At 43.2% G+C, this 71633-nt stretch overlaps 3 protein-coding genes and 1 non-coding gene across 7 annotated transcripts; 1 reads left to right on the top strand and 3 right to left on the bottom strand.

Annotated features, from left to right (window-relative positions):
- Positions 1–14421: 14421 nt before the first annotated feature.
- On the top strand, positions 14422–24762 carry LOC109780020 (vacuolar sorting protein 39). 2 transcript variants are annotated; one of them, XM_020338613.4, is made up of 13 exons: positions 14422–15048; positions 16315–16526; positions 17055–17186; positions 17279–17422; positions 17894–18006; positions 19337–19757; positions 20509–20838; positions 21404–21625; positions 21769–22011; positions 22115–22543; positions 22908–23006; positions 23918–24134; positions 24285–24762. In XM_020338613.4, exons 1-12 carry the CDS (start codon positions 14637–14639, stop codon positions 24116–24118), a joined length of 2958 nt encoding a protein of 985 aa, XP_020194202.1. In that variant the 5' UTR covers positions 14422–14636; the 3' UTR covers positions 24119–24134; positions 24285–24762. The 2 variants fall into 2 exon arrangements, with proteins under 2 accessions (XP_020194202.1, XP_020194203.1); XM_020338614.4 differs by having other exon boundaries at positions 14550–16187; positions 16287–16526.
- Positions 24763–25458: 696 nt separating this feature from the next.
- Positions 25459–25560, bottom strand: LOC120963606 (U6 spliceosomal RNA). The gene has a single exon (XR_005755369.1). It is a non-coding gene; the product is annotated as a U6 spliceosomal RNA (small nuclear RNA).
- Positions 25561–27976: 2416 nt separating this feature from the next.
- On the bottom strand, positions 27977–34286 carry LOC109780019 (protein POLLEN DEFECTIVE IN GUIDANCE 1). 2 transcript variants are annotated; one of them, XR_012181271.1, is made up of 11 exons: positions 33555–34286; positions 32690–32841; positions 32114–32217; positions 31001–31089; positions 30839–30912; positions 30613–30763; positions 29978–30284; positions 29505–29602; positions 29294–29416; positions 28666–28734; positions 27977–28582 (listed from the first exon to the last, which is right to left on the bottom strand). XR_012181271.1 is itself a non-coding variant. In XM_020338612.4 (11 exons), the coding sequence occupies exons 1-11, from the start codon at positions 34105–34107 to the stop codon at positions 28382–28384; spliced, it is 1782 nt and encodes a 593-aa protein (XP_020194201.1). In that variant the 5' UTR covers positions 34108–34286; the 3' UTR covers positions 27977–28381. The 2 variants fall into 2 exon arrangements, 1 of the variants encoding a protein (XP_020194201.1); XM_020338612.4 differs by having other exon boundaries at positions 30117–30284.
- Positions 34287–47051: 12765 nt separating this feature from the next.
- Positions 47052–51167, bottom strand: LOC109780005 (uncharacterized). Of its 2 annotated transcripts, XR_012181270.1 has the most exons (5): positions 50597–51167; positions 49679–50516; positions 48580–49588; positions 47490–48292; positions 47052–47377 (listed from the first exon to the last, which is right to left on the bottom strand). XR_012181270.1 is itself a non-coding variant. In XM_020338600.4 (3 exons), the coding sequence occupies exons 1-3, from the start codon at positions 51073–51075 to the stop codon at positions 49487–49489; spliced, it is 1419 nt and encodes a 472-aa protein (XP_020194189.1). In that variant the 5' UTR covers positions 51076–51167; the 3' UTR covers positions 48331–49486. The 2 variants fall into 2 exon arrangements, 1 of the variants encoding a protein (XP_020194189.1); XM_020338600.4 differs by lacking the exons at positions 47052–47377; positions 47490–48292 and having other exon boundaries at positions 48331–49588.
- Between the last annotated feature and the right edge of the window lie 20466 nt (positions 51168–71633).

Raw genomic sequence — 71633 nt, 5'->3', positions numbered from 1 at the left:
AATTGTTTGCCTTTAATTTGAAGTTGAATTCCGAATCGGTTTTGAACTAACGCGAGATTTGCAACAGTATCAGAGGTGATGTGGCATCATTAGCAGAGTTTTACTGTAGCCTAATTATCCGGGCGTCACAATTCTCCTCCACTACAAGAAATCTCGTCCCGAGATTTAAGAGGGGAAGTGACGGGGAAGGGATTTGGTTACGAAATTCTAACGAGTCATCTCGGTCTTGGTTGCTCTTCTCGAAGAGGTCGATCCATTACGTGGGTGTCTTCATTTCTCTGCTTCGGTCATCATGACGATGTTGGCATCCTTTCTTCGGGAGCTCCATCGTACTTACGAATAGGAAAAGGGGCAGCTTGACAACGATAGAACGCTACCAGGGGTAATCACCGGGGGTTATCCCACGAATGAACATATGAGTATCTCTCGAGTTGAACGAATAAAACATGCCGAGAGCAAAGTAATATGGTACAATAAGAAGTTTCAAACGGGTAGATAGTTGCTCGAAGTCTTAACCAGAGAGGAAAAGGGGTTCAGAGCAGCGAGAGTAAGTATTGCGTTTGATACCAGAATAGAGCACTAGGAAGGTGGCCCGTGAATTAAATACGAAGCCAAGCGTGAGGAATAACCATTAGAGACAGGGTTGTACAAGAGAGTCAGGTTTTGATCCTGTGGAACTGTGGGTTATGGGCCCACCATGTGGGTTAAAAGTAGGAAGGGCGGAGACGTCTTGCGTGATCATGATCGCAAGGCATGTCAGAGGGTAGCCTGTCAGTTATATGTCAGCAACATCGTCGGTACCAAGGGCGAGGGACGAAGAGAACGATTTTCCTACTCGTTGAAACGAGGCGGACCATTAGGCAAAGTTCTCGTTCATCGGTGGTTACCGAAATGTCACCAACAATAGTAACAGGGTCTTACTGACAGAGTTGTACACCGAGGTGTTTACATAAGCAGGAGAATATTACTGCTTAGATCATATAGATCACCAGAAAGGTTAAACCAAACAATGGAAATAAAAATATGATTATCAGATTAAACAGAAGAATGGAAAGGAAAATGTGTTTAAACACATATTTCAAGGGTATATCCTTCCCAAGGACAAGCTGAGCATGATATCCATGACAGGATATAATGTAGAAAACTCTTTAGGTAGGGGAGAGAAATTTCATGACATTACCCATACAATGGTGTTTGGATAATTGAGCAGGAAACATTTAGCATTGGGCTTCAAATGTTCCCGTTGAAAATCGGAGTACCATAGACATGCTTCGAGATAGCATTGACATGGTCAACAGGTGAAGATCAGACTCTGGAAACAAAAAGGATCCATCAGGAACAACTTATAGAATAAGTCTTACGATTTCCTCCTGGAAGAATAGCTAACCTTGCTGAAGAGGAATCTATAACAATAGGGCCTCCGGCCAGGTGTGCTGGGTATCATCACCTTACCGGGTCATAAATAGGCCAATGTTATTACTCTTGGAAATATGTTCCAACCATCATATCTGACCGAGATTCAGATCTGATTGGTGTCAGGATAACTCAGACTCAGGATGCCTGAGAAGAAAGGTGCAACACAAATTGTCAAAACGACATGGAAGATTCTCGGGAGATGAACTATGGAAGCGAGTTCCGAATAAGGGTTCATCATTACATCAAGGAGAGGTGAGGAGGTGACTGATTGTCTCAGCGACAATCCATTGAGATTTCCAAAAGATGGATTTCCCCCACTATGTGAACAAGGAGATAACATTAGCTAGTTCGAATGACTTAATGATGTATGCTCGAGGAAAACATACACAGTTAAACATTGGTTGAAATGTGCACCCGAAATATGGGCTAGGTAGCACAATCAATGTCCGAATGATGATTCATTAAGCCATAGACGTAGAATGGAACTATAGACCAATAACTTCAAAGCAATAGGGTTGCTAGAAGTTTAGAATTTACACATCACAGACCATTGGTCGGTATTCCTTTTAGAAACAACACGGGGACCAAGAAAGAATGGTGATGGGGAGAAGTATCACTGTACCAAGATGTCATACGAGGTGGTGAAATTCTTACGACATACTTGACATAAAAGATGGTAATACTCCAAGGTAGAACATATCATAAGCTAGATAGCAAGGAAATCAAGGTACAACACAAAACACGAACAAGTTTGTGTTGAATGGAAGGCGACAAAATGGTCGATGATAAAACAAATCATCGAGGGCAAGGATGGTATTCCTCATCCAGAATTCGATAGATATCTTGGAAGAGCTCAGAATGTTGATGATGTTCACGACACATTTGTAGCGAGAATTTATGAAGAGGTAATCGATCGGCGATGACATCAAGTCAAAGGAATGATGAAGCGAAAAGTTATTGGAACCAGGGGTACGACACAAACTCGAAATCAAGCTTGCTGTTCAAGGCGAAATGATATGACGAGGAAAATCGACGTAAGCTTAGCTCAGCGTCGAAGGTGGTGCTCTGGGAATAAAGACCAGGTAGCACAGTTAAAATCGGCACGATAATAACATAGCCGAGCAGGCTAGGGATGACGTGATCGAGTACGAACTCGTACTTAAAGAAGATTATTAAGAGTTGTTGAACCGTAGTGCGGACTCGGTTCAGTTATCGGTGTCTTTGCGTGATTAATAACTCAGGGCCCGTGGAAAATTGGAATCAGTGAGAATGTAGCACTTGATGAAGAACTCATAAGAAGTTATGCAGTTCCATGTTAATCTCGAGATACCAGGGGGTAATACTCGACGACAGATCAAGGTAGAGGTTGGACTAGGGTATTGCTCTGCAGAAGACAAGTGCTCAAACTTGCACGAGAAACGGAATCAAGGAGAAACATTGTCAGAACCACGATTGCAAAGTATCAATTCACCGATACCAGATGATATTATACCAGGGAAATAGCTATTATTATAAGAAGCTTCCATGATAGGATCTACATCGTGTCCATGGGCATGAACACAAAGGTTCAAGGTCGACTCCCACTTCTTCAATGCATAACCTTCCATTCGCCTCTCGTATTTTGATAATGACATTAGTTGTCGAAAGTTTTACCTGGTGCAATACCAGATAAGTATGTCCCGCGAAATCTTTCGGGTTCACACAGATTAAGGAAGGCATAGGTTCAACTGATCGGGGCATCGTGGAAACATATACCTATGGGTCTTGTCCATCACATCATTCTCCTAATGATGTGACCCCGTTCATCAAATGACAACACATGTCTATGGTCAGGAAACTTGACCATCTTTGATTAACGAGCTAGTCTAGTAGAGGCATACTAGGGACACTTTGTTTTGTCTATGTATTCACACATGTATCAAGTTTCCGGTTAATACAATTCTAGCATGAATAATAAACATTTATCATGATATAAAGAAATAAAATAATAACTTTATTATTGCCTCTAGGGCATATTTCCTTCAATTCCTACACCAATTAGTGAGGAAGCTAATGATAATGATCATGAAACTTCTGATCAAGTTACTACTGAATGTCATAGGTCAACCAGAGTAAGATCCACACCAGAGTGGTATAGTAATCCTGTTCTAGAGGTCATGTTACTTGACCATGACGAACCTACGAACTAAGAGGAAGCGATGATGAGCCTAGATTCCGCGAAATGGCTTGAGGCCATGAAATCTGAGATGGGATCCATGTATGAGAACAAAGTGTGGACTTTTTTTTACTTGCCCGATGATCGACAAGCAATAGAGAATAAATGGATCTTCAAGAAGAAGACTGACGCTGATGGTAATGTTACTGTCTACAAAGCTCGACTTGTTGCGAAAGGTTTTCGACAAGTTCAAGGAGTTGACTACGATGAGACCTTCTCACCCGTAGCGATGCTTAAGTATTTCCGAATCATGTTAGCAATTGCCACATTTTATGATTATGAAATTTGGCAAATGGATGTCAAAACTGCATTCCTTAATGGATACCTTAAAGAAGAGTTGTATATGATGCAACCAGAAGGTTTTGTCGATCCAAAAGGTGCTAACAAAGTGTGCAAGCTCCATCGATCCATTTATGGACTGGTGCAAGCATCTTAGAGTTGGAATATATGCTTTAATAGTGTGATCAAAGCATATGGTTTTATATAGACTTTTGGAGAAGCCTGTATTTACAAGAAAGTGAGTGGGAGCTCTGTAGCATTTCTGATATTATATGTGGATGACATATTGTTGATCGGAAATGATACTGAATTTCTGAATAGCATAAAAGGATACTTGAATAAGAATTTTTCAATGAAAGACCTCGGTGAAGCTGCTTATATATTGGGCATCAAGATCTATAGAGATAGATCAAGACGCTTAATTGGACTTTCACAAAGCACATACCTTGATAAAGTTTTGAAGAAGTTCAAAATGGATCAGTCAAAGAAAGGGTTCTTGCCTGTGTTACAAGGTGTGAAGTTGAGTCCGACTCAATGCCCGACCACTGCAGAAGATAGAGAGAAAATGAAAGTCATTCCCTATCCCTCAGCCATAGGTTCTATCATGTATGCAATGATGTGTACCAGACCTGATGTGTGCCTTGCTATTAGTTTAGCAAGGAGGTACCAAAGTAATACAGGAGTGGATCACTGGACAGCGGTCAAGAACATCCTGAAATACCTGAAAAGGACTAAGGATATGTTTCTCGTTTATGGAGGTGACAAAGAGCTCATCGTAAATGGTTACGTCGATGCAAGCTTTGACTCTGATCCGGATGACTCTAAGTCACAAACCGGATACGTATTTAGTCACAAACCGGATACATATTTATATTGAATGGTGGAGCTGTCAGTTGGTGCAGTTCCAAGCAGACGTCGTGGCGGGATCTACGTGTGAAGCGGAGTACATAGCTGCTTCAGAAGCAGCAAATGAAGGAGTCTGGATGAAGGAGTTCATATCCGATCTAGGTGTAATACCTAGTGCATCGGGACCAATGAAGATCTTTTGTGACAATACTGGAGCAATAGCCTTGGCGAAGGAATCCAGATTTCACAAGAGAACCAAACACATCAAGATACGCTTCAATTCCATCCGCGATCTAGTCAAGGAGGGAGACATAGAAGTTTGCAAAATACATACGGATCTGAATGTTGCAGACCCATTGACTAAGCCTCTTCCACGAGCAAAACATGATCAGCACCAAGACTCCATGGTTGTTAGAATCATTACTATGTAATCTAGATTATTGACTCTAGTGCAAGTGGGAGACTGAAGGAAATATGCCCTAGAGGCAATTATAAAGTTGTTATTTATATTTCCTTATATAATGATAAATGTTTATTATTCATGCTACAAATGTATTAACCGGAAACTTAGTACATGTGTGAATACATAGACAAACAGAGTGTCCCTAGTATGCCTCTACTAGACTAGCTCGTTAATCAAAGATGGTTAAGTTTCCTGACCATAGACATGTGTTGTCATTTGATGAACGAGATCATATCATTAGAGAATGATGTGATGGACAAGACCCATCCATTAGCTTAGCACAAATGATCGTTTAGTTTTATTGCTAATGCTTTCATCATGACTTATACATGTTCCTCTGACTATGAGATTATGCATCTCCCGAATACCGGAGGATCACCTTGTGTGCTATCAAACGTCACAACGTAACTGGGTGATTATAAAGATGCTCTACAGGTGTCTCCGATGGTGTTTGTTGAGTTGGCATAGATCGAAATTAGGATTTGTCACTCCAAGTATCGGAGAGGTATCTCTAGGCCCTCTCGGTAATGCACATCACTATAAGCCTTGCAAGCAATGTGACTAATGAGTTAGTTGCGGGATGATGCATTACGGAACGAGTAAAGAGACTTGCCGGTAATGAGATTGAACTAGGTATGATGATACCGACGATCGAATCTCGGGCAAGTAACATACCGATGACAAAGGGAACAACGTATGTTGTTATGCGGTTTGACCGATAAATATCTTCGTAGAATATGTAGGAGTCAATATGAGCATCCAGGTTCCGCTATTGGTTATTGACCGGAGATGTGTCTCGGTCATGTCTACATAGTTCTCGAACCTGTATGGTCCGCATGCTATGACAATTTGTATTATGAGTTATGTGATTTGATGTACCGAAGTTTGTTCGGAGTCCCGGATGAGATCACGGACATGACGAGGAGTCTCGAAATAGTCGAGAAATAAAGATTGATATATTGGAAGGTTGTGTTTGGACACCGGAATGGTCTCGGAAAGGTTCGGACATTTTCCGGAGTACCGGGGGTTACCGGAACCCCCCCGGGGAGTTAATGGGCCTTCATGGGCCCTAGTGGAGAGAGGAGGTGGCGGCCAGGTGGTGGCGCCCCCCCCCCCCCAAGCCCAAACCAAATTGGACTAGGGTTGGGGGGCGGCCCCCCTTTCCTTCTCTCCTCCTCCTCCTTCCCTCCTTCTCCTAGTGGGAATATGAAAGGGGGAGGCCGAATCCTACTTGGACCGGGAGTCCAAGTAGGACTCCCCCCCATGGCACGCCCCCTTGGGCCGGCCACCTCTCCTCCCCCCTTTATATACGTGGGAGGGGGGCACCCCAAAGACACACCAAGTCTTCTCTTAGCCGTGTGCGGTGCCCTCCTCCACAGTTACACACCTCGGTCATATCGTCGTAGTGCTTAGGCGAAGCCCTGCGCCGGTAATTTCATCATCACCGTCGCCATGCCGTTGTGCTGACGGAACTCTCCCTCGTCCTCAACTGGATCAAGAGATCGAGGGATGTCATCGAGCTGAACGTGTGCTGAACGCGGAGGTGCCGTACGTTCGGTGCTTGGATCGGTTGGATCACAAAGACGTTCGACTACATCAACCGCGTTACTAAACGCTTCCCCTTTCGGTCTACGAGGGTACATGGACATACTCTCCCCGCTCATTGCTATGCATCTCCTAGATAGATCTTGCGTGATCGTAGGTAAAATTTTGAAATACTGCATTCCCCAACAATTTGACATCCCTTTGCCAGATTTTCATAAAATGCGGCAATTGCTAACATGATTCGGACAGACTTAAGCATCGATACGAGTGAGAAAATCTCATTGTAGTCAACACCTTGAACTTGTCGAAAAACCTTTTGCAACAAGTCGAGCTTTGTAGACAGTAACATTACCGTCAGTGTCAGTCTTCTTCTTGAAGATCCATTTATTCTCTATGGCTTGCCGATCATCGGGCAAGTCAACCAAAGTCCACACTTTGTTCTCATACTTGGACCCCATCTCAGATTTCATGGCCTCAAGCCATTTCGCGGAATCTTGGCTCATCATCGCTTCCTCATAGTTCCTAGGTTCGTCATGGTCTAGTAACATGACTTCCAGAACAGGATTACCGTACCACTCTGGTGCGGATCGTACTCTGGTTGACCTACGAGGTTCGGTAGTAACTTGATCTGAAGTTTCATGATCATCATCATTAGCTTCCTCACTAATTGGTGTCGGCATCACTGGAACTGATTTCTGTGATGAACTACTTTCCAATTCGAGAGAAGGTACAACTACCTCATCAAGTTCTACTTTCCTCCCACTCACTTCTTTCAAGAGAAACTCCTTTTCTAGAAAGGATCCATTCTTAGCAACAAAGATCTCGCCTTCAGATCTGTGATAGAAGGTGTACCCAACAGTCTCCTTTGGGTATCCTATGAAGACGCATTTCTCCGATTTGGGTTCGAACTTATCAAGGGGTTCGAACTTATCAAGTTGAAGTTTTTTCACATAAGCATCGCAGTCACAAACTTTAAGAAACTACAACTTAGATTTCTTGCCAAACCACAGTTCATACAGTGTCGTCTCAATGGATTAGATGGTGCCCTATTTAACGTGAATGCAGCTGTCTCTAATGGATAACCCCAAAACGGTAGTGGTAAATCGGTAAGAGACATCATAGATCGCACCATATCTAATAAAGTACGGTTACGATGTTCGGACACACCATTACGCTGTGGTGTTCCAGGTGGCGTGAGTTGCGAAACTATTCCACATTGTTTCAAATGAAGACCAAACTCATAACTCAAATATTCACCTCCACGATCAGATCGTAGAAACTTTATTTTCTTGTTACGATGATTTTCCACTTCACTATGAAATTCAATGAATTTTTCAAATGTTTCAGACTTATGTTTAATTAAGTAGATATACCCATATATGCTCAAATCATCTGTGAAGGTCAGAAAATAACGATACCCGCCGTGAGCCTCAACACTCATCAGACCGCATACATCAGTATGTATTATTTCCAATAAGTCAGTTGCTCGCTCCATTGTTCCGGAGAACGGAGTCTTAGCCATCTTGCCCATGAGGCATGGTTCGCAAGCATCAAGTGATTCAAAAAGCCCATCAACATGGAGTTTCTTCATGCGCTTTACACTAATATGACCTAAACGGCAGTGCCACAAATAAGTTGCACTATCATTATTAACTTTGCATCTTTTGGCTTCAATATTGTGAATATGTGTATCACTACGATCAAGAATCAATAAACCATTCGCCTTGGGTGTATGACCACAGAAGGTTTTATTCATGTAAACAGAATAACAATTATTCTTTGACTTAAATGAATAACCGTATTGCAATAAACATGATCCAATCATATTATGCTCAACGCAAACACCAAATAACATTTATTTTAGGTTCAACACTAATCCCGAAGGTAAAGGGAGTGTGCGATGGTGATCTTATCAACCTTGGAATCGCTTCCAACACACATCGTCACCTCGCCCTCAACTAGTCTCTGTTCATTTCGTAACTCATGTTTCAAGTTACTAATCATAGCAACTGAACCAGTATCAAATACCCAGGGAATACTATGAACACTAGTAAAGTACACATCAATAACATGTATATCATATATACTTTTGTTCACTTTGCCATCCTTCTTATCCGCCAAGTATTTGGGGCAGTTCCGCTTCCAGTGACCATTTCCTTTGCAGTAGAAGCACTCAGTTTCAGGCTTGGGTTCAGCTTTGGGATTATTCACGGGAGTGACAACTTGCTTGTCATACTTCTTGAAGTTCCCTTTCTTTTCCTTTGCGCTTTTTCTTGAAACTAGTGGTCTTGTTAACCATCAACACTTGATGCTCTTTCTTGATCTCTACCTTCGACGATTTTAGCATCGTGAAGAGCTCGGGAATCTTTTCCGTTATTCCTTGCACATTATAGTTCATCACGAAGTTCTAGTAGCTTGGTGATAGTGACTAGAGAATCTGTCAATCACTATCTTATTTGGAAGATTAACTCCCACTTGATTCAAGTGATTGAAGTACTTAGACATTCTGAGCACATGCTCACTGGTTGAACTATTCTCCTCCATCTTGTAGGCAGAGTACTTGTCAGAGGTCTCATACCTCTCGACTCGGGCAATGAGTCTGAAATACCAATTTCAGCTCTTGGAACATCTTATATGCTCCGTGGCGTTCAAAACATTTTTGAAGTACCGGTTCTAAGCCGTAAAGCATGGTGCACTAAACTATCAAGTAGTCATCATACCGAGCTTGTCAAACGTTCATAACGTCTGCATCTGCTCCTGCAATAGTTCTGTCACCTAGCGGTGCATCAAGGACATAATTCTTCTATGCAGCAATGAGGATAATCCTTAGATCACGGACCCAGTCTACATCATTGCTACTATCATCTTTCAACTTATTTTTCTCTAGGAGCATATCAAAAATAAACGGGGAGCTACATCGCAAGCTATTGATCTACAACATAGATATGCAAATACTATCAGGACTAAGTTCATGATAAATTAAGTTCAATTAATCATATTACTTAAGAACTCCCACTTAGATAGACATCCCTCTAGTCATCTAAATGATCACGTGATCCATATCAACTAGACCATGTCCGATCATCACGTGAGATGGAGTAGTTTTCAATGGTGAACATCACTATATTGATCATATCTACTATATGATTCACGCTCGACCTTTCGGTCTCAGTGTTCCGAGGCCATATCTGCATATGCTAGGCTCGTCAAGTTTAACCCGAGTATTCTGCGTGTGCAAAACTGGCTTGCACCCGTTGTATGTGAACGTAGAGCTTATCACACCCGATCATCACGTGGTGTCTCGGCATGACGAACTTTCGCAACGGTGCATAATCAGGGAGAACACTTATACCTTGAAATTTAGTGAGGGATCATCCTATAATGCTACCACCGTACTAAGCAAAATAAGATGCATAAAGGATAAACATCACATGCAATCATAATATGTGACATGATATGGCCATCATCATCTTGTGCCTTTGATCTCCATCTTCAAAGCACCGTCATGATCTCCATCGTCACCGGCTTGACACCTTGATCTTCATCGTAGCATCGTTGTCGTCTCGCCAACTATTGCTTCTACAACTATCGCTACCGCTTAGTGATAAAGTAAAGCAATTACATGGCGATTGCGTTTCATACAATAAAGCGACAACCATAAGGCTCCTGCCAGTTGCCGATAACGGTTACAAAACATGATCATCTCATACAATAATTTATATCTCATCACGTCTTGACCATATCACATCACAACATGCCCTGCAAAAACAAGTTAGACATCCTCTACTTTGTTGCTGCAAGTTTTACGTGGCTGCTACGGGCTTCTAGCAAGAACCGTTCTTACCTACGCATCAAAACCACAACGATTTTTCGTCAAGTGTGCTATTTTAACCTTCAACAAGGACCGGGCGTAGTCAAACTCGATTCAACTAAAGTTGGAGAAACAGACACCCGCTAGCCACCTGTGTGCGAAGCTCGTCGGTAGAACTAGTCTCATGAACGCGGTCATGTAATGTCGGTCCGGGCCGCTTCATCCAACAATAACGCCGAATCAAAGTAAGACGTTGCTGGTAAGTAGTATGACTATTATCGCCCACAACTCTTTGTGTTCTACTCGTGCATATAACATCTACGCATAGACCTGGCTCGGATGCCACTGTTGGGGAACGCAGTATTTCAAAAATTTACCTACGATCACGCAAGATCTAACTAGGAGATGCATAGCAACGAGCGGGGAGAGTGTGTCCACGTACCCTCGTAGACCGAAAACGGAAGCGTTTAGTAATGCGGTTGATGTAGTCGAACGTCTTCGCGATCCAACCGATCCAAGCACCGAACGTACGGCACCTCCGCGTTCAGCACACGTTCAGCTCGATGACGTCCCTCGATCTCTTGATCCAGTTGAGGACGAGGGAGAGTTCTGTCAGCACAACGGCGTGGCAACGGTGATGATGAAATTACCGGCGCAGGGCTTCGCCTAAGCACTACGACGATATGACCGAGGTGTGTAACTGTGGAGGGTGGCACCGCACACGGGTAAGAGAAGACTTGGTGTGTCTTTGGGGTGCCCCCCTCCCACGTATATAAAGGAGGGAGGGAGAGAGGCCGGCCCCCTAGGGGCACACCAAGAGTATGGAGTCCTACTAGGACTTCCAAGTCGTAGTAGGAATCCCTTTTCCTTTTCGGAGTAGGAGAGAAGGAAAGAGGGAAAGAGAGAGGGAGTAGGAAAAGGCAAGGGCTCTTTTCCCGTCTAGCCCAATAAGGCCCATTACTTCTCCTGGTGAATTCCCGTAACTCCCCAGTACTCCGAAAAACACCCAAATCACTCGGAACCTTTCCGTCCGAATATAGCCTTCCAATATATGAATCTTTACCTCTCAACCATTTTGGGAGTCCTTGTCATGTCTGTGATCTCATCCGGGACTCCGAACAAACTTCGGTCATCAAATCACATAACTCATAATACAAATCGTCATCGAACGTTAAGCGTGCGGACCCTACGGGTTTGAGAACCATGTAGACATGACCGAGACATATCTCCAGTCAATAACCAATAGCGGAACCTGGATGCTCATATTGGCTCCTACATATTCTACGAATATCTTTATCGGTCAAACCGCATAACAACATACGTTGTTCCCTTTGTCATCGGTATGTTACTTGCCCGAGATTCGATCGTCGGTACCCTCATACCTAGTTCAATCTCGTTACCGGCAAGTCTCTTTACTCGTTCCGTAATGCATCATCCCGCAACTAACTCATTAGTTACATTGCTTGCAAGGCTTATAGTGATGTGCATTACCGAGAGGGCCCAGAGATACCTCTCCGATACACGGAGTGACAAATCCTAATCTCGATCTATGCCAACCCAACAAACACCTTCGGAGACACTTGTAGAGCATCTTTATAATCACCCAGTTACGTTGTGACGTTTGATAGCACACAAGGCGTTCCTCCGGTAATCGGGAGTTGCATAATCTCATAGTCAGAGGAACATGTACAAGTCATGAAGAAAGCAATAGCAATAAAACTTAACAATCATAATGCTAAGCTAACGGATGGGTCTTGTCCATCACATCATTCTCTAATGATGTGATCCCGTTCATCAAATGACAACACATGTCTATGGTCAGGAAACTTTAACCATCTTTGATTAATGAGCTAGTCTAGTAGAGGCATACCAGGGACACTTTGTTTTGTCTATGTATTCACACATGTATCAAGTTTCTGGTTAATACAATTCTAGCATGAATAATAAACATTTATCATGATATAAGGAAATAAAATAATAACTTTATTATTGCCTCTAGGGCATATTTCCTTCACAAGCTGCCCCGGTTGTACTAGACCTTTACAACACGAGCGATGTTGCCACCACAACATATCTGCCGTTGCGAACAATCGTCGGCAAAACCAACTTTGCTGCCGATGTCACGATGTTGCTGCGCAACACCATCGCCCCCCAAACATTTTCTCTGCCGTGTCGCACCGCTGCGTGCAACATCATCCAGCGCGTCCACGTGCACAACACCGATGATCGTCCCTTTGCAGCACCCGAGAAAGAGAGGAAGAGAAAAAAAATTGGTTTTGTGGCTGGGTTTGAGACTGACCGACGATCGTCCCTTTGCAGCACCCGAGAAGGGAGGAAGAGAAAAAAAATTGGTTTGTGGTCGGGTCTGAGACTGAGTTGGTGTGTCCGTAGAGTGTCCAGACTTCACAAACCTTCCCTACGTTAGGTTCTGGTTTGTGATAAAGAACTCTATGTGCGAGGCGGCTATAGAGGTGACTAGGAAGCCCTAGCCGCCATCGTCCTCTCTCCTTCTCGCTGTCGCATGGGCACGTTGTAGGGCAAAGCCTGCATGCAGGTGGGGAGATTCTATCCGGGGACCCATTGTGGGGGATTGAGGGTTGCTATGAGAGAGCGAAGGAGATGCGTGTGCGAGTGATTTGTGTCAAACAATTCTCGACGAAAGTGTTGGTGAAACCGGCCCTGGCCGGCGAGATCCAGCCAGATGATCTTAAACGGCAACCCTACTTGGCTAGGCCACCAGAGAAGAGGGCGTTGGCGCATGGGTTTGGATGGCGGCGAATTTGACATCATACTCGGACATGTCGTGCAGCGGCATGGGTGATTTTTTTCAGGTTTTCTTTAGGAAGTCTTCATGTTTGGCTTGGGGTGGCAAGGCGACGACGCTTTCTCAGTGTAGGAATAACGTTCTCACTACCTTATCCCCCGTTCCATTGGCGTGCTTATCGCCGATGAAGGGCGTGCGGAGCCGTGTCTCCGACAGGTCTTCCGGGATCCGATCGGTTTAGGTTTTCGGTGGACCCGTCTAGATTCAACCGCCTTTTGTGGTCTTCGGAGTTTATCCACGCCCTTATTCGGCCGCCGTCATCTCCTGGTCTGAACTTCTAAAAGCTGCGGAGTTTATAAAAAGTTTGCTTCACCGAGGCGGAGGCCAATAGGCGGCATCGAGGCTTTTGTAACTAATCGTGTAGGGGATTTTGGTCTATTATTAGGAATTTTAGTTTCTTTTGGATAACAGGTAGTTTAGAGTTTAGTGATTTGTTCAAAATAGTTAATAACTGGATTCCTAATAATGGAATTAACTCTTTACTTACTACTTTGTGTGCTTTTTTATACTCATGGCACGACGCCGGTGGATGCAGGAGGAAGAAGAGTTCTGCACTTCCAAGATTTTGATTATAATTTTATTTTTTATATGGATGTGTTTGTCAGAACTTACGTAATATATGGTCTTAGACATTTTCATGAAAAAGAAAGTTTTGGTTTATGGGCGACCGGATCACTGCGGGTCATTTGATGACTTCTGTTGGATGGCAAAACGTGTTCGAATACAATCTGAACATTTGCGGATGATTTCACGACTCCTGTTGGAGTTGCCGTAAGTATATACTTCCCTCTATCCCAAAACTATTATAGTGTCAAAAATGGTTTTACAAAAATGAAACCAACCCAAGGAATAACCAAGTTGGCATTTTTTATAAGAGAAACCTCGCGAACACCGTGCGTCCGAGTCGGGACTCGAACTCGGGTGGGCTGGCAGCAACCTCAGCTGCCTAGCCAACGGGTCGACCACCCGTCCTACAAAAATGGTTTTATATTTTGAGACGGAGGGAGTACTAATGTTCCCAAAAGAAGAGTAAGTATACATGTAGAAATACGACGGATACACGTATACGCTGTATACTCCCGTCCTCTACCTCGACTCCCTCTGCCAACGGGCCAACGTCCTACTCCGATCTCTCTCACCTGTCCGATTCGACCCCCACCCCCCACCTTTTCCTCCTCCCACACGACGACCGCCGGGGCCACGTCGAGGTGGAGGGGCCCGCCCGATCGCGCCGGCCATGGTGCACAGCGCGTATGACGCCGTCGAGCTGGTCTCCGGCGTGCCCGGCCGCATCGAGGCCGTCGCCTCCCACGGCGGGAAGCTCCTCGTCGCGGCCTCCGACTGCTCCCTCCGCATCTACTCCGCGCCGGCCCCCGCCGACGGAGGCGAGATCCGGAGGGACGGGCCCTACGCGCTCGAGCGCCAGGAGCAGCGCCTGTGGCGCCGCGCGCCCTCCGCGATGGAGGCCAGCGCCAGCCGCGACCTCCTGCTCTCGCTCTCCGAGTGGGTCGCCCTCCACCGCCTCCCGGGGCTCGAGACCGTCGCCGTCGTCTCCAAGACCAAGGGCGCCAACGTCTTCGCCTGGGACGACCGCCGGGGCCTGCTCGCCGCCGGCCGCCAGAAGCGCCTAACCGTCTTCCGCCTCGACAGTGAGAATTCAATCGTCTGCTTTTCATATGTCCGAGCATTTTCTCTCCGTTGCCATGGTTCGATCATCTCATCGATTGGGGTCTCGGTGGAGCTGGAAATAACCCGTTGTTACTTGTTAGTCTCAATTCGGAGAATCGCAACTTTGGGGTGGATTGCGAATTAGTGTTCAGAGTTGGTAACTGTAAAATCATTGGTACTGGAATTTAGATCACAAGCTCAGGTCCCAAAATTTGGACCCTTGACTGGATATATATATCAGTAAAGGATATTAGCTTTTGCAAACCTGGAGGATAAGAACTACCACCCAAATACTGAATATTTCTGCAAATTACATTGCAGTTTTAGGAAAGCAATGCAATTTTATCAACATCATGAGAATTTACTAAACTAAAGGTTTTGCTAGAAGTAACTATTGCTGAGTCACCATTGAGAACCATCTATTTTAAATACGAGATTCGTGCAAGTATATAAGGGATGGGAAGAGCTCGATTGGATATCTATCAATCTCGACTGAGAAATTACTATTTCTAAGTCGACTGAGCTATAGACATTTCCAGGAATTTCCATGGTAGGAAATGCACATCTTTTATGGTCTTTAGTTTAGAGCGGGAAGCCTTCAGTGAAGAGCTTAAAACCTTTGATTGATCCGTTGATATATTACTCATGGGAATTTCCATTGTAGGAAACACACATCTTTTATGTTCTCTAGTTTTCCATGCTAAATACATTATAATATCTGAATTAGGGAAGCTCTAATAAATTGTTTTGACAATATTAATTAGTATGCTATGAGGTGGTATCTCCTTAACCCGAAGGACTGTATTCCTTTCGAACTTTATGTTATAATCTTGAGACAACAAAATGTATGTTCCATCAATTCTTTTTATATTTTTAAATGTTTTGTAATTTTTCATTGGCAAGGGGAAATTTGCAAATGTGACCATGTTTGGAATTCAGAAAAGCTTATGAAGTACCAGTATACCTTTGTTTGTTGAAATTGGCAGAAGGAAAGATTACGTGTAAATAAGCTTCATAGTGTTCTAAGATGAGTGTAAAGAAGACTAACTGTATTTTGCCGCATCTAGTACCTTATGGAAGAATTGAGGCCTGATGTGCCTTCAAATGTTGATTTCCTACGGTAGGTGTTTGATAGATTTGTGTAAGCTTCTACGGTAAAATAAAGGAATCTGGAAAGATGGCAAATGTTTAAATGTTCAAATGATCTTATTGTGAACAGGCAAGGAAACTTAATTTCTGTTTGTCAGGTGGGCGAGAATTTGTCGAGGTGAAGGAATTTAGTGTGCCTGATATTGTGAAATCAATGGCCTGGTGTGGTGACAACATATGCCTTGGGATCAGGAGGGACTATATGATCATAAATAGCGTGACTGGGGCATTAACTGAAGTGTTCTCTTCTGGGAGGATTGCTCCTCCTTTAGTTGTGCCTCTTCCTACCGGGGAGCTCCTCCTTGGAAAGGTATAGTACTTCTTTTCATGATCTTACTAGTTTCTAGTTGATTTTCCATCTCATGATATTGTTTGGCAGATTGATTATAGCATTTTGTGGTGTTGTTTGGTTCCAAATGACTAGATTGTACATGCTTTACAAGAATAATGTGGCAGCTTTTCTAAACACCAGAATTTGTTCCTGTTGTCTTCGCATTGATTCCTAATCAATAGCTAAGCTGAATGCCTTCTTTCGGTCGAATTGCATCACAATTTGAGGATAAGGGAATCTTGTCTTGTGAAATATTGAAGATGTTGTACCACAATTGATGTGAAAACCTTTAGCATAGATGCATTATAGTAACACTTGGGTACCAGTTAGAATACTTTCAAACTTTGTCATTTAGCTATCAGAAGGGACCGGCTTGATTCAGATTCCCAAGCGCACGTTGATGTGCCATGAAAGTTTTCTGTAGAACAGATGTGAGTTCGAGGTCAGCGAGATTCAAACACGTATAAAGTGTCTCATTTATCTTTTTTGCTTGTTCACTTTTTCCAGGACAACATCGGTGTATTTGTTGATCAAAACGGGAAACTTATTCATGACGGTCGGATAATTTGGTCGGACACTCCTGCCTCTGTTGTTGTACATAAGCCGTATGCTGTGGCACGTCTGCCACGACATGTTGAGGTAAGTTGTTCTGTTTTGTGTATTGGGTGGTAAGGAGAATATCAAAGTCGTAAGTTTCATTAGCCCACCTAACCTACTGAGTATTGTTTCAGATACGGTCTCTTAGAGCTCCCAGCGCATTGGTTCAGACAGTTGTCCTCCGTGATGTTCAAAAGCTTGTTCAAACTGACAACTATATACTTGCTTCGCTGTCCAACTCAGTCTATGGTTTGCTGCCTGTTCCTATTGGTGCTCAGGTATGGTGCATTTACTTTATTAATGTTGGTCAGCGCACCGATATCAATATTTACATAGTTTTCGTTTTAGCTATCACAAGTCACGGCGCTGCTGTTTCATGCTAGGTTCCGCCTCCGGTATTGGCTGAATATGGTCTGAGAAACCTCGATATTTTAATGGTCATTGCATAATTGTAAATACGCAGCAGAAAAAAGCAAAATTAAATAATTTGACCTAATGATCTCTCTTTAAAAAAAATGATCAACTGAATTGTATATTGTGCTGTAGGCAAGTATCTTTGTTTCATATCCTTTTTATGTCACCAGTTCCATTGCAGATTCTTCCCAATAGTTAATGTCTTTTGCTTTTTTACTGGAGTGTTAATTTGATGAAACTCGCAAGTTAACAAGAAATGATCTGTCTTATAACTTTGGAAGTTGTTTGTAAGGATTTATTCTTAGTTCCTTACACGTATATCTTTTGGTATACAGATAGTGCAATTGACCGCCTCTGGAGAATTTGAGGACGCGCTGGCATTGTGTAAGTTACTTCCACCTGAGGATTCAAACCTACGAGCTGCAAAAGAAAGCTCAATACACATGAGGTATGTCCAGATTGCCTGATCAGATGGCCACGATAGTATTCATTTTGCTCTGTCCATAGTCAGTTGATAGTATGCTTATGTCATTGCATGACATGATTGGGTAGATGCTATTCCACTTTAGTCAAGCTATTTCAAGCACTGGAGCACAACTCTCTGTTTTTGTGTTGAATCTGTCATCAGGAAATCAAATTCAAGGAAAAGAAAACCATTATATGTCACCAGAACTCCGGGTTATTTCCACGCCCACCTCATTTTCAGATTCCGTTCTCATTATGCCATCGCCATAATAGCTAGCACGCATTGAGCTTGCCCATCAACATGCCCTCCTTTTTTCTCAAATTCCCAGAATGCCCTCATGGGCCTGTTTTTATATCCCTGCTCTCCCCTGCCCTCTCTTTTTCTCCACTTCCCATGCCCTTCTCTCCATGATACTATTCAGTTCAGATTTGAATTTTGTACTACTCACATCATGATTTGTCCTTTTATGAAGTTATTATTTGGATCTGAAATTTTGTCGCATGGTAGATGTGTATTATCTCTAAGCCATATACATTCGTTCAGAAATTTTCATGACCTTTGGACATGTTTTCTGATGACTTAATGCACTAGTACACCTCAAGGGTGCTAGTGCATTCTACATGCTCCCAAGGAATTGGGGCATATTGGTGGCTGTTAGTGGCGCCGAGAGTTATTCAGTGCCAGATACAGTTGTTTCACATACAGTTGTTCCCATACAATCCATATACTATCCTAACTATGTTATTATCACTAAGACTTGTATGTGGCAATTCATATACAGTCTGCAAACAACATATAAATTATGGATGGAAAAGGTTGTTGGCATTTGGTAATTTGTCATTCCATAGCCAAGACTTGATGTACTCGTGTACACCAGGATTACTAAACTTGCTTATTATTTTGCTTTTGATGACTAGTAAGCTGCACTTGGCAATGCACAACATGCTGAACATTTGGACTTTCACTTGCTTTGAAACAGGTTGTAGTTAAAATTTAGTTTACAGCAAATGTAAGGTTTCTTACCTCAAAAGCATCATCTGAAAGCTTTCTAGAAAAATAAACTCTCAAATTTTATCACTGATGGGTGATGGTTAATGGCTATGGATGTTCACATGTACCCCTTTTTGAAGGCTGTAATCAATCAAATATACAATGGTAGATTTGTATTAGATGCTGTTTTAGTTTACAATTAAAATAGATGAACAGTCTCGTTTCATTTCTTCCAAGTAATTTTTACGTTTTCTTATAATAACACAATTTGGCCCCTTGCGTATAACTAACCAACATCTTCCCTTTTTATTTCATGAATCAGATATGGGCACTTCTTATTTGATAATGGGAGCTATGAGGAAGCAATGGAACAGTTTTCGGATGCACATGTGGATATTACTTATGTGCTATCTCTATACCCATACCTTGTTCTGCCTCAAACACACATTATAGGTGAACATGACAAGCTTCAAGACCTTCAAGAATTAGCAAGAGAATCTTCTGATGCGACAGATGAAATGGAAGCATACTCTTTGCAACTTCATGATTCTGATGATAAATCTCCATTGGAGAACAAGAAAATGAGTCATAATGCTCTAATAGCCCTTGTGAAGTACTTGCAGAAGAAAAGAAATGGTATAATTGATAGAGCGACATCTGAAGTAACTGAGGAGGTCGTCTCTGGAGCTGTGCACCATAGCTTAAACTTATCTGAGCCATATAAGGCAAAGAAGCCAAATAAGGTAACTACTGTTTCAAATGTCTGGCTTTCTTGTTGAGAACATTGTAATTAGTTGTGATGTGGAATTATTGCGTGAAGCAGGAACTAGTATAGCGTAAGTAAATCAGGCACTAATTTGACCGAAATATTGCAAAGTCAAACTAATAGGTGCAATCTGGTGTTACTCCGAGTCTTTGAAAAGGCTGCATATCATACCTGTTATTATGAATCCTAGTTTGATTTGAGGATATCCACTCCTTTTCTTGATACTGCCGCTTCCTTTCCTAGAGATTAAACATTCTAGGATCCCTGGACAGTAAAATGATTTTTTTTAGGCTGAGAGCTTAATTCATTTTGCATCTGGAGGTTGATTTATCAATTTTTGTGTATCTCCAAGGTCAGTAGAAAAAATCCGGAAGAAAGAAGACACATGTTTATGCTTCTGTTTTTCCTGGAATTTGTTAAACGAAACCCAAATATGTAGACTAAAGTGTCTGAGATTTCATAAGAATTCGAACTTCCTGTCTATGTTCATGATACTCTCATCCCTGTAAACATGAGGTAAATGCAATTCCCTGGAGTGAGAGGAACCTTCTGGCATAAAAAATAAAAAATAAATTGGTTTTAAGACACCGTCCTATCCAAAGTTCTTGCCCTTTATGTTTGCGAGTGTACATGGTGTCTATTGTACATAATGTAAAGTTGAGAATTTGTTTGTTAATATCTATAAAGAAAAGGTGATTCATTGTGATTCTACATCTTTTTATTGTCAGAAACGGCCCCAAACACATAGAAGCTCTGTTGCAAGAGAAATGGCGAATGTGCTGGACACATCTCTTCTTCAAGCTCTTGTTCTTACAAGACAGTCACCAGGAGCTATAGAGTTATTGAAAGGACTCAATTATTGTGATTTGAAGATATGTGAGGAGTTTCTGAAGGAAAAGAGCGATTATATGGTATTACTTGAGCTCTACAGAAGCAATGACATGCACCGTGAAGCTCTCCAGTTACTCAATCGGTTGGTTGAAGAATCGAAGTCTGCGATGGCTAATGCTGATTTTAGTAAAAAGTTTAACCCACAAATGATCATTGAGTATCTCAGGGTATTGTTTTTTCTCCTCTGTCATCATATGACAGATACTGTTATTCACTTTGTCACCTGTACATTTACACAAAACAATGAAAACCAACCAGTTGCTGTTGGTTTCATGGTGTTTTATTTGTCCTAAAATCAACTCTGTAAAAGTTTGACAAGAACATGTCTTAATGTACACTTATTTAATAAATGTGGAAGCATCGTCAGAATATTAAATCTCAAGGTGTGTTTCATGGTTTTCAGGATTGCATTTCTGTGCATATATATCTGTGTATTTAAATATTATTGCATCATGACTTCTGGATTATCAGTCCTAGTGTATATATGGTTGCTCATTTGACGTGGCGGTGGGATCATATTGAATGTGTTTCTTGCTGGTATTAGTTGGCTTCCTGGAATCGCTGGTTGACATTAGAGAAACTTGTTGCAGCCATAATATTTTCAGCTGTATTGTTTGGTGTGTGTTTCAGGTTATTATTTGGACTTTGTCCTTAATATTATTGACTTAGTCCGCTTGTCACATTCTTCTGGTTTTCTACAGCTGATCTGAGATGCTGTGCTCTTTTGTGCAGCCCCTTTGTAGATCTGACCCAATGCTGGTTTTGGAGTCTTCTTTGTATGTTCTTGAACGCAACCCGTCAGACACTATTGAGCTCTTTTTGTCTGAAAATGTTCCAGCAGATTTGGTAAATTCATATCTGAAACAGCATGCTCCAAATTTGCAGTCAACTTACTTAGAGCTAATGCTTTCAATGAGTGAAACCGGGATCAATCCTAATCTACAAAATGAGCTGGTACGTATCTTTGTCTTTTCACATTGTTAGTATGTGAAAAATTGTTCTATGTTATTTAGATGATCTTAGTTCCATAAGCTGTTCTTACGAAGTTTGCGATAAGTGGATTTCTTCTACTGATAATCAAACTTTCTGTCATGAAGGTGCAACTTTACCTTTCTGAAGTTCTTGACTGGTACAAGATTCTGAAGGATGAAGGAAATTGGAGTGATAAAACATATTCCCCAACGCGGAACAAGTTGATATCTACATTAGAGAGTAATTCAGGTTACAATACGGACACACTTCTTAAACGCCTTCCGCAGGATGCTCTTTTTGAAGAGCGTGCTATCATGTACGGGAAAATGAATCAACACCTCCGTGCATTATCTCTCTTTGTTCATAAGGTACTCACTGCTCTTTGATGTGCTTCTGGTATCCACTGATATAATTTTTTAATGGATAGGGGTGACTTTGAACTTTCAAAATAACTTGTGCACTACGTTGCAGCTCCATATGCCAGAGCGTGCAGTTGCATACTGTGACCGTGTTTATGAGGAAGGAGCGCAGCAGCCTTCCAAGTCCAATATTTATTTTAATCTTCTGCAAATTTATCTAAACCCGAAAAAAGCTGAAAAAGAGATCGAGCAGAAAATTATTCCAGTGGCATCACAGTACCCTGGAATTCAGAGGGTTAACTCTACTACTAAGCTCAGAGGAGGGCGTATGGGTAGAAAGGTTGTTGAGATTGAAGGGGCTGAAGACACACGCTTTAGCCCTAGTGGACCAGATAGTGGCCGAAGTGATGGTGATGGAGATGATGTTAGCGACGGAGGCCCTATAATGTTGAACGAAGCACTTGAATTGTTAAGCCAACGGTGGGACAGAATAAATGGTGCTCAGGCTCTTCGGTTGTTACCAAGAGACACGAAACTGCAGGTGAATATTTTATATGTTTGAAAGGTATCATAGTTCATCTGTCCTAGGTTTACAGAATTCCACACCGACCATTCTATTGCGGCATTGTGTTTAAAAAGCAACATAGAAGTTTGAACATTCATGTTAATGTAGTGTTCTCCTTTTGTTTGCATACACGACATATCTCTATTAGCTGGTCCGATTTATTGCTTTTTAGGCTGTTACAAGATACAAAAATGTGCCCCCTTAAAAGACCACAATTATGTAGCTTCTGAGATTGTTGTTTTCCTAAATTCGTTGCTTCAGTTGTTTATTTTCATCTTTGAGTATATCCAGTTGCTAAAGCTTCTGAAAAGCCTAATAAATCTGGTGTGAATGCTTTCAGGATCTGGTGTCATTTCTTGAACCACTATTGCGGAACTCTAGTGAACATCGGCGCAATTATATGGTTATCAAAAACTTGATTCTCCGGGCAAACTTGCAGGTTAGCTTGATGTCATGTCCTCTTGTAGCTGTGTTCCTGGGGTTGTCCTTGGAGAATGCCTGTATGTTTCTTATTATAACTAGTAGTGTTTCTCTTCACTGGGAAAGAGTAAGGGAGCTCTCTAATGTATTATTTTGTGTATAGAAAAACTGTTACATATGTACGTTGAACACGGGTAAACCACTAGGTGACTGTCGAGCAAAGAAGAAAGATATGACAGTTACAATCTAGGAAGCCAGTCCTGACTCCTAAAGGGGCCGACGATGGATACGCTTCACTCGGTGATGAATTAATTCGATTTCCCTTTAAAAGGCACCTTCTACCGAAAGACGGGGGGTCTTGATTTTGGAAAATGAAACCGTTTGTCTCTTTCCAAATGTGCCACATTACCGCGATGGCAATCTCCAGGAAACAGGGCTCTCTAAAGGCCACCTTAGCATGCTGCAGCATCGAAGGGAAAGTGATTAAGGGATCCCAGCATTGCTTAGCAAATGTTGAAAAGATGAAAAATGATCTTCCAGTATTCCTTGGGAACACAGAACCTTTGGACCCAAATCAAAATGCATTCCATGAAAATAAGGCAGGCAAAAACTTCTAACTTAAGATTAGTCTTACTCTTTCATAACCAGTAGAATTGCGGCTGAACTACACTTGGGCAAACAAGAACTTGATAGTATTTTACTAGTGGTCTTGGGCCTTTAGCATCTCCTGGTCTTAAACAATTTAATGATGTATGTAATCATCTTGCATACTGTCATAGAGCTGATAAATATGCTGTCTCATCATGCATGCCATAGTCATATTACATGCCTAGCTAATAGTTAGGCTGTGAATTTTTTTTCTATCAAATAGATTTGTTGTATAGTGGAATTTATGAACTTCTGTTCTATTTTTTTCAACCTATATATCAGGTAAAGGAGGACCTGTACAAACGACGCCAAGCTGTTGTGAAGATTGATGGAGATAGCATGTGTTCTCTTTGTCATAAGCGCATTGCAAACAGCGCTTTTGCAATTTATCCAAATGGACAGACGCTGGTGCATTTTGTATGCTTTAGAGAATCACAACAGATTAAGGCTGTTAGAGGCGCAAACTCTGTGAAACGTAGATGATGTGACCGTACTCCAGGTATAGATTTGCACTCCATATTCATATATTGCAGTTCAGCCTATTATGGCGAACTAGGTACAGCCGTTTGTTCAGCCTATTATGGCGGACTAGAATAAATCAAGAGTGTGTGCTAACTAGATTCCAATTTTCATACATGTATTTTGACAGGCCAGATGTCAACCACCAAGATTTTTAAGTTTGAACATCGGGGGGAGAATTGGCCAATAACTGCAATTTTTTTGGATCATGCCTGGAAAAAGTTGTGTTGAAACCCTGATCCAACCTGAGCCTTCAACCCATGGCTTTGCATGTAAGCATTGCTTCCTGGGTGAATCTCTTGCCCTCGCTTTGTCGCATCAAGTTTTCATCGATGCCGTCTTGTGGAAATCCCTTTTGTTGATCTTTACTGGATCCGAGCGGATTGCTTCGGAAAGTCTTTAGCGGGCTCTCTTCAGAGCCTTGTATTTAGTGCATGTGCACGCTCGCTTGTTTGTTTTGAGTCTAGAAAGCTTACAGAGTTGAGTGGATGTGTTAACGTATAGTGTTCCTGTCTGTTCAAGCCTGTTGTAAATGTGGAGGCGGTGATATCTTGTTGTTTGTTGTGCCAATCATAAGAGTAAATATCGAGATTCATATTTTCCCCAAATATCGAGCTCGAGCAGACTAGTAGATCTACCGCGTTACTTTGTGTAAACTAGGGCAGAACTAGTGCATTTGCGAGGAAGGGTACGTCGTCAAGCAGCAGCCAGCCCCTCCCAACACGTCATGGGTGCAGGTATGGATATGCACATGCGTTCATGTGCCCCATCTCTCACATGCATGGCTTCTGGCCATCTGTTACAGCGTACAAGAGGTTCGGAGAAGCAACTCTGCTGGATTAGTCCAGCCGTGGGTGGGTGTTCAGAGCTAGCAAATGGCTGGGCGTCGATCACGCGATAACCAACGGCATGCCCAAATTTTGATGCTCCGAGTGCGTGCGCTTCTCTCACACATCTTGGATGGGTTCATCAGGTGATCTTTTTCTAGTGCCAGGTTATAGGATAAATAAATGAATAAACCAAATTAAATAATAAAGTACTCCTATATGGGTGTGGCGACCCTGGAAAAGGGCTCTTTTTGTAATAACGAAGAAAGAAATTTCAAGGTCCAAAACATTAAATCCTAAAGGGCGCAGTCTTGAAAATATATATATTATCCTAAAGGGCGTATCTGCAATAGCAAAGAGCACCCAGTTTGGACTTATACCCAGCAAAAACAAAAGCTATGAGGACCACTTTGTAAAACAGCACTGCGCACAAGGGGCTCAACACAAGTTTCCAGGGACCGGCGCGCGAAATCCCAAAAAAATTTGGACCATTTCTCGATTTGTGCGTGTCATCCTTGCGCAGGGGCCATGCTAATCTTCTCTGTATCGTTCCAATTTTATCGGATGTCCCGAAGGGACAAGTCTGTCTGCAGCGCGCGGCTTATAAACTGGTCGTTCTCTCTTTCGCTAGCCGATGTGGGACTAAACAAACGAGCCTTCTGCTCCCCGCGCTGCTTTTTCAGACGGGAGCGCTGTCGGAACGTGCGGTGGGCAACGAGTGGGCTGGATCTCTTGGTCTGGCCCAAAATAGTGGAAGACCGTAATGGGCCTTCATGCTTGTAGGGAATAGTGAGCCTTGCCGATGTGGTGGGTTCTTTTTCACCGTGGGGGAGACGCTGGTTATTTGACTGGTTTTCTACTGCCCCTCAAAAAAAAAAGACTGGTTTTCTTTTCCTCAATTTTTTTGACTGGTTTTCTCTCGATGTAAAGCAACAGGCCAACACAGGAGGCAGCTGTATGCCCTCTTCATAGTCCATACTCCGTTTTTATACTAGTCATTGTACATTCTTCTTACATTTTAATATATATGTATATGTGCATTTGTTCCGAGCTTTCAGGCTGCGAGCAGATTTACAAGAGAAACTCTCGCAGAGTTTTGCTTCAGAGATTATAAATTATATGATCCCGGAGCTGGCAGTTCTGCAAATCATTTTTTTTGAACATAAAGATTTTATTAACTTAGGAGCATTTTACAGAGACAAGCGTGAAAGGAAGCACACTGGATACAGAGAGGGAATCCCTAGTTGAACAAAGTCCTGCATCAAGACATAAGCAACGAAACTGTACATGGCTGTTTTTAACTTTCAAAGCTAGGCGTGCAAGATGATGCGCCTTGACATTGTTTCCCCTGCTAATGTGAGCAACTTTGCCACTCTGAAAAGAAAGACTGTTTTGTATCTGTGCAAGCAGTGGCCTGTTGTCCCATGGACCTGGAGCAGAGAGAATGTCCGTCGATTTTGCTGCCGAAACTAGCACTGAACAATCCGTAAAGAAATGTGGATCCTGAACATTGAGTATTTCCGCCAGCCTGGTTGCAAGCATGAGACCAAAAGTCTCAGCTTGAAGAGGAGAAGAAGCCATAGGAGACATAGCTGTAATGTGAAGTTGATGGATTCGATCATTATTCTAAACCTGAATGAAGACTCCAATTCCTGCCTGTTTAGGAGTGTGAGCTGGATGTATTTCCCACGCAGCATCACAAAAGATTGTGTTGCCTGAAAAAGAGTGTGGATTTTGTATTGTCGGTTGCACCAGTTGGTCCTGTAAGCAATGCATAGCATGAGCTTCAGCAGGGATTTCTCCTAATTTGGTTCCTTGTATGATTGCGTTTGCCGCTGCATACACCTGAGAGGGCCTGCAAAATTTCCTAGCAAAGAGAGCATCATTTCGAGATTTCCACAGGCACCATAGAAAAGTATACAAGTTAGAAGGATTAATTTGTGGATGGCCAGAGTTAAGCAAAGTTTGGATCATGATAGGAATAAAATGGTTAACAGCAGCAAGGATTTCCGTTTTAATAAACCAAGGTGAGCAAAACCAGGCTGCCTTAGAGAAAGGGCAAAGAAAAAACATGTGCATTTCATCCTCTGTATTGCCACACCTGGAGGTGTTTAGAGAATTTACTTGCTCTCTTACCTGTAGGAAGCGCTCTCCTAAGAAGTCTCCAAGCAAATGGTTGTACCTGTGGCGCCATGAGTTTGTCCTGCCAAACTTGATTAAGAAGAGCAACGATCTGAGGATGAACCTCTTTCGGTCGCTGTCTAGCTGGTAGGTCAAGTTCTGCAAATCATTGATCCACATTAATGATTTATCAACCATATCAGATATCCCAAATCATAGCAGAGTTCTCAAATGCATTGTACAAAACAGACAGATCCTCAAGGCTTTGGAAAAATCTTCTCTAGGTTGAGGCAGACAACGTTAGGATGAAATAGGATGAAACTATTTTTATTTTATTTTTTAAAACGAAGACAAAAGCTTTGCATCATCCATTAAATAAGGGAGAAATAGAGTTTGTTACAAGTAACCCAGATACACGACATGAGATTAATCTCACAAAATTATGGACCCTAGTTTTTTGGCACCAGCAATGATCCAAAGGTTGGCCTCGATCACGATGGATGGAGGCAAGCAATATATCCAAAGGTTGGCCTCGATCACGATGGATGGAGGCAAGCAATATCATCAGTGGTGCGCTCTTGTGCTTGAAAACTCTTGCGTTTCGCTCGTTCTAAATAGTCTATGAAACAAGCATGGTGAAGGACGCCTTGCCATATATTAGGATGAAACTATGAACTATCCAAGAAAGATGACAGAAAGATACACAAGGCAAAATTGGACCTAGTTCCCTGAAACGGTTTGCTCAAAAAGAATATTTGCCATAATTTTATTTTTTGGCAATAATCTGAACGGCTAGAAAAAGGAAAACGCTACCACGCCCAGCACAGACACGAGCCATAAGTTGTTACATTCTCACTGTGTGACACAGAAAGACTAGAAGAAGAAAGCCACTGCCGACGAAGCTGCCATACTTTCTTCTCAAATGAATGGTACAAAACAGATAGCTCCGCAAGGCTTTACAAAAATCTTCTCTGGGTCGAGGCAATAACTTTAGGATGGAAGCTATGAACTATCTATCCACAAAAGGACGACAGAAAGATATTATAAACACAGCAAAATTGGACTATGCCTAGTTCCTTGAATCGATTGAAACAGTTCGCTGAAAAAGAAGATATATTTGTCATGTTCCTCTGTGCTGTACTACACTATCAAGATTTCATCATATGGGCAGGTGACCGAACTCATGGCTGATGTGGTAGTTGCTGTACTTCGCGCACCACATCAAGTTGTCTTCTCAAGGATGCTGTCATCTTAACACCAGGATTACGGCGTCAGGTGCTCAGTCCGCATGTTGTTTTCTTGTGAGACGTAGATTGATATACCAAGTCGCGAGGCAACGCAGTATCAATCCCACTAGTATCTTGAAGATGGCGAGCATAAAATAGGTCAGAACTGACCAGAGCAAGATCCAGAATATTCTCCAGATAAACGGCCCAGCAGGAAGCAGGGTGGCATACACTGGAGTCAGTACACGAATTACCTAGAGAGACAATGAATACCTTGCTCATTAGTAAAATATGTACATACAAATTGGCAGCATAAGAGCATGGCCTGTTCACTTACCACACAAGCAGGGGCAAGGGGGATGAATGTTAGATCTTTCTGACGGTCATCAGGTTGCTCATTCAATATCTGTGCACATATTTTTTCAGCGAGACGGGCATTAGTAATAACATCAGATGAAAACGTTCAATTGTTGGCAAATGAGCCAGCATTATCACAAAGTTCTGGTATGCCCAGCAAATCAAAATCAGGAAAAAAAATACTTGGACATATCTCCGCTCTACACTCAGAAGACAACATACTGATAACTGTGCAGTGAAAGTCAATCATAAATCTAAATGACAAGTCAAATTATTCATCAATATATGCGTGTTTAGATAGAATTTCCTAAATGACCCTATCAGGATAAAGGCAAATACATGCCACAGAATCACTGACATAAAACTATAAACCCAACGAAGCAAAACAACAAGAGTAGTAAAACAAATATTTCCCACAAATCAAATATGCAGTGTTCCGCATGCATGAATGAGTGTTAGCATTTTTAACTGATAGGGTCATTTACTCTGAACCTCATTTGTTGTTTGTTTATTTATCCGAGTATCACAGGGGCATAGGCTGTGTAGCCAGCAATGTATTTGAATCAAGATACGCATGTCACTGGTAAAGTTATTTGTCAGCGTATCACCTGCTTGGATAAGTCTTCCAGAAACTCTGAATAAGCAACTGGCTTTATCTCATTAAATTTTGCAAGGAATGAATGCTTGATAGCATCAATAAGTACTTCACACATAAATACATAGGAGGCATTCTGCAGTGACAAAAGGAAGTAATTTTACTTTTGAAATCATCCAGGTCTCTGATTACGACAAGAACAGAAAGGAAAAAATTCAACATACAATAAGAAAACTGTCAAACCATGGCCCCTCTGCTTCCAAGATATTTTGAGCTAGTACAAACAGTAAAAATGCTGTGATGTGAAACCTCTCAATGATATCTGCAAATCAACAACTCAAAAATTAAGTGTTGCAAAAAATGACGAAGAAAAAATGTATCAATGGCATGATAAATATAGGATACAGTGCCAATTGCTAACTAACGACATGTAGCATAAAACATAGCAGTTATATTGCACGCAGTGAACCGTTTGCAACCAATGCTCACAATTTCCTGCTAGTACGGCACGACAGGGTTGAACCTCGCACTTACAAAATGGCCAAGAATTTGCTTCTAGAAAATTAATGAACATCCAATGTGTAAAAAGGTCTATGCAGACAATTTATCTATGGAGTCCAACTCAGCACGGTTCATTCCACATAAGGAGTTGGAAGTGCTGAACACTAAGTAGCTAGACAACAATAATAAGCCATACATGACATACTGACAAATGCAGCTATTCAACAACGGTGAATTCGAAAGGATCATCCAGACAGTGGAAACGTAGCAAATACAGTCATCCATCAGCATCTGATTTAGAATCATGGAAATGACACAATCATAAGCACACTCACCATAGTAAACCAGATTGTGAAGGTTCTCTTTGCTAACTTTCTTAAATACATTGCTTTTAATCTCAGCAAAATTATTGGACACCAAAAGAGCCAATAGTGCATTGTTATGGGCAATAATACATGTTGACAGGGTGATAGCTTGGGCTAAGAGGACAAATGAATGCACAAGTAATGACTTGTTAAGGAAACCAAATCCAGATTAATATGAAATGGCAGCAGCAAAGGTAATAAAGTAAACTTACAGTCTAACTGAAAGCTGGACGAACTTATGTTAGATAAAACTCAAGTCATTGTGATTCCAACTAAAACTAATGTTACATGATGACTACCATGTCTTTTTACTGTGAGCTTATAATCAGCTCGGTGCTGCATATCAGTGTAGGCTACATAGTTTTCCTTTGAATTGGGGAATTCTGACATCTCAAACTTGTAGAATGTAAATAAATTAAACAAGGGCATGTAAAAATAAGACAGCATAGTTTGGAGCCAAGGATATCAAATGCAAGGACAGCAATAGCCCCATCCAAAAGGAACCGCAACAGTTCGAATGTGACCCTGTCAGTTGAACACGTTGACAGTCCCTCAGCTGAGTTGAACAAAACTTGCAACACATCCTCGCCAAATGATTGACATAGTTTGTCAAAGATCTAAAAGGAACAGAAAAAGGTAAGTGCGCTAACTAATAAAAATGTACATACATTTAAAAAAAATACTTCCCTCACCTCTAGTACGTTGTATACCACATAGAGCTTGATCGTGCCCTGGCCACGAATGACATGGTAAATCAAACTAATATCTGACACACAAAACAAATTGTTTGAGGATTATCAACTATGTGTAAGGTATCATTTTAGTTTGGCAAAATCAAAGGGAAAATAACAAACCTATCATTTGCAAAGAAGCAACTCCTAGGGCTAGAACTACAAAACATCCATAATCTGATAAATCAGCAGCATTTGGCCGAAGAAACTGCCTGTCACAAACACATTCGATAAATAAGTACACGACAGCATACGGCCGAAAACAAAATAGTAAACTGGGAAAGGGTGGTGCATAGTGTGTACAATCAAATGGCAAATATAAGTAAACAGATGAAAAATCACTTAATGCTACAAGCACTTCGTGCAGCATTAATGTAAATAATTCAACAGGATTTCTCCTGCTGGTATAGTCATGGCTATCATAAATGTTTGCCACTTTAAAAATAGAAAAGGTACGACCTACTAACTAGACTAATACTGGCAATAGACGATAGCAATCACATAATCAGACACTTAACTAGCATACCAGCAAGGTGTCATTAATTTATTCAGAAAAGATTCACTTCCGCAGACTAATTATTCACTTCTGCAGACTAGTATATGCTTCCAACCAAGATGTCCTCATGCCAGAAAAAAACAAGACATCCTTATTTTTAGATAAAAAAGATACCATTATTTTATTACAGGAAAATGGTCAGCGATATGGCAGAATAACTCAATTGTTCCCGGTGTTAAACGAGAAAGTTCCCCAAACATTTTTGACACAGTTGCTGTTGAATTTTGAGCCTGAGATCATGTTAACTATGATACAAATTATCAATCAAAACTAATCCTGTAAATCCCCAAACATTCTGAGACCCTCTCTGAAAGTGCTTAACTTCACATAGAAGTTTTTAGCTAGTTTCTTGGAAAATCTTAAACAAAGAGTTAATGATTTGAGCAAGGGATTAAGCTAACCTGAGAAGGCCTATAGAGATGTCTTAATAAAGTTTTAAACTTGTGGTAGCTTTAAGTTTAAGCAGAGACCTCCCAAACATCACATAAATACGTTCCAGTAGGAAGTAATCTCTAGATTCAGTTGCTGTCAACAAAACTGAATGGTATGCTCTTTTAAGAACAAAATCCTAAAACTAGATTTGGTAAATCATAAAACTTAATGGAATCCGTACATAACAAAATAGTATGCACATAATCTATGTGTAAATAATCAAGTTTACAGCATCATCGTGAACCCACCTGGTTTTCAGAATTCGCCAAACTGTCATCACAATTCTTGCAGGCATAATGGTGAGCAAAGACAGAAAGGAATCCAAGCAGACAAAGAATCCTGCGACAATTAGCTGCAGCATTGATCACAATCAAACATCTCCCCATGATTACAGAACATGCTACATCTAGAACTACTGAACTGAAACATTTAGCTATCTTTTGAATGTGGTAATCAAATTCATTTTTTTTTTAGGAAAAGCTTGAGGGAATTGTCGAATACATTATTTTTGTTAATTTATTAAGTACTGCAAAAAGCATAACTCATATCTATTCATATCTTAACAAGGATCTGAATTTAATTATATATTCATTTCAGTTAAAATATGTGCTGATGACATGGTTCCAGAAATATTACAACTGATGCATATTGGATTCATCTCCAGCAATGCTGGCAAACTATTCCAAATAATTTAGAATGCCCTAAAATTCGAAATAATTAGGATGGCCCTAACTCTCCAAATAATTAGGATGGCCCTATAATTCAAAAAAAAAACAATATATAGGGTACAAAGAAGGGGGCATATTTGCAAGCGAGATATATACCCGTTCACATCTCCAAGGCACATGAAACATAGTGTTGTAGACCCGCTGTCGCTTCTTGTCATTACCCACTGCAATTGTACTCCTAAGTGAATTGCCGCTATACATTTCTCCAATGAAGTATCTGAATGGTGAATTGTCCCGGCGCTCGACTTCTGCAGTATCACATAGTTGAAAAGAGGTGTAAATGCATACATTGGACTAATTCAGTGTGCAATAGGAAATCTGACTAAAAGTTGTTCTCATCTAGGACCACTACAAAGCAACGATGATTAGGAGCTGGACAGTCAAAAAGAAATGCAAATCCACAGACTGGTAATGATAGTTTTTAGAGGTTTCCATAAAAAAAACATGAACAGAGTACCTCACTGGTTTAAATTATTTGGACCAACTTTCTGTAGTTACTATTTTCACCCATTTTTATCGTATTGCACAAGTCCGTTTAACGAGCTTATAGAAAATCAGTGCCTCCTTATTTCCTTACTTAGAAAATGCAGGTTATGATATGATTATCTGCAGGTTTTCTGGTGAATTTTTACATATTCCAACTAAAAACATGGTGCCAGTGTTCTTTCTAAACCACGGTACACTTTATTTCTAATGATCCTCCAACTTTAGCAGGGCATACAAAACCCATAAGTGAACCACTTCAGTGTACCCCAAAAGTAATTCCTAATTTGTACCTCAGGCTGTTTCGTATATGTACAATGTTCATAGACCCTGCTGGTTGCTGATACGAAATTCACAAATGACACGCTCTAAATGCCAATGTTATAACCAGCACCATCGAAACAACGTCACAACATGAAAGAAAGATACAAGAAAAACCAAAATATGTGCTGAAATCCAAACAAACAGAAATCTGTACCTCCGAGAACGTTGCTGTTCTCCTTGATGTACTTTTCCCAGTCCAGAGACTCATCCTTCTCCAGTTTCTTCACAACGCCATTCGCCTCAGGCCGCCGGGCCGGGTCAATCACATCCGGCACCGCGGCGGCGGCGGCGGCGGCGGCGGCGCTTTCACGCGAGCTGCTCCCGCAGCTGCTGGCCGCGTCCTCCGCGAACGTCACCGCCCTCCCATTCCCGGCCACGTTCCTCTGCCTCAGCTCCACGCCGACGTACGCCACGCAGCCCGCCGCGGACCGCTCCGCGTCCGAGGTCTGGCAGACCTTCTCCACCACGGGCATCAGATCCGCTACCCTGAGCGCGGCGGGCGGGTGGGCGTCCACGCGCGGCTCCTCCTCCGCGATCGGGGGGCTCTGGAGTGCCCCCCGCTTGCGCTTGGAGCGCCTCTTGCGGCGGCGCTGGCCATCGGAGGAGGTCTCGGGGAGGGAGCGCGGGGACGCGTCGTCGTCGGCGGCGGTGAGACCGCTGGAGAGGAGCTCGAACGAGAGCTTGCGGCCGCCGGATCGGAGTGACATGGGCGGCGGGAGGGCCCCCTCGCGAACCCTAGGCGCGGGCCTCGCCGCCGCGCGCCGGCGAGGAGCGGGGCGGAGACGAGGGGGGAGGGGTGGGGAGGCGGTGGAGGAGTAACGGACGCAGCACGGGAGATTATTTTCTCGCGTTTAATGTGTGCTTCTATCTAATTTCCTAATTTCCTTCTCGTTTTCGCTTAATTTCGGATGTTATTTTACGATCTTTTTTATGTGAGATGGCGATGACGTGTGTGGGGCGAATGACAGGGAGTGTCGTGGCATCCCAGGAAGGAAGCAATGTGCCTTTTGCTTTGCTTCCTTGGACATGCTCCACGTCAAATTCAGTCGAGCCACGTCGATTGCCATGTCAGCTCATACGCAGATTACCCGCCAGCAAACAAGACACCTAGGCCAACAGGGGAAGAACTCTAACCGCTACTGCAACTTTCCTACCATGTTGTTTCATTGATTTATAGATCTCATCTCAAGGGGCGAGTGGCTATTGCCACCGTCAAAGCATGGTATGGTAAGGGCATTTGTAAGTGCCCTTTCTTTTACTGCTAGTTCAGTGTCATTTTCAATCTTCGGCGGGCTATGTAAAATTGGAGAAAGAAGAAGAAGTCTAGTTTAATTTTTGTTGTAATTTTATTTTAAAACTCATACGCATATTACAGTAGAAGATCAGAAACAGATGCTCAAGATTTTTGGTTCATAGTTGGGTTAGAAATTAAAAGGAGTCACGTATAGACCGAAAGCCCAGATATGAGATAGATGGCTTACAAAAAGTCAAGGTATGTGAACATGCATTTTTCAGCTTCACACTTTTTTTCCTTGGACCGAAATAGAAGAAAGGAATACAAATAAAAGGGCCTAAAAGAGGGGAACTAGGATAAGCCCAAGAGGAAAACTAACAACAAAACAAAATACAGTCAACATGCGATGGATTTTCAGTTTCACAGTCATTATTTAATGTAGATTTCCTTGTTTTAGTTGTAGATTTCTTTGTTTTGATGAAAGCACGATAATTCAATGCAACCAATCTTTGGGATTATTGGATATGTATTGTGCAGGCCAGGATAGTTGGCAGTGACCCAAAGTCAAAGAATATTTTGTAGCTTAGATACACAAGTGGGGTATAATGTGGTAGTTAGTCCTTGATTCAATGGAGTTCCTTAATCATAAGTAGTTGGGTCTGCCTTCCCTTGTTGAGGTTGATTGGATAGATTATCTCCAACATTTGTTTGACCGTGTGGATGGATGGACAAAACATTATCAATGTGAGGCATGGTGATTTCATTTTAAGGCACTAGTTCATTCAATGCCCACAAATGATATGTTATGTATTTAAATTGTCAAAATATTTATGTAATGGATGTCACCAGCTATAGCAGGATATTAGGTTTCATGTGTGTGCGGAAGAAAAAGAGAGGCATCCGGTTTAGAGACATACGTTGTGTTAGATTGACAATGTTAAGCTCGAGGCTCTTCACAACATGCCTCAAATCATAAAAGTAAATTTGTATTCTCCGGACCACATTTAAAGCTAGAAGATGGCTCTTCATTCATTAGTGAAGCATAATGGTGTGATTGTAGACTCCTCATTAGGCTTGTTTCCGGAGGTTGGATGATGGGCGAAAAATAGATGTTTGGAACAACCCGTCTAGGAAGGTTTTCATGATAAAAAGGAGGAACACCAATCAGAAAGGTTGATGATTTGATTAATCCTGTTACACAAGGCTAGAATGAGTTGATGTCATAAGAAGCTTTCCTCCCAATTGACGTGGATAGGCTATGAGTGATCTCATCATCAAAATGGGATATGTAGGCCATGGTGGCGTGGCACCACCACACGAAAATGCCCTTTTTAGTAAAAAAATGCTTTATCATCTGCAATGAGAGCAATAGTATGGTATATTAGTCGATCCTAGTGATAGGATGGTTTGGATGGAGTAGGGTGAATCTAATACGGGAGAAAAGCCTGGAAGGTGTGTATACCGACGGAGAGAAATTTCTGCTATGCAAGTTGTGCATGGTTAGTGAGGCTAGCTAGCCGCTATATTGAGACAAGCGGCCAATGCCATGTGTGCCCGATAGGAGTGCAAGATCTAGCTTAGTTCCCATATGATTAACCAATATAATGGATATATGGAGGGTGTTGGGCATGGAGCATCTAACATTTGATGAGGTCGAGAAGGCAGAACGGTTGGGTTGTGCAATGTTGGATTGTGCTTGGGTATGGTTGTTTCCTCACTTCTAAAGGATTTTTCCAGTGCAAGAAATTGTTGGTATTACATAGTGGTTCATCCAGTGCAACAATGCTATGTAAGGAATGCGAAAGTTGTCCAACAACATAGCAGGTTAATATTGTCCATCAAAGCTACACAACTTGGTGTGTTCTCCATCGACTTGAGTGGGTTAAACCTTCAATGGGTACAGTGAAGCTGAAGGATGTCGATCTGGAAAGAGAGAGGATGTCAACATGCTGCATTAGGGCACGAGTACTATAAGCAACACCATCCTCCTACTCTAGGCCTCTGCCTAAGCAAAAAAAAAAGTTTGTGGCAACCTAATAAAAAATTGACCTATGCATGGCTGCCTCACTAGACCCATACATGTCAACTCCCTCGGCTCTTCCCCTTCCCTTTTATCTTAGGGCAATTTCAACAATCTACACATTGGACGGTTGTCCCATAGTTCCACCGCCATGGCTAAAACAAACATTGTAGCTTGCAGAGGAATCGGTCTCTTGAGGAAAGAGTGTGAACCTAAGAAAGAGAAGGCGCGAGCAAAGGAAAAGTGCAAAACACATGAAAAAAATGAGGTAATCACAAAATTATATGTTCATTGAACCACCATTGGCTTGGATGATTTATTCCCGAGTAGTGGTTTCAACAACCAGGGTGTGTGTGGAATGTTGGGGCGGCTGGTTGATGCTACACCATTGGCCACACCCTCACATGCAAGGACCAAGCAACTGCAACAAAGGCTCCTCCCCCCCCCCCCCCCTCTCTCATGATGAAGTCTAGGTTAGATGTAGGGCTTTGGTTTGCATGCAACAGGTTTGTACTAGTTGGATTGCCATGGTTAATGTGGAGAAATATGATGGTTGTAGGATCGATTAAGTATGTCTAGAGGTGGGGGCGAACAGGCTACTTAGAAAAAAAACTCTTTTTACAAAATTTAGTTTCCTTGCGATTTTAGCTTTCCTATGGTAGTCTATCAAGAACCGTACACACGCAAGTCTACAAAAGTATAGGCAACTAAAAGTAAATACATGCAAGTGCACGTAACAAGGTACAGTTAAAGATATGCAGACATGAGTTTAAGTATGTCTAGAGGTGGGGCGAATAGACTACTTAGAGAAAAGTAACTCTTTTTACAAAATTTAGTTTCCTTGCAATTCTACCTTTGCTATGGTAATAAATCAAGCACCCTACACATGCAAGTCTATAAGAGTATAGGCAACTAAAAGTAAATACATGCAAGCGTACATAACAAGATAGATCTAGAGATATGCAGGCATGGATTGGCTCAGTGAAGATTTTTTCGTGGTTCGATACTTCGAATAGTTTGCATTATTTTTACAACCGCATTGATTGAGGTTCGATCCACTATAGATCTGAGATCGCAAGGATCCTGGTTGCAGGGTTCCATTAAGGACCAAGTCCACAAAAGGACAATCACACACGAAGGGTCTACGAAGACGATATGGCTTATGCTCACGAAGGCCTAGCCTCAATACGGGTAAATCTTCATGAATTAGGCGACCTTCGGGCCCTTAAAAACTTTTTGTTTTTCACAAACTTGAAGACTCCCAAGTACATAGTCAATCTAGGAGGTGCACACCCTCCAAGAGTAATAAGATTGAGACTGCCCGGTGATGAATCTCCTGCTCTTGTGCTTCAAAAGATAATTTCATCAACACACAAACTATCTCAACATTTGGCTTTTGGATTGGAGAAGTATGAGTGAAAAACAAAGAGGGATCATATCTCAATGAATTGACTTGGATGGTTGGAGTAGAAAGCCCTTTGAAATTAGCACAAGGAGGCGGAGTTTTCACTTAGAACATATGATAGGAGTGAAGTTTGCTTCGAGTGAACATGTGGGATAGCTGGGAGTATAAATAGACAAGGCTAATTAAGGTGGCAATTTTCAGATCACTTAATCAGATTGAACGAATAGCATTATGAGGATCTGAGGCTACTTCATTGCCAGTGACACAATTTGTGTAACCACTTTGAAAATTTCGGGTGAGGCGGTTCAGAAATTCTGAGAGGCAAACAAAAGATTTGCCATGTGCCGTGGTGGTTTCAAATGGAATTGTTGGCAGCTGTGAAGTGCTAGATTTTGCAAGGACGTTCGTTTTTTCAACGGTTAATGCAATCTCCGGAGGTAACTGATGCACTACGAGATGACACGTATGCATCAATTAGCTGTGTGTAGTTTAGAGCTATTGTCAGAAATTCTCATAACCAGCCATGTACTCTCTCTATCCCAAAATAAATGTCTTTTGACGGAGGGGATACAAATCAAATCACACATAGATCATTAATCATGTTATAGTTAGACAATATAGAAGTATATATCCGCGGAGGAATATTTTTCCTATTAGCTAGACAATTCTACAAACTTCTGATACCATGAAAACAAAGACTCTTCTGACACCTTACAATACATGGTTCTCCTATTGAACGAGAGACACTGCTACTGTAGTTCAGAAATAAACAACGACCAGAAACCAAAGAAGAAGGAATAAATATACACGGTTGATTTCTATCTGTACACGAATGAATGAACGATCAACAACCAAATAATTTACTCCACGCATTTCGGGCGCAGTCTGCAGTGGGCTACTACGGAGGTGGCCTATGTGGGCAGCACGAGGTCCCCTCCGAGTTCCGATCGTGCGTGCAGCAAGAGGCCCCCGGCCCCGACAGCAGCCTCGCGCTCGCGCCTCCGTCGTCCGCGCCCGCCACCCCCGGCCCCGGCCTCGCCGCGGCCACGCCGTGCGCCGCAGCGGCGGCCAACACAAGGACGAGGAGGAGGAGGAGCTTGCTCGCCGAGCAGCTGGACGGTGTGGCACGGGAAGCCATGGCAACAGCTCGATCTCTTGTGGGTTTCACCTTTTGAGTTCTGGACTTTTGGTACGGCCTCGTACGAACGTGGTGAACTGCATATATAGCGCAGGGAGAGCGCGTGCATGGAAAATACCACGCAGTTTTCCGGTGTTTTTTCGTGAAGTTTTCTGGTCGATCTGGTCGTGGCATGTGGTACTTGGGCAGCATTTTCACGGAATCATCCGAGAAAACGGCGGCAGTGAAGTCGTGGCCGACCAATAACAAAACGCGAGAACAGCACGAGGAGCGGTCTTTCTATTTTTAGGTACACACGCGTGGAATTGTCGTGCAGTGTAATTTCCTCTTCCATTTTTAGGAACCGTCGTGTAGTGTTTATTTCCTTTGTCCTTTTGATGATTGATGAAACGGGAATGTACCTGCACATTTCACCTGGAGACGGCTGATCCGGGCAAAACGTGCAAACCCGACGCCTCGGCCGACACACACGCTAGCCCCCCAAATGACGGCTGATCCGGTGGTTTTCCGTGAAGTTTTCTGGTCGATCTGGCCGTGGTCTGTGGTATTTGGGCTGTTGGGCAGCATTTTCACGGAATCATCCGGGAAAACGGCGGCAGTGAAGTCGTGGCCGGCCGGCCGGTCGAGACAAACGCGAGAAGAGCACGAGCACGAGGAATAATATTCGTGCACTGTTCTTTTCCTTTCCTTTCCTTTCCGACACGGGAATATACATGTACGTTTCGCAGGAAACTGGCTGATCCAGGCATGAAAAAGCGGGCGAGTTTATTGTTGAAAAAATGAGCAATTTACCAAATGATTTTATTAATAAAAATATTAGATAAACCATGACTGATATAACATGGATAAAAGTAGTCATGCAATCTGACAGAGAGAGGTAAATAACACCTTCATATATGAACTGCAACTAAATATGTCTAAAGCAGATAGTAGAACAGGTTGCATATATGGCGTACAACCTAACATATGTAGGACAGACACTAGAGCAAAGAACTGCGAGAGGACATCTAACAGAAAGAGCAAGGACACGTACGGGACAGCAGCAGCAGTAGCACTGGACTTGGGGTCGGTGTCCTCGCCAGCCATGTCGTCGAGAAGGTTGTCGACGTTGGGGAAGAAGTCGTCGGAGTCCGGGGCGTCCGTGATGAAGTAGTCAGTAGTCGCGCTGAGCGCTCCCCAAAAACCTTATCACCCTTCTCCCGTACAGGACTCAAAAGGTACGGTTCCGGAGGCCTACTGTCCCGACCTGCGGTGCACGCCGCAAGCCGGGATGGGGAAGAACGTAGCAGCAGCGCAATGCTCAGGAACTTGTGGCGAGAGGAAGAAGAGATTCTGGTGCGTCTCTCTGGGAGGAGCAACCTCCCTTTTATAGGCACAGGAGAGGGACGCAAACAGGCTGCGACAGGAGGTGAAGCAACGGAGGGAGACGAAGCGAACAGGCAGCGGCCGAAGAGGCGCGCCGTTCGAATTCAGTGTCCACTACAGAAAACGTTTCAGCTCCTGCGTGACCTTTCGTATACCCGTCGTGCGTGGCAAAAATTTAGACATCGGCTCGGCTCATTCCCGCAAGCCGCGGCGCGTCGTGACGAGGCGTGGCGTGGCGTGGCGAGGCGGGCGGCAGAGGAGGAGCGCGCGTGGATGTCCGTCTTGTTCTCATCCTCATACATGTGGAGAAAGAACCTCCCTTATAAAGAGGTCCAACTCCCTCTAAACTAGCAATGTGGGACTAAACTTTAGTTTCACCTCTTGCCTTGCACGAATGGGCTGCGTGGGCCTCTAGGATTTATTAGGAATTTATGAAACTGCTATTGGGCTAGGCCCAAAATAGGCAAAATTTCAGCAATCCCCCACCAGATCCCAGAGGCACACAAAATTTGCCTTTGGTTCCAAAACACTTTTTTATATACCGGTACTGAAGTGGAGACTGTTAAGTTGAACTTCCACCTAAAACTCTATGCTACACTAGTAAGCAACTTGAACAGTGGACTGGACCTTGAACTACAAGTTTTCTGCGAATCTAACTTCACATAAAGCCTTGACCGATACGTGGCTACCGTGGGTCTTCCCCGCAGGTGGAGCTTATGCGTCATACTCCGAGACTTTTCATGAGTTTACTAGAGAGAACCCTACTCTCATAGATTGCGACGTTTAACAATCAGACTCATATAGGTGCATTCTTCAAAAGATGTTCTGCAGGACGACATCTCTGCTTCAATGAGCCACTTAGAACACATTAAGATATACATCAACCTGCCATGCAGATTAGGAGAGTATTGCATCTTCATGGAGTGGTATTGTTAATAGTAATGATACTCTCCTCTCAGTTGATCAACAACTTGTCTTCCACATCTAATTCACGAGATCTCCGATCACAAAGAATAGGTTACCACTGTGAACAACTCATATTGTGGGTCTCATACCCATCTCCCTCGATGCATTATCTATCACATTACGTGATAGACCCTTAGTAAAAGGATCTGCCAGATTTTTAGACGTCTGGATATAATCCAATGCAATAACTCCGGAGTTTCTCATTTTCCTGACAGACTTTAATCTTCTCTGAACGTGTCTTGATGACTTCATGTTATCCTTTGAGCTGCTCACTTTCGTGATCACAGTTTGATTGTCGCAGTTCATAAGGACACCCGGTACAGGTTTCTCAACAACCGATAAGTCATTCAAGAGCCGGCGAAGCCAATCTGCTTCGACCGTAGCTGTATCTAGTGTTGTGAGTTCTGCTTCCATTGTTGACCTTGTTAAGATGGTCTGCTTGCAAGACTTCCAAGAAACAGTGCCACCTCCATGAGTGAATACATAACCGCTCGTGGCCTTTATCTCATCAGCATCTGAGATCCAGTTTGAGTCACTATACCCTTCAAGCACCTTTGGGTGCCCGGTGTAGTGAATTCCATTATTCGTAGTGCATTTCAAATAACGCAAAACTCTCTCTAGAGCTTTCCAATGCACATCTCCTGGTTTTGAGACAAACCGACTCGGTTTGCTAACAACAAAAAAGATGTCAGGTCTTGTAGCACTGGCTAAGTACATAAGCGAGCCAATAATCTGAGAATATTTCAATTGATCTCTAGCAATTCTTTGATTCTTTCGAAGTAACACACTCGCATCATATGGTGTTGGAGAGGGCTTGCAGTCACTATAGCCAAAGCAACTCAAGATCTTTTTCACATAGTGAGATTGAAGCAATGTAATCCCACCATCATCGTCTCTCAACAACTTGATGTTCAGAATGACATCAGCCACTCCTAAATCCTTCATCTCAAAACAGCGAGATAGGAAATCCTTGACCTCCTTAATAACATTCAGAAAATCAGTATGTCATCAACATACAAGCAAAGGATAACTCCCTCGCCCCCACCATGGCGATAGTACACACATTTGTCAGCTTCGTTTACAACAAAGCCTGCAGCTGTTAAAGTTCTTTCAAATTTCTCATGCCACTGTTTAGGTTCTTGCTTGAGTCCATACAAAGACTTCAGCAACTTGCACACTTTTCCTTCCTGACCATCTAGTACAAACCCATCTGGTTGTTCCATATAAATTTCCTCGTCCAACTCTCCATTTAGGAAAGCAGTCTTAACATCCATTTGATGAACGAGAAGACCATGTGAGGCAGCTAGTGAGTAGAACTCGAATAGTGGTCAGTCGAGCCACAGGCGAGTAAGTATCAAAGAAGTCTTCACCTTTGAAAGAACATGCGGTGCCCCCATGTTTGGTTTTGGTAATTGATGACAATCTCTATGGACTAATGGTTGCCTTGAGTTATATTTGAAGGATTTGTCCATAGGCATTTCTTGAAGTCCATGTGTTGGTTTCAAGGAGTTTATGTGGTGACCAAGGTGTTATTAAGGAATTATCCAAAGATTGGTCATGTGAGAGTAGAGCTTATTGCAAGCATGTCTTGAAGAAGAAGATTGTGTGATCATTCATGTTTACCTTCAAGACATCATCCAAATGAAGAGAGTTGGAAAGAGTCAAGGTTGATCAAGACTAAGTCAAGAGTGAATCAAGTTGATCAACACACAAAGCGCACAAGATGTACCGAGAGGGATCAAGCGATCCCATGGTGTGGTAAGCATTGTCAATTACGCTTTGTGTACTAACCCATGATCTTCGTGAGAGTTCTTTGTGGGGTTAGGTTGCAGTGTGCAAGTTCAAGTGAAGCATCATGAAGAGATCAAATGCTTGAAGCTTGCCGTCCATTGTGGCGACAATGGACTTGTGAAGATGTTGCAGTGTGCAAGTTCAAGTGAAGCATCATGAAGAGATCAAATGCTTGAAGCTTGCCGTCCATTGTGGTGACAATGGACTTGTGAAGATGTGCGGAAGAGTGGCTCACCCATAGTGGAGTATGGGGGAGCAATCAACTAGTCTTCATCGAGCCAACACAACCAAGAAAGGTGGTCCAACTTGAGGGAGTCAAGATCGTCATCATCTAGCTCAAGTGGACCATGTGCAAGGCAAAGGTTTGCTCTTGATAGGTTTTCTATTTTACCGGTCTCATGATGGTAGTTGGGAGACCGGGTTATAGGATCGATTGCCGTACTATCAAGGGGGGCTCTCGATGAGTAGCTTGATCGTATCGTTCATAGAGAGCTCAAACCATTGCATCCTTGCATCATCTTTGTTGGTTCTTGTTTGGTTCTTCTCTTTGTGAGTTTTGGAGCTTATGGTCATCTTGATGACAAGCTCGAGTTCATCGAAAACAGAGTTCACTCGCATCTTCTATGATGTTTTCGATGTTGGAGGTTATGCCGGTTCTTCTAGGTTGGAGGTTTCACTCCTCTATTTGTTGGCATACCTCCCCTGCCTCTTCTTACTATAACCAGTCGTTGTTTTGATGCTACTCATCGTCTTGTATCCAACAAGCTTGAGTTTGCTCAATTCGGAGCTCATATGAAGAAGTTATGGCAGTTCTGGTTTTCTCCCTGCGGTAGTACCGCGGCCAGAGCGGCAGTACCGCTTATCGCCCCAAGCGGTAGTACCGCTGTCCAAAGCGGTAGTACCGCCTATGGCCATAAGCGGTAGTACGGCTACGGTTCCGCGCTGGTACCGCCTCGATTTTGGGTCTTGCATTTTTCGTGTCGAGTTTTGCAGTAGTTGCACGGCAGTAAGGCACGGCAGTTCCGCCTATAAGCGGTAGTACCGCCCCGATGGGCGGTAGTACCGCCTGTAAGCGGTAGTACCGCTCCGGTCGGGCGGTAGTACCGCTACTGCATTTTTGGTCCCGTGTTCTGCTCCTCTAGCGGTAGTACCGCTGGGGTGCGCGGTAGTACCGCTTATAAGCGGTACTACCGCCCCAAGGTTCATGTTTGGTTGCTCCTTTTCCCTGCTTCTTCCGCCAGAGCGGTAGTACCGCTCGTGGAGCGGTAGTACTGCTCGTGTGCGGGCTGAGCACATAACGGTTGGATTTTTCCCCTTCTATAAAAGGGGGTCTTCTTCCTCAATGGATCTTATCTTTTGAGCTCGTGTTCTTCCCCCATTGTTGACCTTCTTCGAGCTTGCTAACTCTCAATCCCTCCATGGATTCTTGCTAGTTTTTGAGGGAAAAGAGAGAGGAGATCTAGATCCACATTTCCACCAATCACTTTCTCCTCTATGTGAGGGGAATCCATTGGATCTAGATCTTGGAGTTCTTGGTGTTCTCCTGTTCTTCCTCTCATTTTCCTCCCTAGCATTAGTTGCTTCGGTGGGATTTGAGAGAGAAGGACTTGGGCACTCCGTGTGCCCTTGCCATTGCATTTGGTGCATCGGTTTGAGTTCTCCACGGTGATACGTGGAAGTTACAAGTTGAGAAGCTTATTACTCTTGGGTGCTTGGTGCCCTTGAGCTTGTTCCTCTTGGGTGCTTGGTGCCCTTGAGCTTGTTCCTCTTGGGTGCTTGGGCGCCCTAGACGGTTGGTGGTGTTCGGAGCTCAATCATTGTGGTGTAAAGCTCCGGGCAAGCGTCGGGGTCTCCAATTAGGTTGTGGAGATCGCCCCGAGCAATTTGACGGGTTCCGGTGACCGCCCCCAAGGGTTGCCAAAGTGTACGGGTTCGGTGACCGCCCCCAAGGGTTGCCATTTGTACGGGTTCGGTGACCGCCCTCAAGGGTCCCTTAGTGGAATCACGACATCTTGCATTGTGCGAGGGCGTGAGAAGATTATGGTGGCCCTAGTGGCTTCTTGGGGAGCATTGTGCCTCCACACCGCTCCAAACGGAGATTAGCATCCGCAAGGGTGTGAACTTCGGGATACATCGTCGTCTCCGCGTGTCTCGGTTATCTCTTACCCGAACCCTTTACTTATGCACTTTACTTTGTGATAGCCATATTGTTTCTTCTCGTATATCTTGCTATCACTTAGTTGTTTATCTTGCTTAGCATAAGTTGTTGGTGCACATAGGTGAGCCTAGTTGTTGTAGGTTTTGTGCTTGTCAAATTAACCGCTAGGTTTATTCCGCATTTGTTCAAGCCTAAACCGTAATTATTTTAAAGCGCCTATTCACCCCCCCTCTAGGCGACATCCTCGATCTTTCAACCTTCCTTTTGGGTATAACCCTTAGCCACAAGCCGAGCCTTGTACTTTTCAATAGTACCATCAGGCCTAAGCTTCTTCTTGAATACCCATTTGCATCCTATAGGTTTGCACCCATAAGGACGATCAGTTATCTCCCAAGTTTCATTCGCCAAGATGGAATCCATCTCGCTACGAACCGCTTCCTTCCAGTAGTCAGCATCTTCAGATGCATAGGCCTCTGAAATAGAACTAGGAGTGTCATCTATGAGATACACAAGAAAATCATCACCAAAGGACTTTGCAGTTCTCTGTCTCTTGCTCCTAGTAGGAACTTCATTGTTCTCCTCCACAGGACTTTCAAAGTGTTCCATCGAAATGGCAGGTTCGGTAATTATAACTGGTTCCTGATTTGATGAACTAGGCATCTCCTGATTAGACGAGGTAGCCATATCCTTCATGGGAAAGATATCTTCAAAGAAAGTCGCATCATTCGACTCCATGATCGTACCGACATGCATGTCAGGTACCTCAGATTTTACAACCAAGAATCTATAACCAATACTATGAAAAGCATATCCCAGGAAAACACAATCCACGGTCTTTGGTCCAAGCTTGCACTTCTTTGGAATTGGCACATTGACTTTCGCCAAACAACCCCAGGTTCGTAGATAAGAGAGTTTTAATCTTTTCTTCTCCCATTCCTCGAATGGAGTTATCTCTTTATGCTTTGTGGGAACTCGGTTTAGGACATGACATGCAGTCAATATCGCCTCCCCCCACCATGCCTTGGAGAGACCCGATGTGTCTAACATGGCGTTAACCAAATCAGTTAGAGTACGGTTCTTTTTTTCGGCCACCCCATTTGACTGAGGTGAATAGGGAGGCGTCCTCTCATGGATTATACCATGTTCCGCACAAAAAGCATCAAATTCATTGGAAAAATACTCTCCACCACGGTCGGACCTAAGCCTCTTGATTTTTCCGATCAAGTTGGTTTTCCACTTCAGCTTTATAGATCTTGAAAAAGTTCAAAGCCTCATCCTTAGATTTCAGAAGATACACACGGCAGTATCTAGTGGAGTCGTCAATTAACGTCATGAAATATTTCTTTCAAATTTTGTCAAAACACCATTCATTTCACATAGATCTGAAATGTATGAGTTCTAGTGGTGCAAGATTTCTCATTTTCGCAGTCGTGTGAGACTTACGAGGTTGCTTAGCTTGCACACAAACTTGACACTTAGATCCCTTGACAGTGGTGAAACTAGGGATTAAGTTCAACTTCGCTAATCGTGACATGCAACCAACGTTAACATGACAAAGACGTGAATGCCACACATTTGATTCACTATTATTGCAAATATGATTAACAACTTTATTGCAAACGTCTGACAAGGATAAACGAAACATGCCTCCTGACTCATAGCCTTTACCAACAAAGGTTCTATACTTGGATATTACAAATTTATTCGACTCAAAGACAAGCTTGTAGCCATCTCTACACATAAGAGATCCGCTAACAAGATTTTTATTGACGAAGGGGACATAATGCACGTTCTTCAGCCGCACGATCTTCCCCGAAGTAAACTTCAGATCGACCGTGCCAACACCACGAACAAAAGCACTTGAACCATTGCCCATCAGCACGGTTGAAGTCCCTGTGGTCTGATAAGACGAAAACATGGAAATATCACCGCATACATGCACATTAGCACCCGTGTCAATCAACCAATCAGGGGAATGACATACTGAAAGAATAGTGGGAAATATACCATACCCAGCATCCTTCATGTTAGTGTCTCCAATGACAACATTAGCGGTCTTGCCGCCTTTCCCAGGATGACGCTTGTCATAGTGATTAGGGCAACTAGGAGCCCAATGATCAGGATCCCCACACACATGACAAACACCTTTCTTCTTGAAGTTCGTGTGTTGCACAGCCTTGTTCTTCCCATCAAACTTTGCTTTGCCCTTGTTCTTGAACTTGTGGGGCTGGAAGTTCTTCTTCTGTACCAGATTGGCACTAGATCCTCCCTCAATACCTCGAGCACGTGTGTCCTTTGCTCTCGCCTTTTCAGTAAGGTAGCAAAGTTCCTCCACGAAGGAGGAAGCTTAGTGATGATACCTTCGGCAACAAACTTGTCTGGTAGCATACAATTGAAGTGCTCAAGTTCTCTAGCAAATGACTGTATCTCATGAGCTTGCTCAACCACGGAGCGCTCTTCAGTCATCCTGTAATCATAGAATTGCTCCATGATGCACAGCTCAGTGCCAGCATCCGAGACCCCAAACTTGGCCTCGAGTGCGTCCCACATATCTTTTCCATTGTCAATTGACGCATACGCATCAACTATGTTCTCACCAAGAACACTCAAGAGAGCAGCCTTAAACAGAGTATCCATTTTCTGAAAAGCTTGTTCCTGTTGGGCACCAAGCTCCCCTTCAGGTTTGCCAAGAGTGGCGTCATAGCAACTCATGGTTTGAAACCATAAGACTGCTCTCACGCGCCACCTCTTATAGTGGATACCCTCAAACATAGGAGGTCTCATGGAAGCAACAAAACCACTTGGGGTAAATTGCCTATAATAAGGTTTTTGGATTGTTGGAAAAATGAGCAATTTACCAAATGATTTTATTAATAGAAATATTAGATAAAGCATGACTGATATAACATGGATAAAAGTAGTCATGCAATCTGACAGAGAGTAGGTAAATAACACCTTCATATATGAACTGCAACTAAACATGTCTAAAGCAGATAGTAGAACAGGTTGCATATATGGCGTAGAACCTAACATATGTAGGACAGACACTAGAGCAAAGAACTGCGAGAGGACATCTAACAGAAAAAGAGCAAGAACACGTACGGGACAGCAGGAGCAGTAGCACTGGACTTGGGGTCGGTGTCCTCGCCAGCCATGTCGTCGAGAAGGTTGTCGACGTCGGGGAAGAAGTTGTCGTCGGGGAAGTAGTCGTCGGAGTCCGGGGCGTCCGTGATGAAGTAGTCAGTAGTCGCGCTGAGCGCTCCCCAAAAACCTTATCACCCTTCTCACTCACCTCTGCAATCATGTCATCTATTCTCTCATATTCAATGTCCAGCCCCCTTATGTCATTCAACTCCTTCATGACACTTGGAAGTATACGCCGACCTTGAAATTTTCTAGCTTCTCCTCTTCTCAAACTTAACCGTAATCTTTCTCCTTATCTTGTCCATGAGCTGGAACAACATTAAACCTTTGTGCTTGCAGATCCAGTTGTTGAAACACTCGGCCAAATTATTTGTCACATAATCCACTTTTGAGGAGGTTGAATATTTGCTCCTTGACCATAGCCTGTTGTGGTACTTGTTTAAGTATGCTATTGCAGCAGCCATTTTCTCCTCTATGGCTGCCATGTGATAGTCAAACCCTCGAGGAGTCCATGAATAAGCAGCTGACCACAAATGATCATCAAAAACTTTACCATGGAATATTTTCTTGAAGTTCAGAACCAAGTGTCACATGCATTCTCTATGTTCAGCATACCCGAATACCTGTTCGATTGCAGTGTCAATCCCTTTTCCTGCATCTGAACATATAGCTAGACCGGGGGGAGAGCCAATAGTTTCACGAAGCTTCTCCATAAACCACACCCAACTTTCAGTAGTTTCCGAGTCGATAACTCCATAGACTACAGGGTACAACCAATTGTGCCCGTCAATAGCACCAGCAGTAGCTAATTGGCTACTAACCTCCTGCATAATTCCATCGGCCGAACACTAGGATCTTCTTTTACCTAGTCCATGACTTTCTCACATACCCATGCATTTGAAGCATTTTTCTGCTTCTTTTTCTTCTTTGTGCTAGAACATGTGTGCTCCTGCACATGAACTTTGACCTGCATTAAATAAACAATGGGAAAAAATAGTGTCAGTCAACTGCATTTTATAACAAAACATCATTGAACAAAATTATGCAACTAAAATACCTCCATAGTTTCTCGGTCATCCAACCTCCCAACATGAATTCTCCATTTACAGCCCGTCTTGTTCGCCTGGCGACAATAAGCCCTGAATCGAGTAGGTTCACTTTTTTCAACCTTAAATTCGAACTCTTTCTTTACAGCGTATGTAGAAATTGCCAACCTAAGCTCTTCAATGTTGGGGTACTTTGCGCCAACATGCATTGGCGGGTTTTCTTTGTCATAGGCAATTTCTAGAATAGCATCCGGTCTAGCATCTTCCGTAACCCATTCCTCATCATCGCTGCTATCCTCAACATAATCAATATTTGGTATATCTTTTTCTCCGACCTCATCATCACTATCGGAACCAACACTGCCAATTGAGTATTGGTCCTCCTCATCTACACCAACATGTTCATATTCTTCATGGGGATTGTTAAGATATGTATTTGTTAGGCATACACTAGCTTCATCCATGACATTACTTGGTTGACTAGGTAGTGCTATAGATGGTGTCTGGTTCGAAGGAGTACATGGAACATCAACATTATCACTTCTCTCAGAATATTTGATGATCAAATGGCCACTTCTATTCTTCTCAAAACAGTCAAACATTTTCATGCATTCTTCATCATTTGACACAGAGAGATGTTTGCCACTAATGGAATCAACATACTCAAGAATTATATTATCCTTTGAGCATAAAGCAAAAGAAGAAGTTCCAGCAATACAAGCCAGCAAATCCTTCATACTTGTCCTAGTACCCTCAATAATCTGCCAACTAAATGTCGAATCCCCATTGATTTTTGTTTCACTGCCACAAACCTTGACCTCTATTGTGTAAGTACAAGACTGGATCATCCTGTGGATGATGCAAACCATGTCAATTGTGTATTCTCCTACCAAAAACTACATAAAAAGAGAGAGAGCCCAAGAAATTACCTAGCACAAATAGCAGAGAGAGAGGTTGAGTCGCATTCGTCTGCCATGCCTTCTTCCTCGTCGGGCATGCAAATCTGGGGCGGAGGGGCTGCTGCAAGTGCGCCCACAGAGGAGTTGATCTTGGGAAGAGCCTCGGCCGTCGGCGCCACTGCCCTACTCTCCACCTCGCCGGAATCCCCAATCCCAGGGTTCTGGGCGACATGGACGCTGGGAGAGGCTGCTGCTGCTAGCCCGTTTGCGGAGGCCATCGAAGACGCGGTAGACGAGAGGGATAGAGGCGCGGCGGCGGCGGCGGGACCGTGCGGCAGGGGCTGGGGAAGCGGCGGCGGTGGTTCCGCCATTAGGCGTCGCCTGGATAGGGTCGAAGATGCGGTGGGAGAGAAGCCTTGAGGCGCAGCGGCGTCGAGATTCTGCGGCAACAGCGGGGGTTGGTGGAGCGGCGACAGGGGCGATGGTGGCGCCGGCGGCGGTTCCGCCATTGCCGCTCGCTGGAGGTTGCCGCTGCGCGTGCGTGCGTGGGGATGGGGAGGGTCAGGTGTGCGTGCGTTGAGTCGTGGTCTCGTGGAGAGTCAGGTGCGTGGGCGAGTTGTCTTTTTTTTAATCTACAGCGAGGGTAAAATTGGATTTTGCAAGAAAATAGAGACTTGGTAACGGGAGACTAACAGCCATGGCAAATAAGCAATAGATTTTGTTTGTACTTGGTATATAAGCACTGAAGCTTTGTTGGATGGCAAATAAGCCATTGCAGAGGATGTCGATGGTATAGAAGCAATTTTCTGAAAAACAATCTTGAAAAATTGTTGCAGCAATACCTGTAGGAGGCCTCTCATTCTTCATAATTTCTATTAATTCACTATTATCAGAGCTCACAACAACTCTATTACAACCCATAGATTCAGCTAAGAACAAGGCATGCTTGAGAGCCAAAGCTTCAGTCGAAAGAACATCTTGGACCATATCCAAATGTGCATTACACTTCCCTTTTTATAACGAATGACCGCACCTGTAAAAATGTCTGGATCGAAAGAAGCATCAACGTTTATCTTAACACAATCACCTTGGTGGAGCCCATCTCCCCTTTCTCACCCTTGCATTAGGAACTGCAGAAGACCTCGAATATGAGGATAACACTTTGATTGCCATCACAGATCTTTTTGGGACTGCACCCGAATATCACGGCTAATTTGCCTCCTTTCCCACCATAAATACCAAAGGACACCGCAACAAGCTCTGGCAGTGGGGCTTGTCCCAAAAATCAGTGAATGATCAAGGCTTCAATACAACAACTCCTCTAAAACATACTGTCCTGGACGATGAACAAGACAAGTTTTTTCAAATAAGTCACGAGTACCCAGTGCTTGCTATACGGCTTTGCCCGGCTACACTTGAACAGAAGATGCTTAATGTCTTCCGCTCCAATCGGCAAGTCTATGTCTCGCTTCTATCGGGGTGCTCCTAAGTCCTAATCCGTGCCTCAACCACCCGATCACGATACTAGCGTCCTCATAGAAAGCCCGCGGTCCGCAACCCATTAGCATGCTCATGCGCAACTCGTTGGCTGCTCAACCATTAACTTCTGAAAAAGTGCAAGATTTTTTTAAGTAATAAAATATGTGAATTAAAAAGTTCACAAAAATTATGAATTTCAACATTTTAAAAAAGTTCTTGTATATAAAAAATCATCAATTTTAGAAAAAAGTTCATCAATTTGAAAAAGTTCATCAATTTTGAAAAAAGTTCTTATCAATTTTGGGATTTTTTTCCACAAATTTAAGACTATTTCACGAATTTGGGGAAAAGTTCACAAATTTTAAAAAGAATTGAATTTGGGAAACAGTTCTTGTATTTAAAAAATAAGAAAAATAATAAAGATAATAGAAGAATAATGAAATGACAAATAAAAGAAAAAAAATGCAAAAAATGAACATAACAGGCCCAAAAAAACCCGACAGAAAGCTTCCAGAAGCTTCCTAAAACCGTTCCTGGAAGCTTCGCTGAACCAACAATCAAACTCCAGCGTACACTTTTAAAGGGCACCAAATAAGATCGGGGCTTGTACCGACACAAGAACGCATCGCCTCAAGACAGCTTGAAATGGGTCGGTATGGTTAACGTAGCTCCAATTTTTCTTAGTTTTGGTCATTTATATAAATTAGTCTGTTTGCCTAAAAGTACTAATATAAATCAGTTTGTATAGTTTATTTTTTGGTTGTACTGCTGGTTTTCTTTCCTTTTTTCTTAGTGACTATATTTTTTTTATTTTTTTGTACATACATATACTCCAAAAATTAATGTACTTAATTTCTTTTTAAAATGTTCACCATAATACAGTGTAAAGTTAATAAAAACTATGTAATGGCAATAAAAACATTAGTGACATTTAAAAAATATTTACACCTTGCAAAAAATGAAATAAATTGGAAACAATCTTCACTTAATTCAAAAAAGCTTTATACTATTTTTAAAATATATGTTACATTTGGATATTTTATTAATCATGTATTAAAAAATGTCAAACACGTATAAAAATATTACATATGTATAAAAAATGCACAATGTGTATGAAAATATAGACATTCAAACATATATTTCACAAATCTTAATCATTTATTTAAAAATATTAAACATGTACAATTTTTTTATATGTACACTAAATATGTACACTATGTATGAAAAAAGTAGACATCAAAACAAATATTTCAAAAAATGTTATTGATATATTTGAAAAAATGTAAACTTTTATAAAAATATTCCTGATGTATACAGAAAATATAGACATGTGTTGAGGAGAAAAGAAATGAAAAGGAAAAGAACTGAAGAAAACCGATGAAAACCAAGAAAAGAACAAAGGAAAGCAAGAAAAAAAAGAAAAGAAAGGAGAAGTGAAGATAAACAAAAGAAAACCGCTGCAAACAATGAAAAAGTCACTGAGAAAATCATAGAGGAAAAAAAACAGGGACGGTTTTTTTCATGCGTCATTTACCGGGCCGTCCGCCCGGACGTTGGGGAACAATATTGAGGGGTTCGGCTGTAGATGCTCGAAGCAACCGCTGCAATCATTTCTCGAGACACTGCAACTAGACGGGTGCGTATGTATAGATTGGCAAAATATAGATCACAACAACATTATTTTGAACAAGATTAATCGGCTTGGACAAATAACACGAGCATCTTTTTCGAACGTACGCATACATTTGAGCGTGCATGTGCGATGCATGAACACCTAGCCTCGCCGCCTATGCACAACGTACATCTGCCTCTCTGCCAAGCTAAAGGTGCCTTCATTGCCACAACCCAAAGACGTGTATACACGAGACGCCCTTGGTCAGGAGCCAATGGTCAACAAGATATTCTACGTTGATCGGCAGCTGCCATTTGGCGCACCCGACATGAGTCTTAAAGCCTCGATCGGAAGTCGATACCTTGTCACGATCTTGCAACGAAGAAAGAGCGTACGCATGCACGGACGCACGCGCTTCGTCCAAACGGCAGTCCATATCTGTCCACGTGTATGGTTCACAAGCGCTCCGGCCGCTAAATCGGCGTGCGCGCACCACTGCAGTAGCTATCCTATCTCTACCACAAATTAAAGCATCGGCTAAGAGCGATCTGCGGCTGTTTAAACTAGAACTTCTTCTTCTTCTTCTTCTTCTTCTTCTTCTTCTTCTTTTGTTTTGCGGAAATTTAAAGCAGAACTTCATCGCAAAAGAAGAACTATTAAATGGAGATGAGACTGACTCGCGTTGCTTCACGGCCGCCCAAGAATATTCTGCACACAAGAATCGCTGATCCCGGTACGTAAAAAGGGTTCGCCGACATTATCAGATCCCACGATACGAGTTGCAATCACAATGCGTCGTTGTGGGCATATGACTTCTTTAGTTAGTTAATTCTTCTTTAGTTAGTTAGCGTGAGCCCTGAATGATTGTTTGATTTATGCACTGGTGCTATATTCCAGTAGCTATCTCCATCCTTTAAAAAATTAAGACTGTTACCATTATATAATTCGAATGGTCAAGATTTTGCTTGACTATAAACTGCCAATTGATATAGAAAAGAACTTTAACTTCATCGCAAAAAGGAAAATCTTACCTGCCAATATCCTTTTTGAGTACTTTAACTGCCAATGTGTGCACTGCACAAATCATTCTGTAGTATTGTTGGCCGGGACAATAAAATATCGGAATGCATACATATATATGGAGGCATGTAGTTTTGTCTCAGTTCCACCCTCCGCATGTGATTTTGGTACGCAAACATCAATTTTGCTTTTTTATGACTTTTTCCGATGATGACTAATCATGGTTATGAAACCACATACAAAAACACGAAGTTGCACTTTTTAAATTTCCAAATTTACGCAAAAAATGTACAACTACATAATTGTGTGAAAAAAAAACTGAAAATGCGCACAAAAATTGTGCAAATTTGTACTTCATTGCAAAAAGACCAAAATTGGACAAACCAATCATATACAACTCCACACCTTAAAATATACAAACTACCCAATTAAACATGAATGTATGAACTTATAACAGCACAAAAATATGCAATTACATGCTTCTTCGAAATAATCAAACAACCTAATTGCACATTTCTAACCACAAGATTGCACAAACATAATATGCAACTCCAGGCTTCAAAATTTGCAAACAACGTGAGCGTTGGTATTCTCATCTGAATTAACACTGATAATGTAGGGGGAAAAAACTTGTGTATAAACTTCTCCATATTTCATCATATTATTGTAGTGTCATGGCAGTAGATCACAAGCAGAAAGGGATGAAGGAGAATGTAGACCGATCAAGAAGGTTACACAGAATGATGTCAACAAATCAAAAATACATAGCACTGCCCAGCGTCGACGCGAAGGCAGATTAGCACACGTACATCATGCATAATATACGAATATACCACATAGTATATGCAAACTTAGGTAGCTAGTGACCGGGACAGCCGCCGCCGGCCCGGCCGGAGTAGGTGCAGCCCGAGGCGCCAGCGCCACCACTCTTCAGGAGGCGGGCGCGGGCGCCACGAGCCAGCAGAGGCGGAGTTTGGCTCCCGGTGTTCGCCTTCGCGTCGCCGTTGGGCGCCGGCGCGTCAGCAGCATGGAGAGCAGCCGCCAGCAAGAGCACCAGCAGCGTGGCTGCTGCTATCGCCGCCTGGCCTTTCTTAATCCCTACCGCCATAGCCAGTGTGATTAACAGAGACAGTGCCACCTAGCTAACACGTGATCTATAGCTAGCAGCTACTCCTGCAATCGACCTAGATTAGTTTCTTTGCTTAGCTACACGCACATGAATACTCCTGCTCTATGAGAGGACTTAGAGTGGGAGCTATATGGCCTAGATCACCCAGGGTACGTTTATATAGAGACTAACAATGTTATTTTAAAAGCATAGTGGAGAAAATAGAGTAGATCATTGGATGCAATATATCCCATGCATGTGGTAGTCAATGGTCAATCGCCGAAGGGACGGTTGCATGTGCAGCGCAGATGGGCGATCGAGTACACTTAAGAAAAGGATTAAAGGAATCCCATGCATGTCACTTGGGGCTAAAATTAGGTACAGGCAATGAGGCAAAGCACATCTCAAACTACTTTAGTCCTGGCAATTGCTACGTATATGCAGCCCAGCACAACCACCGGGATCAAAGTTCGCATTTGACATTGGGTATCTAAGAGCATCCCCAAGAGCCTCCTTTTCTTCGGTGATTCTCTGGACCATCCGAATGCTCCTTTTCTTCGGTGATTCTTTGGACCATTCGATGTACGGTCATCTAGTGCTAGAAATTAAAGGGTTAAGAGTTAGCAGAGTTTATTCCGCAGAAACTTCTTCGCAATCAGAATAAAGTTGCAGATACTTTAGCAAGATATAGTTGTACTGAACGTAGCTCTGCTATTTGGCTACACGGAGGGTCTTTATGTATTGAGGAAATTCTAGGTTGTAATTATGCATCTTTGGAATAAAACTCTCATTTACCCTGCAAAAGAAAAGTGCCTCCTTTTCTCCAATAAATTTCTCGTATCAAAAAAGTTAAGCCCAAAAACATGCTCCAATGAACTCCATTTTCCCAATAAATTATTGGGATGTTTCAATAGTCAGTCCCATCTCCCCAATATTTTGAGAAATTTTGCCTCTCTCAATATTTCTCCAAGTGCCACGTTAGTGCGCGGCCCGAGCAGCCTGCCGTACCATCGCGCCATGGACACTACGGTCGCCAGACCACTGCACCACCACTGCACAGGTCGCCGGACCAACCGCCCGCCATCACCGGACCACTGTGTCACCGCTCATTGACAAGTGGGACTAATATGTTAGATGTAGCGAGGAAATAAATTCTGAGAAAGCACCCCAGCCGCAAACCCTCCTAATTTATTTATTTTGGGGGTCCTCTTGGAGATGATATTCTTTTAGTGAGAGATGTTGTCGTTGATTACAAGGCACGTGTGATGAAATCTTTAATCTGAAGATCTGTTGGCTCGAAGGTGCTCGTACGGTTAGAATATACACGTTGCATTCTTTTTTTAACACGATACAATTAAAATCGCTCACATACATGAGCATACACCCACCCCTATGAACGCACGCACGCACACCCTATCCCTATGAGCACCTCCGAGAGATTGAGCTGACATAGCATCTTAAGATTTTACGAAGTCACCACATACGCCTCACAGTCGACAGGAACGTCTCCTCCCACTGAACGAACATGCTAGAAACCTGAAATAAATTCAGAAGTAATGTGAGCACCAATGTCAAGTCTAGGACTTGAACTCTGGTGGGTTGGGGATACCATTGTCCCCCTAACCATCCAACCTTGCATTCATAGGGATGAAGCATATGCATATATGCGAGCGTCTAAGTCTGTATTGTGTTTCTATAAAAAAAGTCATAGCAGTATTTGTATTCACAAATGCGCATGTAGATGGGATTCCTACTTTCACACTGGACCATAACTTATCGAAGAATATGTCTACGTGACCACGTGTACAGAGGATAAAGTTCTAGACTCGTGACAGGGGCCTTTTGGCGAAGAAATATCTCCGGTACCATGGGTCACCCATGTCATCAACAACGGGGGTGGCGGAAGGCAAATGGTGGTGTATGTAATGGAAAACAAAACCAAAATGGTGAAGGGAATCCTCTCTGTTGAGGCCATGCGCACGGGGTGAGTGAGGCCCGTGTGCCCGTGCGCACGGGGTGTTCTGCCTACGCAAGAACAACCCCAATCTGTTGTAATTCAGAAAAATTCGGAGAAGTTCGACGGTGGGTAAGGTTGGGGATGGTGGGGAGGGGTAGGTCTAGTTGCCAAACAAGAAATTCGTGGACCAAATCAACAAATTCTCACAAGATCCAACAAATGCAAAAAAAGATGGTAGGGCTATTTTTGTGGGGATTTTCGAATTGGGTCAAAAAGCAACAAAATTAGGCTAGAATATGGGGGTATGGACTCCAGGATGTGAATCAACCTGGCTCTGATACCGAGATACTGTAGGTGAAACCCTAATTGAAGATTTTTTTTTCACACTTGAAAGTGGGAAAAGGAGCAAATCAAGAGAAGAACACAAGAACAACACTTAAACAAACCCAAATCACACATCCACTAGAATAACATACATGAGATCCACAAGCATGCAAGAACAATCCAAGGAAATAAGCACAAAGATACAGTTCTTTCCAAATCCAAGAGGAGATCAACTGTTGATGATCTAGATAGATCCTTTCCTAGAAGGGGTCTTGACATCCACTAGAGATCTTCTCCTAGGAGGCCTTGATCTCCTATAGGAAGGGTAGATGAGCAAAGCTCTCTCTAGATAGTCTCATACACTTTGCTCACCCTAACAAATGTCCTAGGCACGTAATATACAAGTGACTTGAGGTGAGATACGAGCTAGAGGGCAAAATAGGAACTCCACGACCAGCTTCCTGGGAGGGACATGCGCACGGGTTGAGTAGGTCCCGTGCGCACGGGGTATCTACAACGGCCAGGCCCGTCTGCATGGGGTGTGCTTCTTCATTTCTAGTAGCTCACTGGATGGTCCATGGGCACAGGGTCGAGGTGCTGCTCCTTAGCTTTTTGATGGGGGTCGTCCTCGTACCTAATGACACATAACATCGTTTGATGAGGTAGCATCCAAGTTTCATCCATATCCATATCAATCTCATATAGGAGTGAGTTCACCTCGTTTTCAATGGCAGGTACGCGAGCACGATGTCGTGCCCATGAGGATAACCGTAGGACCCTCCGCATCAACATGTCAATTTAGTAGATATTCTTTGGAATTGGCACAAAGAAAGCAGAGAAACAAGGTGGAGTAGGAAAACATCCCTGGTTTTCAGGCGTGTGACGGTAAGCTTGTAATCTGGGATACCGTATGCATCAACGTAGGCATATATCTGAACACCAAAGGCAAAGATCGGTGTATGCTCTACTCTACTTTGTCCATTAAAACTTTAAGGCCGCGATTGGATTCGTTGTAATCAAATACGAAAGTGTTTATTTTTCTCGAATACGCACGAGTGTGCGCACTGTATATTAAAGAAGAAGATGGGGTGAGCCCCTCCACCGTGACAGTTACATGTTACATGTTGCCGTGCTACATGCTACAATGACTCAACTCCACTCCACCCACCCAAAGCGCCATGAGCTCACGTCGTATCTGCCGTTGTAGCCCCCCTCGTCAACGCGTTAGTTACGAAGGTGTTTATTTTACACCTGTATATTACCGGCCGCTTAGCAATTCTCGGCCGAAAACAAAAAGATGAGGCGACGTCCGTATTCTTTACATGTTTGAAATGAACACGACAAACCAAACAAGGCCTAAGGATGCGCTTGGAATGGATGCAATGAAACACGGGTGTATTTTCTATACGGGTGTAACGTATCAGCCGAGTGCAGTTTTCAGTCGAAAACGAAAACGGCGGGCTGAGGCTTGTATTCTTTACAAGTGTAATCAGATTGTAAACGATAATGCAAACATGGCCTAAAAGGTAGTTTGCACAGTAAGACTTGGTGTGTCTAGTGGCAGCCTTTGATTGCAATGCGATGCTATACAATCTGGCACGGACTTTCCAGAACCTAGCGCCCCCAAAATATAACTGACATTAAGGGCCTGTTTGGTTTCAATAAGTCACCTAACTTATAATCAGGTGACTTAAAACCAGTGACTTATAAGTCACGCCTATTTGGTTATCACCTGACCACACCTTTCCACCCTATTTTTTTCCGCCATTCTTTTCTTCCCGCCATCTCATTTTACAAATCCATTTCAAATATGCATACATATATCCATACAAGTATCGATACAAGTCATCACTAACAAATACAAATTACATTGTTCGGCACTAGAACAAATACCAATTACCGCCTACTATGCAGTCCTTCCGCTATCCAATCACGAAAAACGTTCATGTTATGATCATCACGCAAGTTTTGCCCCTGCGATTGAGTTGCACGGCTTCGTCGTTGGCGTCGGCGTCGTAGGCGACTAGGCTCATCCACCATTGGAATGAACTCCTCCTCATCATCACACTCTCCAAAATCTCTATCCTCCAATTTACTCTCTCTAATGAAATTGTGTAAAGCCATGCATGCTGAAATAATTTTACTTTGCTTTGGTGGTGGATAAGAGGGCATGTGCAACAAAATCCTCCACTTGTTCTTCAGTACTCCAAAGCATCGCTCTATTGCATTGCGAATCTGGGAATGTCTATGATTAAATGTTTGTTTTTTACCTCTTGGCGGTGCACCTTGATTGTACTCTTGAAAATGGTACTTCGTTCCTTTGTACGGTGCAAGATAACCAGGTTGGTTAGAGAATCCCGAGTCCACCACATAAAACTTCCCTACAATGTTAAACTGTTAGAAAAGCATCAATCATCGGGTTGATCAAAGAAATGTGTACAGCAATCTAAATGTACCTTGGGGAGGATGTGGGAAGTGGCTGCCAAATTTGTCTAGTGCTGCCTTGAACACCCTCATGCCATGAACCGACCTAGGCCACCCAGCAACGATGATGGTGAATCTCAAGTCAAAATCACAAATTGCTAGCACATTCTGAGTAGTAGTTGATTTTCGGTTCATGTGTGTGACACTACAGGAATCAGCTACTTTGCCGTCTGCCACGGCAGACGGCAAAGGCAAGGATGGTGGACGGCAAAGGCCTTTGCCATCTGCCGCGGACGGCAAAAGGCTCCGACAAAGTAGGCATCGGTAAAGAGCTTCTTTGTCGTCTGCTTTTTGAAGCGGACGGCAAAGGGGCCTTTGCTATCAGCGGCTGACGGCAAAGAAAGTCGACGGCAATAAATGCGTTGTTAGTCCGTTAGGCGGCTAACGGTAACCTTTGCCGTCCGCCGCTGACGGCAAAGAGCATCCGGCCTTTGCCGTCCGCCGAATGACGTCAGCTGGACGTCACTGCGGGACAAGCCTTTGCCGTCTGCTGCTGTAGGCAAATTTGGGCATTCTTTGCCGTCTGCCACTGTAGGCAAAGCCTTTGCCGTCCGCCGCTGTAGGCAAACTGACCAAATGGGTCGGCTCCCAGGGAGCACAGGTGGCTGCCGCGTGGCTTCTTTGCCGTCCGCGGTAGACGGCAAAGGAGCCTTTGCCATCCGCGGCCGACGGCAAAGGTGCCTCTTTTTTTCTGTTTTTTTTTAATCCAGCAATTTTCACAGCAAATATATGACACATATATATATATATATTTCACAGGGCTATTTAACAGCAAACATATGACATATCCAGCACATAAGTTTCATCGTGCATACATATATAGTTCCATCCATTCATACATAGCAAGTTGCACATACACATTGTTCCATCCATACATATTACAATGCAAAGTTTCATCAAGATAGCAAGTTCCATCATAGCAAGCTAGAAGAATACTAGAGGAGAATGAAAGAAAAAACAAGCACTCCATCATAGCAAGCTAGCTTCCGTGAAGTGAATGAAATCTGCAAAATGGCAAATAAGAAAGTTAGAAAAAGGTGACTAGAAGAAGAAGTATATGCCATTTATGAGCTAACTTAGGTGAAAAGGATCATTTATGAGCTAACTTAGTTGAAATGGATCGTTATGAGCTAACCTAGGTGAAATAGATCGTTTATGAGCTAACTTAGGTATAATGCATCATTTTAGAGATAACCTAGGTAAGATGGGTCATTTTGGAGCTAACCTAGGTGAAATGGATCATTTTTTAGCTAAGTTAGGTGAAATGGATCATTTATGAGCTAACCTAGGTGAAATAGATCGTTTATGAGCTAACTTAGGTAAAATGCATCATTTTAGAGCTAACCTAGGTGTGATGGGTCATTTTGGAGCTAAACTAGGTGAAATGGATCGTTTGTGAGCTAACCTAGGTGAAATGGATCGTTTATGAGCTAAGCTAGGCAAAATGGGTCATTTTAGAGCTAACTTGGGTAAAATGCATCATTTTGGAGCTAACCTAGGTAAGATGGGTCATTTTGGAGGTAACCTAGGTAAAATGGGTCATTTTAGAGCTAACATAGGTAAAATGGATCATTTTGGAGCTAGTCTAGGTAAAATGGGTCATTTTAGAGCTAACTTGGGTAAAATGGATCATTTATGAGCTAACTAAGGTAAAATGGGTCATTTTAGAGCTAACTTAGGTAATGGATTGTTTATGAGCCAACTAAGCTAATTATGCCATTTTTGACATAAGTAAGCTAAGTACATGTCATTATTGAGCAAACCTAGTTAACTAAGCATATTAGAGCTAACTTAGGTCATTTTGGAGGAAACAAAGCTAAGTATAGATCGTTTTAGAGCTAACTTAGGTAAAATGGATGGTTTTGGAGGTCAGTAAGCTTATTAAGTCATTTTGGAGGAAAAGAAGCTAACTCTAGGTCATCGTGGTAAGCATATTGGAGGAAATAAGGCTAATTCTAGGTCTTTATGCATTTGTTAAGCAAAACACTAGAGAAACTTACCATGATCATGGAGGTGTAGGAGCGGGGTGGCTCGTGCCGGTAGCTGGAGAAGGATCGTGCGATGCTTGTCTGGAGTTACGCTGCACCAAAGATCATTTCCAATGTCTCGTTAGCATGATGACACTCAAATGTTAAGACTAGCAAGTAATGTCCATTCAAATTAATTCACGAAGAACAACAGGGGAGGCACTGATGAAATTTATGCATCGGATCCGGAGCAAAGCATATGGGAAAACGAACCCAATCTACACATACTCAGGCTGTCCATGGATAGCGTTGGACAATTCGAAAGAATCACGGTTATAAATATGCAAATGCATGCATATTTATAACTATAATGCTTTCGAACGGGAGACACATATTGGTTACGCATACTGATTGATTCAAGACAGATATATAGCTAGCTATCAAGTTTCATCGGCACGAACACCGGAACAGAGCAAATAATTAAGGGGGAAGGAGGACATGTCATTTGTGCTCACCCACGAACGAAGGGGCAGAGCTCATCAAACGCACGGGGAGGTCGTCGAACACCAAACCTCGCAGCGATGAAAAAACTGCACATTTAAATCTACCCGATTAACACAATTATATATGATGTTTTTCATAACAAAATCGAAAAATATATGACCTAACTCATAATTCACAAATATATGACCCCGTCGGCCTCCGGTGTCGTGGGTGTTGGGGGTCGGGGTGTCGTGCCGGGGTGTCGGGGTGGCGTGTCGGGGTCGGGGTGTCGGGGTCGGGGTGTGGGTCGGGGTGTGGTGTCAGGCTGTCGGGGTCGGGGTGTCAGGGTGTCGGGGTGTCGAGGTCGGGGTGTCGGGGTGTCAGGGTATCTTTTTCTTCTTCTTCTTATTCTTATTCTTCTTCTTCTTCTTCTTCTTCTTCTTCTTCTTCTTCTTCTTCTTCCTCTTCTCCTTTTTCCTCTTCTTCTTCTTCTTTTCTTCTTCTTCTTCTTCTTCTTCTTCTTCTTCTTCTTCTTCTTCTTCTTCTTCTTCTTCTTCTTCTCCTCCTCTTCCTCCCTCCTCCTCTTCCTCTTCCTCTTCTTTCTTCCTCTTCTTCTTCTTCTTCTTCTTCTTCTTCTTCTTCTTCTTCATCTTCTTCTTCTTTTCTTTCTTCTTCTCCCTCCACCTCTTCCTCCCTCCTCCTCCTTCTACTCTTCTTATTCTTCTAAACTAAAACTAAAACTAATCTAAAATAAACTAAACTAAAAATAAAACTAAAACTAAACTGAAACTAAAACTAAAGTAAAACTATAACTAAAACAGAAAGTAAATTAACTAAAAGAAACTAAAACAAACTAAACTAAAAAAGGGGGGAAGATCACTCACCTGCAGGGGATCGCCGGTGGAGGGGGAGGCGGCGGCCCGGTGGAGGGGGAGGCCGCGGCGGGTGGGGGCGGCAGAGGCCCGGTGGAGGGGAGTCCGCGGCAGGTGGGGGCAGCGGCGGCCTGGTGGAGGGGGAGGCCGCGGCGGGTGGGGCGGCGGCGGCCCGGTGGAGGGGGAGGCCGCGGCGGGACGGGGCCGGGACGACCACGCAGGGGAGGGGAGGGGGCGGCTGGCCGGCCGCGGCGTGGCTGGCCGGCGTGGAAGGGGCGCCGCAGGGGAGGGGTGTGGGGCGAGGGGGGCGGCGGCGGGTGGTGGGGCGACGGGGCAAGGGGAGCGGCGGGTGGTCGGGGCGACGGGTGGGTGGGCGGGTGGCGGCGGCGGGTGGTGGGGGTGGCAGCGGGTGGCTGGTGGCGGGGGCGGCGGCGGGTGGCGGTGGTCTCGTCGGGGTGGGGAGGACAGAAAGAGAGAGGGAGGGAGCGGGATGGGGACCCGGCCGTTAGTTAGGTTATCTCTCTGCCGTCCGCCCCCCTTTGCCGTCTGCTAGCAGACGGCAAAGAGGGGGACCGTTAGGTTTTTTTCTAAGCAGCTCGTTAGTGGGGCCCACCTCCCTCTTTGCCGTCCGCCCGCTGACGGCAAAGAACTGGCCGATGGCAAAGACATTCTTTGCCATCAGTCAGCTCTTTGCCGTCCGTTTTTTGCAAGCTGACGGCAAAGTCCTTCTTTGCCGTCAGCCAACGGACGACAAAGAATTGACAGACGGCAAATAAGCGAATTCCAGTAGTGTGATGAGGTCTATCTTTGGCACAACCACCTCTATATGTGTTCCATCAATGGCTCCAATGCAATTGTCGAAGAATGGAGCAAACATTGGATTTTGGACTCTTGGATGAGGTGTCCTAAACTGTGGATCTAGTGGGCGAATTATGTCTCCTACCAACTTAACCAAACATTCCAAGACTTTATCAAACTTCCTATGAAGTGTCTCCATTGATCGAACAAAATGATTTTCAGCCTGCCGTATAGATTGGGGAGCACCAACCTTCCATAAGAACATGGCTAAAGATTCCACAGATGTCATCCTCCTAGTAGACTTCAATCCATATGACTCTACTAGCAAATTGTGCAGGCTATCAAACACCTCTCTATCCATTCTAAACATGTTGAAACATTGTGTCTTATGCTGTAATGTCCTCATGACCCACTCATATCCAGTTTCTTTAGGTTGGCAGTACATATTTTTATTTCCCATGTTCTCAAGGTGGTACGTACCAATGATTTGTGCAGCGCTGAATATTATGTTCTTCCTCCTCTCTGCTGCTGCAGCTTCTTGTTCCTCCTCTTCTTCGTCCTCCTCTGCCCACTGATCCATGGTGGCAGCCATCCATTGCTAAAAAAAGGGTAGAGGATCAATTTAGTACCAACAAGTAACAGAATATGATGGATCATATGCACCAGTTCACATCAAATGAAGAAATGCTCACAATTATTACTTCACATACTCCAGTCAACAGAAATATAACACATGACCAATCAAAGTTCAAATTGCAGTTCACATAACACGGCATAAAATGATTCAAGTTCAAAGTGAAGTTCACATAACATGACATAACATGATTATAGTTCACATAACACGGCATACCATGATTCAAGTTCACATAACATGACATAACATGATTACAGTTCACATAACACGGCATAACATGATTATTTCTTGGTCTGTTACTACTGGCATCACACTGCTACAGTTACTTCTTGGTCACAATTCCTCTCTGCTGGCAGTGCATCTGGATCCACGCAAGCGTTGCTTCAAGAGTCTGCATAGCTCTGAAAAAGGCCCTCTTGTTAGCATCCATGAACAACTCCGAAGCCATCCACATCTCCACGGATGCTTCTGTTGGGGAACGTAGTAATTTCAAAAAAATTCCTACGCACACGCAAGATCATGGTGATGCATAGAAACGAGAGGGGAGAGTGTTGTCCACGTACCCTCGTAGACCGAAAGCGGAAGAGTTAGCACAACGCGGTTGATGTAGTCGTATGTCTTCACGATCCGACCGATCAAGTACCGAACGCACGGCACCTCCGAGTTCAGCACACGTTCAGCCCGATGACGTCCCTCGAAATCCGATCCAACCGAGTGTTGAGGAAGAGTTTCGTCAGCACGACGGCGTGGTGACGATGATGATGTTCTACCGACGCAGGGCTTCGCCTAAGCACCGATACAGTATTATCGAGGTGGACTTTGGTGGAGGGGGGCACCGCACACGGCTAAAAGATCAAACGATCAATTGTTGTGTCTAGGGTGCCCCCTGCCCCCGTATATAAAGGAGAAAGGGGGGGAGGTGCGGCCGGCCAGGAGGAGGCGCGCCAGGAGGAGTCCTACTCCCCTCCCTTCCTTGTTGGACTAGGAGAGGAGAGGGAAGAAGAGAGGGGGAAAGGAAAGGGGGGAAGCCCCCCCTCCTTGTCCAATTCGGACTTGGGGGGGGGGGGAGGGGAGCGCGGCTGCCCCTTGGCCGCCTCTCCTCTTCCACAAATTGGGCCCATGAGGCCCAATAGCCTCCGGGGGGTTCCGGTAACCCCCCGGTACTCCGGTATATATCCGATAACCCCCGGAACCATTCCGGTGTCCGAATATAGTCATCTAATATATCAATCTTCATGTCTCGACCATTTCGAGACTCCTCGTCATGTCCGTGATCACATCCGGGACTCCGAACAACCTTTGGTACATCAAAACATATAAACTCATAATATAACTGTCATCGAAACGTTAAGCGTGCGGACCCTACGGGTTCGAGAACTATGTAGACATGACCGAGACACGTCTCCGGTCAATAACCAATAGCGGAACCTAGATGCTCATATTGGCTCCCACATATTCTACGAAGATCTTTATCGGTCAGACCGCATAACAACATACGTTGTTCCCTTTGTCATCGGTATGTTACTTGCCCGAGATTCGATCGTCGGTATCTCAATACCTAGTTCAATATCGTTACCGGCAAGTCTCTTTACTCGTTCCGTAATACATCATCCCACAACTAACTCATTAGTTGCAATGCTTGCAAGGCTTAAGTGATGTGCATTACCGAGAGGGCCCAGAGATACCTCTCCGACAATCGGAGTGAAAAATCCTAATCTCGAAATACGCCAACCCAACAAGTACCTTTGGAGACACCTGTAGAGCACCTTTATAATCACCCAGTTACGTTGTGACGTTTGGTAGCACACAAAGTGTTCCTCCGGTAAACGGGAGTTTCATAATCTCATAGTCATAGGAACATGTATAAGTCATGAAGAAAGCAATAGCAACATTCTAAACGATCGAGTGCTAAGCTAACGGAATGGGTCAAGTCAATCACATCATTCTCCTAATGATGTGATCCCATTAATCAAATGACAACTCATGTCTGCTAAACTTATAGCAAGGCACACATCAGGTCTGGTACACAGCATTGCATACATGATAGAGCCTATGGCTGAAGCATAGGGAACATCTTTCATCTTCTCTCTATCTTCTGCAGTGGTCGGGCATTGAGTCTTACTCAACTTCACACCTTGTAACACAGGCAAGAACCCTTTCTTTGCTTGATCCATTTTGAACTTCTTCAAAACTTTGTCAAGGTATGTGCTTTGTGAAAGTCCAATTAAGCGTCTTGATCTATCTCTATAGATCTTGATGCCCAATATATACGCAGCTTCACCGAGGTCTTTCATTGAAAAACTCTTATTCAAGTATCCCTTTATGCTATTCAGAAATTCTATATCATTTCCAGTCAGCAATATGTCATCCACATATAATATTAGAAATGCTACAGAGCTCCCACTCACTTTCTTGTAAATACAGGCTTCTCCAAAAGTCTGTACAAAACCAAATGCTTTGATCACACTATCAAAGCGTTTATTCCAACTCCGAGAGGCTTGCACCAGTCCATAAATGGATCGCTGGAGCTTGCACACTTTGTTAGCTCCCTTTGGATTGACAAAACCTTCCGGTTGCATCATATACAACTCTTCTTCCAGAAATCCATTCAGGAATGCAGTTTTGACATCCATTTGCCAAATTTCATAATCATAAAATGCGGCAATTGCTAACATGATTCGGACAGACTTAAGCATTGCTACGGGTGAGAAGGTCTCATCGTAGTCAATCCCTTGAACTTGTCGAAAACCTTTTGCAACAAGTCGAGCTTTATAGACAGTAACATTACCGTCATCGTCAGTCTTCTTCTTGAAGATCCATTTATTCTCAATGGCTTGCCGATCATCGGGCAAGTCAACCAAAGTCCACACTTTGTTCTCATACATGGATCCCATCTCAGATTTCATGGCCTCAAGCCATTTTGCGGAATCTGGGCTCACCATCGCTTCTTCATAGTTCGTAGGTTTGTCATGGTCTAGTAACATAACCTCCAGAATAGGATTACCGTACCACTCTGGTGCGGATCTTACTCTGGTTGACCTACGAGGTTCAGTAACAACTTGATCTGAAGTTCCATGATCATCATCATTAACTTCCTCACTAATTGGTGTAGGCATCGCAGAAACCGGTTTCTGCGATGAACTACTTTCCAATAAGGGAGCAGGTACAATTACCTCATCAAGTTCTACTTTCCTCCCACTCACTTCTTTCGAGAGAAACTCCTTCTCCAGAAAGATTCCGAATTTAGCAACAAAAGTCTTGCCTTCGGATCTGTGATAGAAGGTGTACCCAACAGTCTCCTTTGGGTATCCTATGAAGACACGTTTCTCCGATTTGGGTTCGAGCTTATCAGGTTGAAGTTTTTTCACATAAGCATCGCAGCCCCAAACTTTAAGAAACGACAACTTTGGTTTCTTGCCAAACCACAGTTCATAAGGCGTCGTCTCAACGGATTTTGATGGTGCCCTATTTAACATGAATGCGTCCGTCTCTAAAGCATAACCCCAAAACGATAGCGGTAAATCAGTAAGAGACATCATAGATCGCACCATATCTAGTAGAGTACGATTACGACGTTCGGACACACCATTATGCTGTGGTGTTCCGGGTGGCGTGAGTTGCGAAACTATTCCGCATTGTTTCAAATGAAGACCAAACTCATAACTCAAATATTCTCCTCCACGATCAGATCGTAGAAACTTTATTTTCTTGTTACGATGATTTTCAACTTCACTCTGAAATTCTTTAAACTTTTCAAATGTTTCAGACTTATGTTTCATTAAGTAAATATACCCATATCTGCTTAAATCATCTGTGAAGGTGAGAAAATAACGATATCCGCCACGAGCCTCAACATTCGTCGGACCACATACATCTGTATGTATGATTTCCAACAAATCTGTTGCTCTCTCCATTGTTCCGGAGAACGGCGTTTTAGTCATCTTTCCCATGAGGCACGGTTCGCAAGTACAAGTGATTCATAATCAAGTGGTTCCAAAAGTCCATCAGTATGGAGTTTCTTCATGCGCTTTACACCGATATGACCTAAACGGCAGTGCCACAAATAAGTTGCAGTATCATTATCAACTCTGCATCTTTTGGCTTCAATACTATGAATATGTGTATCACTACTATCGAGGTTCAACAAAAATAGACCACTCTTCAAGGGTGCATGACCATAAAAGATATTATTCATATAAATAGAACAACCATTATTCTCTGATTTAAATGAATAACCGTCTCGCATCAAACAAGATCCAGATATAATGTTCATGCTTAACGCTGGCACTAAATAACAATTATTTAGGTCTAAAACTAATCCCGAAGGTAGATGTAGAGGTAGCATGCCGACCGCGATTACATTGACTTTGGAACCATTTCCCACGCGCATCGTCACCTCGTCCTTAGCCAATCTTTGCTTAATCCGTAGCCCCTGTTTCGAGTTGCAAATATTAGCAATAGAACCAGTATCAAATACCCAGGTGCTACTGCGAGCATTAGTAAGGTACACATCAATAACATGTATATCACATATACCTTTGTTCACCTTGCCATCCTTCTTATCCGCCAAATACTTGGGGCAGTTCCGCTTCCAGTGACCAGTCTGCTTGCAGTAGAAGCACTCAGTCTCGGGCTTAGGTCCAGACTTGGATTTCTTCTCCTGAACAGCAACTTGCTTGCTGTTCTTCTTGAAGTTCCCCTTCTTCTTCCCTTTGCCCTTTTTCTTGAAACTGGTGGTCTTATTAACCATCAATACTTGATGCTCCTTTTTGATTTCTACCTCCGCAGCCTTTAGCATTGCGAAGAGCTCGGGAATCGTCTTATCCATCCCTTGCATGTTATAGTTCATCACGAAGCTCTTGTAGCTTGGTGGCAGTGATTGGAGAATTCTGCCAATGACGCTATCATCCGGAAGATTAACTCCCAGTTGAATCAAGTGATTATTATACCCAGACATTTTGAGTATATGCTCACTGATAGAGCTATTCTCCTCCATCTTGCAGCTGTAGAACTTATTGGAAACTTCATATCTCTCAATTCGGGCATTTGCTTGAAATATTAACTTCAACTCCTGGAACATCTCATATGCTCCATGATGTTCAAAACATCGTTGAAGTCCTGGTTCTAAGCCGTAAAGCATGGCACATTGAACTATTGAGTAGTCATCAGCTTTGCTCTGCCAGACGTTCTTAATGTCGTCAGTTGCATCGGCAGCAGGCCTGGCACCCAGCGGTGCTTCCAGGACGTAATTCTTCTGTGCAGCAATGAGGATAATCCTCAAGTTACGGACCCAGTCCGTGTAATTGCTACCATCATCTTTCAACTTTGCTTTCTCAAGGAACGCATTAAAATTCAACGGAACAACAACACGGGCCATCTATCTACAATCAACATAGACAACAAGATACTATCAGGTACTAAGTTCATGATAAATTTAAGTTCAATTAATCATATTACTTAAGAACTCCCACTTAGATAGACATCCCTCTAATCCTCTAAGTGATCACGTGATCCATATCAACTAAACCATGTCCGATCATCACGTGAGATGGAGTAGTTTCAACGGTGAACATCACTATGTTGATCATATCTACTATATGATTCACGCTCGACCTTTCGGTCTCCGTGTTCCGAGGCCATATCTGTTATATGCTAGGCTCGTCAAGCTTAACCTGAGTATTCCGCGTGTGCAACTGTTTTGCACCCGTTGTATTTGAACATAGAGGCTATCACACCCGATCATCACGTGGTGTCTCAGCACGAAGAACTTTCGCAACGGTGCATACTCAGGGAGAACACTTATACTTGATAATTTAGTGAGGGATCATCTTATAATGCTACCGTCAATCAAAGCAAGATAAGATGCATAAAAGATAAACATCACATGCAATCAATATAAGTGATATGATATGGCCATCATCATCTTGTGCTTGTGATCTCCATCTCCGAAGCACCGTATGATCACCATCGTCACCGGCGCGACACCTTGATCTTCATCGTAGCATCGTTGTCGTCTCGCCAATCTTATGCTTCTACGACTATCGCTACCGCTTAGTGATAAAGTAAAGCATTACAGGGCGATTGCATTGCATACAATAAAGCGACAACCATATGGCTCCTGCCAGTTGCTGATAACTCGGTTACAAAACATGATCATCTCATACAATAAAATTTAGCATCAGGTCTTGACCATATCACATCACAACATGCCCTGCAAAAACAAGTTAGACGTCCTCTACTTTGTTGTTGCAAATTTTACGTGGCTGCTACGGGCTTAGCAAGAACCGTTCTTACCTACGCATCAAAACCACAACGATAGTTTGTCAAGT

This window comes from Aegilops tauschii, chromosome 4 (assembly GCF_002575655.3).
Source record: "Aegilops tauschii subsp. strangulata cultivar AL8/78 chromosome 4, Aet v6.0, whole genome shotgun sequence".
NCBI classification, from domain to species: domain Eukaryota; kingdom Viridiplantae; phylum Streptophyta; class Magnoliopsida; order Poales; family Poaceae; genus Aegilops; species Aegilops tauschii.
Note: the sequence above shows the minus strand (reverse complement) of the source record. Positions and strands in the feature narration are given on the sequence as shown.

Bases quoted from the DNA above. Each gene is read 5' to 3' on its own strand.
- LOC109780019 (XM_020338612.4), bottom strand. From the start codon at position 34,107: ATGTCACTCCGATCCGGCGGCCGCAAGCTCTCGTTCGAGCTCCTCTCC. The intron at 30,764-30,838 runs GTGAGGGAAGTA...TGTTCCTTTTAG, and splicing joins TGGTATACAACGTACTAGAG to ATCTTTGACAAACTATGTCA. The intron at 28,735-29,293 runs GTGATACGCTGA...ATATGTGCACAG, and splicing joins TGGAAGACTTATCCAAGCAG to ATATTGAATGAGCAACCTGA.
- LOC109780005 (XM_020338600.4), bottom strand. From the start codon at position 51,075: ATGGCGGAACCGCCGCCGGCGCCACCATCGCCCCTGTCGCCGCTCCAC. The intron at 50,517-50,596 runs GTAATTTCTTGG...CATCATCCACAG, and splicing joins CTCTCTGCTATTTGTGCTAG to GATGATCCAGTCTTGTACTT. The intron at 49,589-49,678 runs GTATTTTAGTTG...TATTTAATGCAG, and splicing joins ATGACCGAGAAACTATGGAG to GTCAAAGTTCATGTGCAGGA.
- LOC109780020 (XM_020338613.4), top strand. From the start codon at position 14,637: ATGGTGCACAGCGCGTATGACGCCGTCGAGCTGGTCTCCGGCGTGCCC. The intron at 17,423-17,893 runs GTATGGTGCATT...TTTGGTATACAG, and splicing joins CTGTTCCTATTGGTGCTCAG to ATAGTGCAATTGACCGCCTC. The intron at 23,007-23,917 runs GTTAGCTTGATG...CCTATATATCAG, and splicing joins TTCTCCGGGCAAACTTGCAG to GTAAAGGAGGACCTGTACAA.